The 71,920-nt window shown below is 42.7% G+C and overlaps 3 protein-coding genes and 1 long non-coding RNA gene across 6 annotated transcripts; 2 read left to right on the top strand and 2 right to left on the bottom strand.

Annotated features, from left to right (window-relative positions):
* The first annotated feature begins 28,319 nt into the window (after positions 1-28,319).
* LOC127775698 (protein CUP-SHAPED COTYLEDON 1-like) lies at positions 28,320-31,993 on the top strand. Of its 2 annotated transcripts, XM_052301985.1 has the most exons (3): positions 28,320-28,425; positions 28,604-29,102; positions 29,789-31,993. In XM_052301985.1, the coding sequence occupies exons 2-3, from the start codon at positions 28,611-28,613 to the stop codon at positions 30,416-30,418; spliced, it is 1,122 nt and encodes a 373-aa protein (XP_052157945.1). In that variant the 5' UTR covers positions 28,320-28,425; positions 28,604-28,610; the 3' UTR covers positions 30,419-31,993. The 2 variants fall into 2 exon arrangements, with proteins under 2 accessions (XP_052157945.1, XP_052157943.1); XM_052301983.1 differs by having other exon boundaries at positions 28,328-29,102.
* Positions 31,994-37,536: 5,543 nt separating this feature from the next.
* Positions 37,537-46,793, bottom strand: LOC127776945 (uncharacterized). Its single transcript, XM_052303497.1, has 5 exons — positions 46,649-46,793; positions 41,696-41,829; positions 38,868-38,984; positions 37,850-37,988; positions 37,537-37,776 (listed from the first exon to the last, which is right to left on the bottom strand). The coding sequence occupies exons 1-4, from the start codon at positions 46,791-46,793 to the stop codon at positions 37,974-37,976; spliced, it is 411 nt and encodes a 136-aa protein (XP_052159457.1). The 3' UTR covers positions 37,537-37,776; positions 37,850-37,973.
* An 11,625-nt stretch (positions 46,794-58,418) lies between these two features.
* Positions 58,419-59,845, bottom strand: LOC127777134 (uncharacterized). The gene is made up of 3 exons (XR_008018261.1): positions 59,229-59,845; positions 59,024-59,127; positions 58,419-58,905 (listed from the first exon to the last, which is right to left on the bottom strand). It is a non-coding gene; the product is annotated as an uncharacterized LOC127777134 (long non-coding RNA).
* A 294-nt stretch (positions 59,846-60,139) lies between these two features.
* Positions 60,140-68,583, top strand: LOC127777133 (nicotianamine aminotransferase 1-like). 2 transcript variants are annotated; one of them, XM_052303661.1, is made up of 7 exons: positions 60,142-60,519; positions 61,377-61,716; positions 61,810-62,028; positions 63,068-63,127; positions 65,898-66,053; positions 66,119-66,212; positions 68,155-68,583. In XM_052303661.1, the coding sequence occupies exons 1-7, from the start codon at positions 60,242-60,244 to the stop codon at positions 68,331-68,333; spliced, it is 1,326 nt and encodes a 441-aa protein (XP_052159621.1). In that variant the 5' UTR covers positions 60,142-60,241; the 3' UTR covers positions 68,334-68,583. The 2 variants fall into 2 exon arrangements, with proteins under 2 accessions (XP_052159622.1, XP_052159621.1); XM_052303662.1 differs by lacking the exon at positions 65,898-66,053 and having other exon boundaries at positions 60,140-60,519.
* The last annotated feature ends 3,337 nt before the right edge of the window (positions 68,584-71,920 follow it).

Below are 71,920 nucleotides of genomic sequence, written 5' to 3'. Positions count from 1 at the left end.
TAGCTCCAATATTTGCTCAACTCTACCATAGTATTGATCACGACGACCACCGTCACTAGAAGCCTCGATGCGTAATCCACTGTTTTGCACTGTGCATTTGCTGTCTTACTTTACCGTGTGAAAGGTATATCCATTTATGTCATATCCTTGCCAGGTGGTGGCACTCCATTTAGGACCCTGTGACAACCGCTGAAGTGTTTCACTAGACAAGTTCTGCAACCTGGCAATTCGGTTCTTCAGCCACTCGTTGAAAGAAGACATGTGCTTATTTCTGACCCAACTCTCTGATTGGCCTAGGTTCTCCTGTCGGAGAACTGTAAGGTGTTCGTCAACGTACAGCACGACCTCAGTCATATGCTGCAGCACCGTGAAATGAGCTTTATCATACACCTTCCGATCCAACCTAACAGTCTTTCTTCCAACAGTACCAACACCATCAAGCCTCCCTTCGTGATGAGATCGTGGTAATCCAATTGAAGATGTTTCTGACATGTAGTCCACACAAAAATCAATGACCTCTTCGGTGGTGTAACTCTCGATGATACTCCCCTCGGGGTGTGAACGGTTCCGTACATAACCCTTAAGGATCCCCAGGTACCTTTCATAAGGATACATCTGCGAGCCATGAATGCTAGACCACAACACTTTGTTTGCCTCACAAGGTGCACGGGAAGATGTTCCATTATGTCAAAGAAAGTTGGAGGAAAGTACATCTCAAGATGACATAGGGTTCTCACAAGTTCTGCCTGTAGTTCATCTAGTCCCTCGGGATCAATGATCTTCTAGCCGATTGCATGGAAGAAGGAACACAACCGCTAGATCGTATGTCGCACTTTAGGAGGCAAAATATTCCTTATTGCAACGGGCAACAGCTGTGTGATAAGAACGTGGCAATCATACAATTTCATTCCTACCAACTTAAGATCTTGCAGTGAAACAAGCCTACTGATTCTTGATGAGTAACCAGATGGAACCTTTATACCACTCAAACATGTTAGCAAATCAATCTTCTCTTCTTTCGAGAGAGTGTAGCAGGCTGGAGGAAGATAAACCTTGCCGGATTCCGTGGTTATGGGATGTAGTTCCGAGCGAACACCCATTTCTTCTAGATCTCGTCGGGCGTTGAGACCATCCTTTGTAGTACCTGGGTTAAGCAGTAATCCCATTAAACTCTCGCATACATTCTTCTCGACATGCATCAAATCTATGCAGTAGCGAACTTCAAGATCCTTCCAGTATGGTAGTCTCCAAAATATTGACTTCTTTTTCCACATACTCCTCTCTTTTGTCTTTTGTTTTTCCATATGCTCCTCTGTTTTTTCTTTCGACAAGCTCTTCTCTTTTGTCTTTCCAACTTTCCTCTTTTTTCCAAACTTGTTGGTTATTCCCATCACTAAGTTGTGCACCTCTGTCCCTGTTAGCTCTGCCGGGGATCCGGCTGTATCTCTGTGTCCATTGAAATTCTTTTTCATATTCCTATACGGGTGATACCTTGGGAGAAATCTCCTGTGACCCATGTAGACCGTCTTGTGTGAATGCTTCAACCATTTGCTTCTTGTTTCCTCCATACACTCCGAACACACCCATTTCCCTTTCACAGTTTGGCCAGAAAGGTTGCCAAGGGCCAGATAATCGTTGATGGTACAAAACAGCATCGCATGGAGGTTGAAATACTCTTGTGCATATGCGTCCCATGTTCGTGTGCCCTCATTCCATAGCCTTTCGAAATCATCGATTATCGGTTCAAGGAACACATCGATATCGTTGACAGGTTGTCTCGGTCCTTGAATGAGCATGGCAAGCATAATATACTTTCTTTTGAAGCACAACCAGGGATGAAGGTTATAGTTAACAAGTAGAACTGGCCATGTACTGTGACGAGCTCAAATCACCAAATGGATTAATGCCGTCCGTACACATTGCGAAACGCATGTTTCTTGGGTCATTTGAGAATTCCTGGTAAATCCTATCGATTGTCCTCCACTGTACTGAATCTGCTGGGTGCCTCAGTATACTATTGACTTTCCATTCTTTGGCATGCCAGCGCACTAAATTAGCTTGTTCCTTATTCGCAAACATTCTCTTCATGCGCTCCGCAATTGGGAGATACCATACCACCTTTGCTGGGCCTCCCCTCTTTGACTTACTTCCTTCACCTTCACTCTTTGCTCGTTTGTATCTTGATGCCCCACAGACAGGGCAGACATCCAAGTCAGCGTATTCCTTGTAATACAAAATGCAATCGTTCAGACATGCATGAATTCTTCTGACCTCCAGGCCCAACGGACATAATACTTGCTTCGCTTCATATGTCGTCTGCGGTAAATTGTTCCCCTCTGGCAACAGGTCCTTTAACAGCTCAAGAAGTTCTATAAAACTCTTGTCCGACCAGCCATTACTAGCCTTAAGCTTCATGAGTTCCAACACGCATGACAACTTGATGTGCTTCGACTTGCATCCATCATACAAGGGCATCTGACAATCATCCACCAACTTACTAAACTTCTCGAAATCTCTGTCGTTGTCCTCTGCGTCTTCAATGTCATGCAATATTGTAGATAGACATTGAGTGTCCAAATCTATGGTCTCTCCACCTTAAGGAGAAGGTACGAACATGCCTTCTCGAGCTGCGGCGCCGGCGGTGTTCTCTACATCCTGGTCCAACACTTCTTCAGCTGCGACATCGGGCGTCTCTTGCTCTCCATGCTTGGTCCAGCAGGTATATTTCTTCATGAATCCATTCATTATCAAATGAGCATGCACTTCATCGCTATCTTCGATCATCTGTTCATTCTTACAGTCCCTACATGGACACAACATGTGCATGCTCATCCTACTTTTTCTGTTATTATCCGCAAATGTGAGAAATTCAGTGACCCCTCTCTATACTCGGTAGACGAACGATGCGCATAGTACATCCATCTACGATCCATCTGAAATCAACAACATACGAAGAAAAATATATGATGATCGATATATTGAGAAGGAATGGAGAATAATGTGTTTTTTACCTTGAATTTTAGCAAAAAAATCGCCCCCCTTGCCCTCCCAACCGATTTGTGAACAGTGAACTGGTCGGGATGGAAAGCAGTTGGCGGTTTGGGGGGTATTTATAGACCCAATACACCTCAAACGGGTTAGATTAAAAAAGCCCGTCAAAGGTGTTGGTCATACCTTTGATGGGCTTCAATTGAGTTGCCCGTCAATGGTATTGACCTAACTATGACGGGCCGTAAAAAAAAATCCATCATAGGTGGCGGACCACCACCTGTGACGGCTCATAATGCCACGGCCCATCACAGGTGAGGGGATAACAGTAACGGGTTGGGAGGAAAACACGTCACTTCCTCACCTGTGACGGCTTTTCCTTCCGGCCTATCACAGGTGAGGGGATACCTGTGACGGGCCACGGCCAGATGCCCCACCGATGACGGCAAACATAGCGACCCGTCAAAGGTGACGGTCATCTGTGACCAATTCATAGGCCCGTCAATGGTATGCCGTCACAGATGTAGGGTTCTGGCGTAGTGATTTTTAGAGCTTGAACTTTTATCATCCCGTCCGAACACTTCAAAATGTATGAAAATGTATGAACGGTCATGTTCTTTTCAATCATTTCACTGGATTATTTGCTGCACCATTTTGCATCTCTAAAATTATGTTTTCTTAAAAATAGTTTTATTGCATTGTTTAGATCACTTATTGTAAAGTTGTTATGTTTATTTATCAAAACATTAATTTAACCGTGTAATCAAGTGGATAATCTGCGATAATAATTCGACGAATGATCTCACTACTACATAATAGATTTTCCTGGACGCCACACTATTTTATTTCCATGTGGTCCGTAAGTGGAACCACATGGCAAAATAGGGAACCGCCATCGCCCACACGGGAAAATACATTATCCTGTGCGGGCGGCTTAACTCACCTGCACGCGACCTGTCCCTCCCAAAATTTCAAAAAAATTTCATCCTCTCAACTCTCTCTCTCCTCCCCTACCACATCATCCTTATCCTCTTCTCACCACCTCTCATCCTTATCCTCTCAACTCTCTCTCTCCCCCCCCCCTCTTTACTCTCTTCTCACGAGCGCGCCGGCAGGCGCACGGGTGCGACTCGACGACCGGCGCGCGGGCTGCGTCGGGGAAGCCCCCGGCAGCAGCGGCGCCGTGCTGAGCGCGTTGGCAGCGGTGAGATGCGCTGTCGGCGTCGGGGTCCGGCGCGGGACGCGGTGGAGGCGGGTGCAGGGATCGTCGTGGGCGGCGGGGAGCGAGGTGGCCGGCGCCCGGATCCGCCCTCCGCCGCCCGGATCTGGCGGCGGCGTCCCTCTCTCGCCCTTCCCTGCTTGAGGGCGACGACGACGACGACGACGAGACGGGAGCGGCGGCGGCTCTCCTCTCCCTACTTTCGCGGGACGGCGGCGACCGGGCGAGGCGGCGAAGAGCGGGCGCAGCAGCGACCATGGCGGGCGCGGCGAGGCGACGACTGGGCGGGCGCGGTGAGGCGACGGCGGCGAGCGGGCATGGCGGCGAGGGTCGACGGCAACCGGCACCCACGCGCTCGGATCGGGCGGCGGTGGCCATCCACCGTGGCGGTGAGGGGCGGCGGCGGCGAGCGGGCATGTCAGCAAGGGTCGACGGCAACCGGCACCCACGCGCCCGGATCGGGCGGCGGTGGCCATCCACCGTGGCGGTGAGGGGCAGCGGCGGGCGGGCTCAACGGCGACGCGACTGGGTGTGTCCGTCCCCCGCGGCGGTGAGGGGCGGCGGTGGCTGGGCGGCAATTTTTCTTTTTTTACTTTATTTTTGGTTTTTTTATTCCTTGCGGGCGGTATAATATGACCGCACGGAATAATCGATTATCCCGTGCGGTCCTTCCGCCCGCACGCGAAAATACTGATTTTCACAGACAGCGGTGTGCAGGCGGGCCAAATGACCGCACGGAAAAATAGATATGCCCGTCCGGGAAAATGAGTTATGTAGTAGTGTCTATTTCCAACAGGTCAAAATTGAATCTGTATTGACGAAAGAAAATATCTGGAAATATCTGTCTTAGGAGGTTAGTTAGGAGCATGTTACCATCTTGGAGGGCCGGTTTCAAGATCCCCGCAAAAAAAAAAAAAAAAAAAAAAGCTGAAAAACGACGGTTCAGATCCATGACGGGATGACAACACCTACAACAAGAGCAGATGATTTGCATAGTATGGCTTTGGTTTTTGCTTGATTGACAGATAAACCTTGCATCAGTTACTCTTCAAATCAGTGGCAAAGCTAGAATTTAAGCATGAGGGAGGCAACTTACCAACGAGTAACAATAATATATGTTACGAAGAAATAGCTAAAAAAGAAAAAAAAATCATTGGTTTCAAAACATCATACTTGTAATAATGCATATTAATATAAACAAGTACATTCACTTTACCAACTTGGCAATCCAAGCTAATCATTTTTCACTGGTGGAGAAGTGGTTTTTACTCCCGGTTCGTAACCCCCTGTAGTCCCGGTTTTCCAACCGGGACTACGAATCCGGGAGGTGAAATAACACCAACCGGGACTAAAGATAGAGCAGGCTAGATCCCGGTTGCTCCTTTATTTATTTTTCTTTTCTTCATTGTTTTTAATATATTAATTTCACTCCATCCCCGTCCCCAAAATCCCAAATCAATCATCCCCGAATCGTAAAATCTCAAATCAATTATCACCTCCAAATCCTCAAATCGATCGTGTCCAAATACATCACAAAATCTTAAAAAAATTACATCACAACTTCTACAAAATTCATCATAAACATCACATATTCACATCACACACAAATCAAATACATCTCAGATCCGAATCACAAATTCTCAAAAATAAAAAAAAGAACCCAAATCCGGCGCCTACACGCTACCGCGCCGGCCGCCGGCGCGCCGCCCGCCGCCGTGCAGGCGCCGCCGCGCCGCCCACCGCCGCGCAGGATGCCACCTACCGCGCGGCCACCCGTCGAACAGGCCGCCGCCTTCCGCTGGTCACCCGGCCGCCACCTCACGCCGCCAGCCGCCCAGCCGACGCCACCGCGAGGCTGCCAGCTGCCACCACGCTGGCTGCCCGGGCCTCTGCCGCCTGGCCGGCACCGCCGCCTGCAGATCAGAAGTGGGGAGGAGGAGGGGAGGGGGTGGAGAAGGAGAGGAAGAGATAGGGTGTGAGGAGAGGATAGAACCGGGAGGGAGGAGGAGATATGTATCTCGATATGATCCGTGCGCATGCCAATCTTTTTTTCCCAGTTGGTAACACCAACCGGGATTTACCAACCGGGACTAAAGATAATAGAGGGGTCTGACACCACCTGCCATTTTTTGAACCGGGACTAAAAATGATACCAACCGGGACTAAAGATCAAAAAGTAGCTCTAACCTTTTGAACCGAGACTAAAGATAATCTTTAGTCCCAGTTTTTATTGCAATCGGGACTACTGTAGAATTTGGTCGACCGACCAAAGATGGTTTCTCCAGTAGTGTTTAGACGTATACGACATATAGAAAATCATTTATCTTAATTAAATTTAGCCTTATAGTTACAACTAGATCATACATATAGTTACATTAAGGAGTAGTGACTTGATACTAACAACTCTACATTAAGTTGCACGCACATCCAGGAATAAGTAGAAACTAGGTGAAACCCCGCGTATTGCTGCGGGAATTTAGTATGATAACAATAAAAAAATAACGTGTAAGATAGCTAGATAACATCATATTAAGTAAATTAATATGGTTTATGATAATTTAATTTAAATAGTATGTAGAATGGTGATTCAAACGTAAAAAGTAAGGTAGTATGACTTTATGGAAGAAGAAAAGTAGGGAGATAGTTTGGACCGTAGATTAATCATCTAAAGGCTAAATATAATTGATGTGATATGACTTAATTAGAGAAAAAAAGGAGAAAGATAATTTGGACCATAGATTAATCATTTAAGTACTAACTAAGTGAGATGGATCATATAAGTATATAGAATATCATAAAACATAATAAAGATATACATTCAAACATTATGTGAATTATGTTGGATGATAATTTAACATGTTTGTATTTGAAAAACTCTTAAATTATAAAAACTATAAAGATATAACATGTCTCTATGATGTTTAAATGTGATGATTGTTAGTGGATGATGATGTGGCATCTTGTTAATTAGTGGATTAGTGGATGATAATGTGGCATCTTGTTAGTGGATGATGATGTGGAACCTTTGCATGTTAAGCTTAAGGAGTTAGTGGGGGATAACTTTATAGTAAGATAGGATACCAAGGCCAATAACTCAAATTAACATGTTAATTAGCTGTACTTAGTTTGCTTGTTGATGGGGGCCTAATTAATCATGTGATTACACTGGTAGAGAAACAATCTTTGGTTGATCGACCCAAATCCACAATAGTCCCGGTTCTATTAAAAACCGGGACTAAAAATGATTTTTAGTCCCGGTTAATAAGAGGAAGATCTTTAGTCCCGGTTGTTGTTACCAACCGGGACTAAACATCATCTTTAGTCCTGGTTGGTAACTCCAACCGGGACTAAAGTTCATTTTTAGTCCCGGTTGATTCCACGTCAGGCCGTGTCAGGGCCCTAGGATCTTTAGTCCCGGTTAGTAACACCAACCGGGACTAAAAACCTATTTTTAGTCCCGGTTGGTGTTACTAACCGGGAATAAAAATCAAAACACACTATATAATCCCTAGTACCGATCCTCTTTTCCCGTCCACACAACAAACTCCTCCCTCTATCTCTTTTTTTTTTCCTCTCTAACTTCTTATCTCTTTCCTTATCTCTAACTCCCCTCCTCTCCTTCCTTTTTTCCTTCACCCCACAGTGAAGAAGCGTGCAGGCGGCCGGCGCGGTGGCGGCGGTGGGCGGCCGGCGCGGAGGCAGCGGCGCGGGGGGCCGCACGGAGGCGGCCTGCACGGCGACGCGGGGGGCCGCACAGCGGCTGCGGTGGGCGGCCAGCGCAGCGACACTAGGGGCCGTGCGGAGGCGGCCGGCGCGGCGGCGCGGGGGGCCGCGCGGCGTCACGGGGGGCCACACGGCGTCGCGGGGGACCGATCGGCGGCAGCGGCGGCAGGAGGCGGCGGCGCGGCGCCGGCCGGCCGGCGCGGAGGGGAGGAGGGGAGGCGGCAGTGGCCGCCGGCCGGATTTTTTTTCTTTTTTTCTTTTTTGGGATGTGAATCTGTGATGTATTTTTGTGTGAGATGTGAATTTGTGATAAATTTTTTAGAACCCTGTTATGTAATTTTTTTAAGAGTTTGTGATGTATTTGGAGATGATCTATTTTTTTAAGAGTTTGTGATGTATTTTGAGATGATTTATTTGAGGATTTGAGGATTTGGAGATGTTCTGTGATATGTGATAATTTGGATATGGGAGGGGATGGTGTGAAATCAATATTCAATATTAAAAACAGAAAAAAAAAAGAAAAAATATCTTTAGTCCCGGTTGGTGTTACTCCCACACCAACCGGGACTAAAGATCTATTTTTAGTCCCGGTTATTTGAACCGGGACTAAAGATAGCGATCTTTAGTCCCGGATTCGTAGTCCCGGTTGGAAAACCGGGACTAAGGGGGGTTACGAACCGGGACTAAAAAGCACTTTTCCACCGGTGTTAGCTGGTACTGAAAGAAATTAATCTCTTTGGGGGAGGCCAGGCCTCCCTTCGCCCCTCCGTGGCTCCGCCACTGCTTCAAATGATAGTTTCTTATGCCATCTTTACTAACATTACCTTTTCACATATCGACGTTTAGGATTACTAAGACAGATTGACGTTCATGGTTTACCAAATCATTTTAGGTGAGGTTATCATCGCCCCACGGTTTGACGATTATCGCGGTAACCGCGTGGTTACCGTGAAAACCGCGCGGTTATCGCATATACTGTGAAAACAAGGTAATTTGGGCTAAGCTAATATCTTATTTACCATGAGTTGACATGCTTCTCAAACTGCTAAACACGGTTTGTTTCGTGTTAAAAATTTACATGGAGAAGTTTCTCTAAAAAAAATCAGATATAATAGTTAATTAATAATAAGCTAATGACTTACGTTGTTTTATGTGCAGCTAACTAGCTAACCCTAACAGCCATATATTACAAAACGCACCGTAGACGGTAGACACGATTACGGGGACACCAGACGAACTGCATGCCACAGTACGTGCCCCTGCAATTTCATCGGTTCATCCGCTCCTTGCACGCATATGCGCGATACTGATACACACGCTGCGCTAGCGCCCGGTTGGTCTTACGTGCTCGCGCGCGCCTGCGCAGTGCCCTATCGTACCGCGCGCCCATGCCGTTTTATCTCGCCGGCCGCCTGCGTTCTGCCATGCCGTGCCGTGCCACCCGGCCCCTGCTCGTCTCAGGTGCCTCTAGAATCTCTAGATCTACCTGGCCCGTTCGTCAGGCCATGCATGCATGCACGGAGGGACGGCGACGGCGCTGCAGTGCGTGTGTGCCTGGCTGCGCGCCGGCCGGTGTGTCCAACGTAAGCGCGCGCGATTATTGCTTGCACGCTTGGTGTTTCGTTGCCGTGCGCGCGGCGTGCAAGGTCGCGGCCCGGGCCCCTGCGTCGTCGCGCCGTCCAAGCGCTGCATGCCGCGTCTCAACTTTGATGGTAAATCCACGGAAGCAAGGAGAGATTCATATATATGCACTGCACGCGCGCGAGTGTATATATACACTGGCTAGTATATGTATGAGGCCGGCGGCATCAACTTCCATCTTTTTCGTGGATGTGCACGATGGACGTCTTTTCCCACGTATCATTTAAATCGTGCATACCTGAAATCGAAACCGGGTTGTATTATAAGGCCATTCACAATGCACACATGTGGCATTTAGTCAACCCATGATAGCTAGGAGATTTCCCGCCAACTCAGCTTGCAGCGTGACCAAACCAAGTTCGTGTAGCCCACATTGGGCATGCGTTCTTCGTGAGAAAAGAAGCCGTGCGGAGCAGGGAGAATGGCGCAGCCGCACGGTGAGGTTGTGGCCTCGCGCGGCTTGCGACGCCTCCACCCACACCCCAGCATTGGAAATGGGTTGGCTGCGAGCTCGTCGTTCTCCTCCTCAACGCGCCACCGAACTCGTTGGCCCGCCTCCCCCTATCTATGCCAGAGAGGGACGCCGTGCCGGAGAGGAGAGGCCGCCGTGGGAGCCGGAAGGGAGAGGGGAGAGGCCACCGTGGGTGCCGGATGGGAGAGGGGAGTGACCGTCATGGGAGCCGGAGGGGAGAGAGGAGAGGCCGCCGAGCTGCTTCGATCTGGATCTGGACAACAGAGGAGAAAAGAAGGGGACGTCCAATGGAGGAGAAAAGAAAGGGACAGCGGCGTCAATGCCGAGGAAGCTCTCCGGGAGCGTGGCGTCGACGCGCTCCATGCTTGCCGTCATGGCATCCTTCCGGCCGAGGGGCACGCCGCGGATGCGGGGGCCGCCAGTGAGCGCCACGGCGAACGCCCGACGCCTCCCCGCCGCCCGGTGCCATCACCCCTTGGGACGCCCCACCGCCCGGCACTGTCGTTGCTCAGGCCGTCCCCCCGCCCGGCTCCGTTGGCGCTCGTGGCGCCCCACCGCCCAGCACCGTCCCGGCTTAGGACGCCTCGCCGCCTAGTGCCATCTCTGCGCGGGCCGCCCCTTCGCCCGCCGCCACCTGACGCCATCGCCGCTCAGGGATGCCCCCCCGCCTGGCGCCGTCTCCGCGCGGGCCGCCCCGCCACCTGTCATCTCGGTTCCTTCACCGTGAAAAGCAAGAGAGAGAAGAGGAGCAATGAGAAGTGGGGTGAAGGAGAGAGGAAGCAGATGAAAAGTGAGGAAGTCACCGGTGGGACCCATAATAAAGCAAGATGTATTGTGGAGCAAGTGGCTACTACATTTCTTAGGTGTTGGGTCTAGATGGCAGGTGACGCGCAGCAAATTTGCGTGCCGCATTGTGAATGGTCTAATATGCGCACTGCTTTTTGGTCATTTTTTATGATGCTATGAATTTGTGATTGTGACCAGTGAATTTGTTTTGGTTTATTTGGGGATTTTTGCAAATGGCTTTTTTTATTTCATTCCCCTCCCCCCTCCCCCTCCAAAAAAAAAAAAATCCTTATACCTAGCGGTCAGCTTAATATCGTCGCATGTGAAGGTCTTTTTCACTAACGGCCATCGTAAGCCTAGCTGCATGTGAAGAATGGATCTCGCATGCCGCCGACGGCGCCACCAGTGAAAACTTTTTTTCTCCGTGACTGGCTTTTTTTAAGTAGTGTTAAATAAGTGCACGTTGGATCTAGAGCAAAAAAAATCATATATGACCAGAATAATGAGTTATGAAGGTCAATTTGCTAACAGCAAACAGGAGCTCGGGAGAAAGGATTTGTGGAAGTGATACCAACCAGAAGCGACGTCTCTCACTCTCTTGGATGCTATGGTATCAGTCCCAACCTCCCAATCTGACATCGATTGCTCATCAAACAGTATGCTTTAAGGTGAGTGTAATCAAATATTCAATTCTTTAAACTCTAATACATATAAACAAATGTTAAGTTTTTATAGAAAAAATAAAAATTAAAAGTAGATTTGTCGTAGAAATGCTTCAATATAATTATATACTGTGGTCATTTAATTTAACGGTGGTCATTTAATTTAAAAGTGTCAAATGGTGTATAGCTCCTTAAACACTGAAAATATATATTTAGGCGCTCCCAAGAAAAACTTGTCAAATAGCATTCCATAATATCATAAAGTGTCACATATTGCCTCAGTTGACATGGTTGTCCATGTGGTTTGCCACCAAAATATGTCATCTCTCTCCTCTTTCTGGCAAGAAGGGCGACTTATCTCGATCTTCTGAAATGATTATTAGAAATTCAAAAATCTGTCCATCCCATCTTTCTCATAAAAACTAAAGCTAATTTTAGTTTGAGTAAATTTTATAAAACTTCACCTATTATTTTCCAAGTTGCACAGACCACCAGGATCTTGGCACGTGACACCTAACCCTACCATCCTATGTATTATGGTATTGAAGTTTTACAAACCACGTCATTAACCAAATTGACATGCCTACTCCTATAATAAAATTAATGAAGCTTTACTTACATAAATGTTCATTTATATGATGAATAAATAACTCATAAATTTGATATGTGATTGTAGAACTCAAAAGTATGGTAATCAAAATCAAAATGATTACTAGTTTAGTTTTGTGAAATTTTATAGCCATAATATCTAGGGTTATGTATTATGTATCAAAACTCCTGTGATTTTGTGTAATTTAGGCCATAATACTTGGAGTAGGTGAAATTTACTTTTTAATTAGTGTTAAATTTATTTTTCAAAAAGCCCTCAAAACAATTAATTTTTTGAGATTAATTTAGCCAATCATAAAAAAAGTTCAGTAACAAAGTGTAGAGGCCCCTACCATTGATACTTAATTAAACTTTTAAATCTAAAATCAGTAATTTGGCAATGGTGCACCAAACATCACCCCGGAGTACATACTCACTACTAGAAAAAAAATGTTTTTCCAGACGGTCAAAACACGTTTTCGTAGGCGGACAAACCTTCCGTCTGCATCTAAACTACAGTAAAAATCCCTAATTTTTACAAGCGGACAGTAGCCCCGCCTGCGAAAATACTCATAGCGCCAAAAAAATTCCCACTAGCCCCACCCCTCCCTAGGTTTCAAATCACAAATCATAAATTCTCATAAATCTCATCCAGAAAACAAAATCCAATCACAAACATCCATACATCAACACAAAGCATTGGATTCAAATTCACAGCTTCAACTTGCAAGTTAACATCAATGAACATGTTAACTTTTTTTAGAAAAAAAACAACGCCGTTGTCGCCGGCGAACTCCTTTGCATGCGGTGGCCACCGCCGCCCCCCTCCCACCTCGGGTCGGATCTGGGAGGGAGGGAGGTGTCTGCCACCGACACCGTCCTCCCCTCTCCTCGTAGGGGCCGGATCTGGGAGAGGGAGGGGAGGGGAGCCGCCTCCGCGCAGCCATCGCCCGCGTCGGCGCAGCCATCGCCCGCGTCGGTGCCGCCGTCGCCTCGTCCGCGGCACTGCCGTCGCTCCCCCCCCACCGGCCAGATCTAGGAACGGAGAGAGGGGGAGCCATCGCCGCCGCCGCCTCTCCTCGTAGGGGCTGGATCTGGGAGAGGGAAGGGATGAGTGCTGCCTCTTCGTAGCCGTCACCCGCGTCCATGCCTCCGTCGCTGTCCGCGCTGCCACTGTCGCTCTCCCTTCTCTGGCCAGATCTAGGAGCCGGGAGGGAGAGAGGGGGAGCCGCCGCTGCCGTCGCTCCTCCTCCGGCCATATCTTGGAGCGGGGAGGAAGAGGGGGGGGAGCCACCGCCGCCGTCGCTCCCCTCCTCTGGCCGGATTGGGAGGGAGGGAGGGAGGGGAGGAGAGTGACGGGCCAGTGAGAGAGAGAGAGAGTGTGTGTTGAGAGGGAAATGAGTGGTGGCTAGTGGGGAGGGGTGGAGGAGAAGATAAGGAAGACTTAAGATATATTTTTTTAGGGTAGGTATGATTTTTCCATGCGGACCTATTAAGTGGTCCGCTTTGAAAAATTGATTTTCGCAAGCGGATGATAAAAATTCATCCCGGTTTATATTTTTGTAGGCAGATATTTAGCTCTGAGGGTTATACTTGCCTGAAAAAATAAAAGATCAATGTCGCTAAAAATCATTTTTTAGTAGTGACCGTAAACCGCAGTATATATTTCACAGTATAGCTAGCATGGTAGGACACTGGCTTGCAGGAGGCTTGCAGGGACAGGGCATGAAACAACACACACAGGCCAGCTCACCAACTTCAGGTAGACAATGAATGCGGCACACGATCTGGGCACTGTAGCAACAAGATCCGCTCAGGCTCAGCCCATACCCCTCTGTCAAAAAAAAAAAAAAGGCAAACCCTGATTTTTGTGTCTAATATTTGACCGTCCGTCTTATTTAAAAAAATTATGAAAATAATTAAAAAGATAAGTCACGCATAAAGTATTAATCATATTTTATCATCTAACAACAATAAAATACTAATTATAAAAAAATTTTATATAAGATGGACAGTTAAACGTTGGCACGAAAACCCAGGGTTTACTTTTTTTTTTTTTTTGGACGGAGGGAGTATATCCCAAGGACCAACAGTGCACCCCAGTCTGCTGCTACTATGGGAGTGGAACGAGCGAGTAAAAAAGACCCATCCCCACGTACTCCTTCATACCAGTACGACGATAGGATCGAGAGAGAGAGAGGAGAAGCCTCAGGAAATGCGCCTCCGTGTTCTGGAAGCGCCTTTTTGCTGGAGCCTTGTGCCTCCCTCTGTTCTTCCTTCGTCTCCATTCAATGGTGCAATCAGGGCACTGAAAAATCCACCTTTACTGAGAGTATACTCGTAATTTACTACTAGTACTAGTACTAGTATCATGAGTAGTGGAGTAGTAGTATTATACTATCGCATATACTCTCGTATATTTGCAACGCTGCTGCAGGATGCGCATGCATGCAACGCAACGCAAGCGTGTCATATGCAATGATGCAGCGTGTGGCTAGAGTTCTGGGAAGAAGGCAACAAAACAATTCAACAAGCCTTTTCTTGTGGGCAGAGTTGCTACAGTGATCCACCCCATGGCATGCGCGCGCGCGCCTGCTGCTTCTCTCTCGATCTCCATTGCTACTCCTCAGAAGTACACTCTCCAGCTAGAGGCCAAAGGCAAAGGGCTAAATTAAACCACAGAAAAAGAGAGAGAGAACGTACTACAGACCAAGAGAGATGGACGTAAAGAAAAAAAAAGGAAGGATGTTAAGGGGCTGTTTGGATCACAGAGATGGAGAGAGAGAAGAAACACTTTGCATGAGTACCATCTCTGCGTATGATGTGATATTGTGATGGAATCTGGCGCATGATTAGATTAGTGGCTGGGATAGTACTAGTATCTGACTAGTGGAGATATGGGCAGGCCTTTTCAATTTTCATCCTGGGTAGGAGTAGCAGAAGATCGCCTCACAGTGATGATCGCTTCTTCCTCCAGAGCCCAGATCTCTCTCTTCTCCTTTCTTGCAAACCACTATCTGTTCCCTGTAGTTGAGAGGGGCAGAGAGGAAGACAGGAGTAATCTGCAGTGCACAACTTCTCACGCACGCTCTCGCGTTCTGAGCGACTGGCTGCCTCTCTGTCCTGCTCTGCTCTCCCATGTCACCACAAGCTTACGATAGGCCCCCAGCCCACCGCCATCATTAACTCTCAGTTCTTCCGTGCGGTAGTATCTGGTGGATTTTCTACAAGAACGAACATGTGTACTGTAGGGATACTCCTAGTAGTACAAGATACTCGTATACTCATATTGCATCGTATAACTTACTGGAATGAAGATTCAAGTTTCTTTAGGGGGAGATGATTAGGTACGAGTACCTAAAATGATAAAACCATCCACGTATAATTAATTAAGTTTTAATTATTTTAAACCTAACAATAAATTTATCTAATATTTTGAAACAACTTTTATATAGAGAGATTTCGTACAAAATGCACTATTTATCAGTATGAAAAATGTGATAACAGAAACCGACGTTAAACCCTCCATCCTAAAATATAAGGGCTTATTCGGTTTGTAGGATTTTCAAACCGTAGGAATAGGAAAAACATAAAAATAATATAGGAATACATGTGTAAACCTATGGATTGAAAAACATTGGAAATTTTCCTATGGTTAGGTTGCAAACAATCCAAAGGATTGAAAACATTGGGTTGGAGTGGATTGTTTTTTTTCCTTTGATTTCCCCCTAAGGGCTTATTCGGTTTGTAGAATTTTCAAACCGTAGGAACAGGGAAAACATAGGAACAATATAGGAATGCATGTGCAAACCTATGGATTGGAAAACATAGGAAATTTTCCTATGGTTGGGTTGCAAACAATCCAAATGATTGAAAACATTGGGTTGGAGTGGATTATTTTTTTCCATTGTTTTCCCCCTAAAAGTGGAGGGATATGAATTTTTCTTTTCATGCATTCCTTTGAAACGAATGATAGTATAGTGCTCATTCCAAAGGATTGGATATTCCTGTACTTTTCCTTTACAAATCCTTTGAAACGAATAAGCCTAAGGGCTTATTCATTTCAAAGGAATTGCAAAAGAAAAGCATAGGAATAGGAATGGGTTTTAAACTACCATTCGTTTCATAGGAATGCACCATAGGAAAACTATAGGAAAGTTTTCCATTCCTCCATTTTTGAAGGAAAAACATAGGAAAAAAAATAATCCACTCCAACCTAATGTCTACATTCCTTTGGTTGGCTTGCTAAACAACATAGGAAAAATTCCTGTATTTTTCAATTCATAGGTTTGCACATATATTCCTGTAGTATTCCTACGTTTTGAAAATCCTGTGAACCGAACGAGCCCTAAAAGTTGAGGAATAGGAATTTTTCCTTTGATGCATTCCTTTGAAACGAATTATAGTATGTTGCTCGTTCCAAAGGATTGGATATTCCTATACTTTTCCTTTACAAATCCTTTGAAACGAATAAGCCCTAAGAAGTTAGGATCAATTGGATATTTCATAGGACTATGAATCTAGACAGAATGTCTCTCCAAATAATTAGTGCTAGGAAATATCCATCCAATCCTAGTTTATTATATTTTGAGATGGATGGAGTATATCTTGAACAGAAATAGGGGTGGAAAAAAAGCTCGGCCTCGTGAGCTCAGCTCGGGCTTGGTTGGCTTGGCTTGGCTCGTAAGCCAAACGAGCCAAACCCAAGTCTCCTATTTAGCTCATTGTTGAAATGAGCCGAGCCCAAGCTAGCTCGTGAGCCGCTTGTTTTAGTTCACGAGCCTAGGCTATTATATATTTATATCGATTATTTTATTTTTCATGGAGTTATTATTTGTCAACTTGAAATTTATTATTAAGATTCTGAAGAATTGAATATATAAACTTATTTAAATTTTACATGTGTGATGATTTGTTCTTGGTTTTTTTTAATAATTACAGAATATATATGAAGAGGTGTTTCAATAGGAAGGCTTGCAAGCCAGCTCGAGCTGGCTCGAGCCAGGAAACGAGTCGAGCCGAGCTCAAGTTTTAGCTTGTTTCCCTAACTGAGCTAAACCAAGCCAAGCCTAGCTTGTTGTGAGCCACTGCAAGCCAAGCCGCTTTCGCTCGGCTCATTTCCACCCCTATGCGTGGACAATAAAGGAGAAGCTCACATAGAGCCCACATAGGATGGCTATAAAAGGAGAAGCTCTCACTCTCAACGCATAACAAAGTGTAGTACAAGTCACTTTCATACTTAGGCCCTGTTTCTTTCAGCTTGGGATTATTATAATCCAGATTATTAGGAGTAAGCTGAAAGAAACAGACAACTTATTGAAGTAGCTTATTATAATCTGGAGCCCAACTTATTATAATCTGATAAGCTCATTTAGGTGAGCTTTTTCTAGATTATTGGGTGAAAAATTACCCACCATGCCACCCCACTCCCTCTTTAGACTTGCAAACCCAATAATCCAGGCTCTAATAATCTGGAAAGAAACAACTAACTACTTATTCTACTACAGATTATAACAATCTAGCTTATAGTAATCTAACTCAATAATCTAGATTATAATAATCCCAAGCTGAAAGAAACAGGGCCTTAGGCATATTGGTCTAGTAGAGTAGGAAAAGACTGTGGGGAAGCTCCAAAAGGAGTGCCCCAAATGGTGGAGTTCTCTCCAGGGGAGTTCTGGAGATGTCGAAACTCTTTCGGATCTTGTACCTCAATGGATGCTTCTTTTATATAAGTAAGTATTCGTGATTTCCTTTGGTATTTATTTTTTTAAATAAGATATATTCTGCTCATTACGGGTTCATCGCTCTATCTAGGTAGAGTACTTTAATACTCTATAAGCGTGACGTCAAGATTAGGGTAGTAATTAGTAGCATAGATGTGGTATATATACTAGAGGTTACATTTGTTTGTTGTGTGCTCTACGGATTGTAGAGATAGGCGGCAAGTGGTGACAACCCTGTCCGTCCTTTGTAATCCTCCACGTTCAGATACATCATAGAGTGGGAGGCCGGAGTCTTTTAGCAGACCAAGGGTAAGTTGGTGCCCGAAACAAATTGATAGAGTTTTATCTTAAACTTAAATTAAGATAATTAACCCATAGGAGTCTTCTCTATCCCCTAATTTATCATTTGGTTGTTATCCTTCAGAATGTTGTTTTGAGATTATGTACACACGTTCCCTGTGGATATGATACCTCGAATATTCTTAGGTAAAAGTTACAATTGTATCTGTGTGCTTGCAAATCATTAATAAATACGAACACTTAGCATTAGATAAGCTTTTTAAGTACAGTAGAAAAAAAAGTGAGAAGGAAAGTTCAGATGCGTGTCCGTAGTAAGTGCGGGGGCCGTGCACTTGGTTTTGCCGATGGATGGGAAATAGGGATTTTGTTTTTATTTTTAATAGATTTGATAGTTAAAATATTGGGTAATTGATTTAGGTAAAAATTGAGGCATGGATGTTTTTCTCTTTTCTCAAAATTTTTAGGATATTTCACTACAAGAAAATAGATTTTTGCAGACGGACAAAATACATTTTTCTATGTGGCCATCGGCCCCACCTAAGAAAATCATATTCTCAGACGACTTCTCAATTTTCGCAGGCCCTACATCCACCCGCTTGCGAAAATATTCATCGGGAAAAAACAAATCCACCCCCGCTACTCCCACCAATCACCACCATCGCCCCTCCGCCAAGTCTGGGAGAGGAGGAGAGCCGCACCGCACACTGCTACCTGAGTGGAAGGCCGCGCCGCCGCCGTCCTCCGGTCGGATCTGGAAGGGAGGGAGGGAAGGGAGAGGCCGCGCCGCCTCGGCCACTGCCGACGCCCTTCCCCCTCCGCCAGCTGAGGCTGCTACCGCTGCCCTCCTCTCCCCTCCGGTAGGATCTAGGAGGAGGGAGGGGAGGGGTCGCGCTGCCTCCACTGCTACCAGCCTCCCCTCTTCGCCGGATCTGGGAGGGAGGGAGGGAGGGGATGGGTCGCGCCGCCTCCACCGCTACTGGCCTCCCCTCTTCACTAGATCTGGGAGGGAGGGAGGGAGGCCTTTGCCGTTGCCAGTGCCCTCCCTCCGCTGAATCTGGGAGGGAGGCCGTGCCGCCTCTACCGCTGCCAGCGCCCTTCCCCCTCCGTCGGATTTGGGAGGGAGGGATGGAGGGGAGCAGTCACGCTGCCGCTGCCCTCCCCTGTGGTTAGGAGTGAAAACGAGCCGAGCCAAGCCTGGCTCAACTTAGCTTGCAATGGCTCGCAAGAAGCTAGGCTTGGCTTGGCTTGGCTCGGCTCGGTTAGGGAAACGAGCTAAAACATGAGCTCAGCTCATCTCATTTCTTGGCTCGAGCCAGATCGAGCTGGCTTGCGAGCCTTCCGTTGGAGCACCTCTTTGTATATAATTTGTAATCATTAAGAAAAGTAAGAACAAATCTTCGACATGCAAAATTAAATTAACTTTATATGTCCAATTCATCAAAATCTAGATGATAAATTGCATATTGACAAACAATAACTCCACTAGAAAATAAAATCATCCATATAAGTGCATGATGGCCTAGGCTCACAAGCCAAACAAGCGGCTCGCAAGCCAGCTTGGGCTCCGCTTATTTCTGGAACGAGCTGAAAATGAGGCTTGGGCTTTGCTCGTTTGGCATTCGAGCCGAGCCGAGCTAAGCGAGCTCGAGCCAAGCACAAGCTGAGCTCATGAGCCCAAGCTTTTTTTCCACCCCTACCTGCGGTCGGATCTGGGAGGGAGGGGAGGGGAGGGGAGGGCCACGCGGACCAACTACTGTGGCTGCCGCTGACCTTCCCCGTCCGGCTTTGAATATTCAACGGTATCATATCCGTAGGAGAGGGAGGGAGAGGAGGAGGGAAGGAGGAGAAGAAATTTGAGTAGAGGAGGAGGAGAGGGAGGCCGGATCTGAGGGTGTTGATCAATTGTTAGTACTGTGAACCGATTTTCATAGGTAGACCCTTATGAGATTTGCCTGTCAAATTAATAAAGGTATTTTCACGAGATCCGCTTGTAAAAATTGATTTTTGTAAGCGGAGCTAAATCTCATGATAGGATGGGTGGGAATTGTAATTTTTTTACTGATTACTTTAGTCGGTAACTTTTTTACTCCCGATAGGATGGGTGGGAAACACGGAGCAGGATGATGGATGACGGGAGAAAAACGGAAAACTCGGTGGTGGTTAAGAAAATCGGAAAAACCGGGATAGGAAGCGCTGTGAGTCGCGCCACGGTTTAACTGGCGCGCACCGCTTGTGTGTGGCGTCACGCAGCGTGACCCCGTGTGTGTGTCTATATATGTATAGGTATATATATATATATGGGGAGCGTATCCTATGCACACAGGCCCTCGCATGTACACACCATGTACACCAACTAAAAATTATCACAAAAAATTCTAGGAAAATTCATACATGTACTTTCAATAGTATTACATCTACGTGCAAAGTCGCATCTTCAAATTCATTCTACATAGAGAATAACAAAAAAGATAAAATTCTGACAAAATTGCAACCTTAAAACTGTCAGATTTTTTGTTTTTTTTGTTACGGCTAAAATATAATGAATTTGACGTTAAGATTTTAACCCTAGGTGTAATACAATTGAAAGTATGTGTATGATTTTTTCTAGATTTTTTGGTGACATTTTTTAGTTGGTGTGCACATGTGTACACGTGAGGGCATGTGTGCTTAGGATATGTTGCCTTTTCGTAAATGGTTATAAGAGGGTATCCTTTTGGTTCGCCTAGGAAAACGAAAGCCAATGTTGGTAAAAAATAGTTTTTCTAGTAGTGTTTTTAAATTTATTAGAGTGCTCTTATCTGGTTAGAAGTGTTTGTAGAACTTCCATGTAACAGCTTAGGAGTCTTTATGTAATGTTTCATTTTTAGTATATAAAATATATAATAGATATGTAGGAACGTGTGAAAAATTCAGAACAAATGATACTAAGAAATTTTGAAAATGGAGGAAAAATTATAGGAATATGAAGTAAAGTGTGGAAGATATGGTCAATATGAACGGTTTTTGAAAATTTCTTATGCTACTTCGTACTACAGATGTCATAGCATCTATATAATTTTTTTTCAGTACCTTTTAAGTCAAATTTGATTTCTATTTTTGAAAATTCATTAAAATCTATCTTTGAGATCCCGTTTCGTGTCAGCTTGAAATGTCAGGATCTCAAGACTTTGGGAGTTTGGGTCAAAATGTATCGAGAATGTAAACCTGGACATAACCAATTTTTGGGACCCACACATAGTATCAAGAAATCTTCATCAGTTCAACAATACGGTGTCCCAAATAGAATGGAATTCTTTCAAATTTAATCATATAGATAGAAGCTTCCTCTGTTTATGCGAAGATATATACTTAATGGATATGTGCGGTGAACTCGATCGCTTTCCAAGCTAGCTACTACTAGTAGAAACAAAACAGAAGTTTTTTGCATTTCATTATTAGCCGGAACATAGCAATTGAAGTCATCTCGAACGAGGAGTGTTACTAAGTGTTAAACTAAACTAGTCGTCAACCCGTGGGTTGCACGGGTTATTATTATTTGTATTACATAAAGAAGTGCATGTCAAATATGTTGGTAGTTTATAGCGGCATGGAATAAATATAAGAATTAAATTGAATTGATGGAGAGATAAATTGAGAGTCCAAGCTAGATTTGTATGACTCCATATTTATGAATTCCAATTTTATTTGGGAAGGTAAATAGTTCATGTTAGTTACAATTTGCCATCATCATTTCAATATTTAATTAATAAACTTCTAAGTAAGTCCAAATATATACAACTTTACACTAATTAATTGTGAATTTTATAAAATCTAATTCTAAGGAGTCAATGGTGTCTCATATCAGATGTTTTATTTAAAATGAATTCTCAATATAACATGAATTTTATGAAAATGATTCTAATCGGTGGCCCATTCTTTTTTAAATGTAGGGGCTCACTCATAGTGCTAGTCAGTACGGAGATATAGCTTATAAATATCAAATTTTAACAATACGTTGGCTATAAAATTTCAAAATATTGAAACCATTATTATAACACTAATTTTAAAATTCATAGTTCCAAAAATAAAAATTAGCTTTTACAACATTATATAGTATACATCCTAGGTAATATTTCTTGTGCTGCTATCTGTTTTCTTAGTGTAATAATTTGCAAATTTTGGAACAAATATAAGTATATAGTTGTACTTGTTAATATTTATGGTGGAGTATTACTGTAATATTTTTAAAATTGATAATTAGTTAGTTTTTTTAAATAGAACAATCAATAAGTATTGAGTTGTAATCGGTTTGATTTTGAGTGTCAATTTTAACATTTACATTAGTTAATTAATAATTTAAAATTAGAAGTTAGTCAGTACTCATGTTTGTTCTCCTGTTGGAGTTTCAATTTATTCTTTTGATCCTATGATATTAATGGTCTGAACTTGAAAATTTTTAAAGCACCATGCATCATTGTGCCCAACAGTAAATAATATAAGTGATAAATCTTATATAAATAGGACATCAGCACAGTTTTTGGAAAAAAAATATTATGTGACCTCTTCATCCATAAGTATCGTGTCAAGGCTAATAAGTTCATTACTGTTGGGATCCATGGTATCGCAAATTCTAGTTACTCTGACCTTGACATATCATTTCTCCCTGTAAATAACTTGAAATATATCACATTGACATATACCATTATTGATAAAAATAAAAAGGTAATATCCGAATTGTGATGCGTTTGTTTTATTTTCGACCTAGTTAATGTTTATGTGAAAAAAATGGCATGACGATGAAAATCACAACAAAATTAGCTTTGGCCTGCAGACAGTATATGTTTTTGACGTGAACCTACATACAGTATATGGATATATACAGGCAAGACATATGGAAAGTATAATAACTTGTTAGTTTCTAATTTGTATTCATGAAAATATAGATCAATATATGCTCTTTGATTTTGAAAACTAATATTAAATAATTAAACTCAATTTTTAAGTGAGCATTGAATTTTTGATAAAACAGAGATCTTTCAGTCGGAAAAAGATCTGCAACACAACTTATCAGTAAAAAAAATTAAAGATGTCTTGAATAGGTCACATAGAACATGCAAGTTTGACAGAAAATGCATCAACATAAGAATTGAGGATTTCTCGAATAAATCATATAAATTATACAGATTTCCTTTGTAATAAATTGCAGATTTAGATATATATGGCAACCACAGATGAATCTTCTTAGCAAGTTTGATCCTGAAGAAAGCCATAGAAGTTGTCATGCAGACGCTGCGGTTCACATGGTTCTACTGCTTAATAAATCCTTCAATGATTAAGACGATCCAACATCAGTTGTCGCTAAGTACATGCTCCCTCCGTCAAAAAAAAAAAAAAAAAAAAAAAAAAAAGGCAAACCTGAGTTTCCGTGTCTAACTTTGACTATCCGTCTTATATGAAATTTTTTTATAATTCGTATTTTCATTGTTGTTACTTAGATGATAAAACATGATTAATATTTTATGTATAATTGTCTTTTTAGTTTTTTTCATACTTTTTTTAAATAAGACGAACGGTCAAACGTTGGACACGGAAACCAGGGTTTGTCTTTTTTCTTTTTTTTTGACGGAGGGAGTATCTCCTTGCCTTCTTCGTAACATGTACCTGGACTCGTGGAAACATTAGATGATGGCGTCAGGAATCAAGATTGATTGATATTTTTTTCCTTTTTCAAATGTGCACTTTGTCGACGGTACCATAGATCGGATAAATATGATATTAAGGTAAGGCTGTGTTTAGTCTACATCAAAATTAAAAATTAAAAGTTTGGTTAAAATTGGAATGATGTGATGGAAAAGTTAAAAGTTTGTGTGCGTAGGAAAGTTTTGATGTGATGGAAAAGTTGGAAGTTTGAAAAATTATTTTGGAACTAAACACAACGTAAGTTGGTATAAGAATCTACACGATATGACATCAAAACATATTGGAGAGACTAGTGTAGCTATTATTCGAAAGCTTATTAATTTCTTTACTGTGTTCAAGGCATGACCACGTGATAGGAGTACTTAAGAAGAGTTACATCTAAGTTCCGATCATGATATGATAAACAAATCTTACTTTTTCTTTCCCAAGCTGACGCATAACCTCTGAACCGATAGGAAGATTGATGACCCGCATCCTACAACTTCAAGAAGTATTTGTAGCATACCCGAGCAATGGACCGGGGAAGGAGACAAAGATTATACTGGTTCAGGTCCCTCGTAAGGTAATGGCCCTAATCCAGTTTATATGAGATTGATATGTAGAAACCACATAATACACAGAGAATAGATGAATTCGGCGTTACCGGCGAGATCCTTGTCGAGATGGTTCGACGAGTTCTCCCGGCGAGTGGGCTTCGTGTCCTCTGGCTTCGTAAACTATGGTGGGTATGTTGGCGCTATGATTCAATCCTTTGAACCCCTATGGGGTATGCCTTTTATACCGTGGATTGCCTTAGTCTCCAAATAAAACTCGGAGACAACGAACCTTGCACTATATAGAATAAACTCAATCCTCTCCAAGTAAGACTCTATTAATCACCAGCCTAGAAGGATATTTTCTATAATATCTTGTAGATTCCCTTATCACATACGGGAACATACCGTATACACGAAGGTACAGCGTATTCGTATTTTCTATAAGGCGTAGGATAGAAGATATGTCTTATTCATAACCATGACAGCACTGAAAGACCAAATATATAGTTACCGAACAGGATGAAAGACAACTTGGAGTTCAGAGAGAAAAAGGGCAACCTGGAGCATTTCCATAACGTAGCTTTCTCGAGCTCGATACTATCACTATCTCGTTTTGCAGATAGAATTTGAGATCCTCATATTTTTAGATGCATCTGTTCTATCGTGTGGCCTTTAATCGGGCCCACGGAGTCACAAACCGTAGGTTATGTTTTATGATCTACGGTAGTTATAGCACAATCTATTTAATTAACGGTCGGATATTTCTGGTTAACATGAGAGCCTAAAAAAAAGCCCAATTAACATAGGTATAGATAGATAGATATAGAATTGAACTAGCAAAAATGTCCGTGCGTTGCAATGGGTAAAAAAATTCTAATAATAATATACGTTTTTCATGCATAATCATGTCAATGACAATGTTTCTATTTTAATGAGCGGCTTGTTTTTTTATAAACAGTGTTTTGTTTTCTTGCGTGATTTTCTCAAACCATTTTTCAGAAATAGCGCGTTTCGTTTTTTCCAACCATGTTTTTTTTGTTTTTTTTACTGGCGAAGAAAACCATATTTTTCTCCTTTTTTGTTTTTCTTTTCTCGTGTGTTTTTTTTCTTGTTTTCTCGCACGTTTTTTTGCTTGTTTTTTTCGAAGGTTCTTTTTTGTTTTTTTCTAATACAGGAGAATATATGACGAAATAAAGCCATGTAGTAGATGGCAAAAAAATCGATGGATCCTATCTGACTCAAGCGTCCATCAATTTAGCTTTTTTTGACACTTTTTCAGAGCGATTTGTTTTTTAATAGACGGTGTTTTTTTCTTTCACGGTTTTTTAAAACCATTTTTTTAGAAATGGCACGTTTTGTCGATAGTTTTTTCCTCGCATGTTTTTTATAATATTTTACCGACGATGGAAATAATTTTTCTCACGCGTATTTTTATTTTTTTTATTAACGATGGAAAACCTTTTTAGCGTGTTTTTTTTGCGCTTTTTTTTCTGACTTTTGCCTCACGTGTTATTTTTAACCGTTTTTATTTTCTCACGCATTTTCTCTTTTTAAATAGTTAGATTAGAGATAGAGAAGAGATATATACCGGTTAGAAATCAGATTTTGTTTCGCCCTTTCCAAATTTTTCTCTCTTGCATTTTTTATTTTATACGAACCAGCTTTTTATTTTTTACGAACAATTTTTTTTGCCACTTTCTAAGGGTATCGGACAAACTTTTTTAAATGTTTTTTCAGATTTTTTTTTCACTTTTATAGGAATTATACTTTTTTTCCGTTTTTAAAGAAATCGGATCTAGCGTTTTTTTTTTCACCACTTTTTTTTTTTGCCTTTTATATGAATCAGATTTTTTTTCCATTCGGATCTACAGTTTTTTTCGCCACTCGAGGAGAAAACTTTTGTTGTTATTGTTTTTCTTTATTTTCTTTTTTGTGCGGCTTTTATTTTTCTTTTTATGCACCTTTTTGCCTTCGTTCTCTTTCTCTTTTATTATTTTATTAACAAAAACGACCTCAAGTTCCTTATTGCAAGATTATAGGGACTTAAATGTAAATATAAAAATTACAGGGACTCAAATATAAAAGTACAAACCCAAAAATTAAAATCATATAAAAATGAGATGCTCTCGACCTGTAGATTCCGTTTTTACAAATAGATCTTCAATCCGGCACATCAATTTTTTTCACCAATCTAGAGTCGGACTTTTTTTTTTCGTTTCTAAGAGGGAATCGGATATAGGAGTCGGACTTTTTTTTGAATTGCATAAAACAGTATGCGTTTCGCTAGTATATCCATCACCTTTTTCAGCTATTTAGATTAACATTGAACATGTTTCAGATTTTTCTCTTAGAGTGAAAAAAAAGTTGTAACCTAAAAATAAATATATTTTCGCATGGGTGCTACTCCATAAAAAGAACATACCATTTTTTTATTGTGCCAGGGTGGTGGTTGTCTGGAGGTTTGGTTTGATTATGGCATTTTTTTTAACTAGTGCTTAAGTTTTGCTTGTTTTTCTTGGTAAAATTTGGCCACGTACGTGAATATTTTGGGTTGCAGCAATGCAGCAGATCTGCTTTGAAGTTGCACCTTTTACTGAGTACGGAGTAGACCTTGTTTAGGCCTGTTTAGTTCACATCAAACTTTCCTTCAACTCTCAACTTTCCATCACATCACATCACATGTAAAACTTTCCTACACACATAAACTCTCAACTTTTTTTTCAAACTACCAACTTTTTCCAAACTTCTTCCCAATTTCAGAAACTAAACACAGCCTTAGATGGAACTAAAACTTTTAAGTCCCTATCACATCGGATACTTGGACACTAATTATAAATATTAAATGTAGACTATTAATAAAACCCATCTATAATCTTGGACTAATTCGCGAGACGAATCTATTGAGCCTAATTAATTCATGATTAGCCTATATGATGCTACAGTAAATATTCTCTAATTATAGATTAATTTGCCTTAAAAAATTTGTCTTATGAATTAGCTTTCATTTATGTAATTAGTTTTGTAAGTAGTTTATATTTAATACTCTAAATTAGTATTTAAATACAGAGAATAAAGTTAAGTCTCTGGATTCAAACACCACCTAAGCCTTTTGCTTTACATTATACACACGTTTATAAGTCGGGTAGACTGAAAGATGATGATGGAGTTAAAACTACACGGATGAAATTTGTTAGATTGAAAAGCTCAATCACAGCCATAAAATTGTGAGTTATATTACTATAGGCCCTGTGTAGGGGTGTTTAGGAGAGAGGAACTTTAGCCCCTCTCTCCAAAAAATAAGTCCCTACAGAGGGACTATAAGTTTAGTTCCTAAAAACTTTTCGTAAAATCATCACATCGAATCTTTGCACACACGTATGGAACATTAAATATAGATAAAAAGAAAAACTAATTGCACAGTTTGCATGTAAATAGCGAGATGAATCTTTTGAGCCTAATTAGTCTATGATTAGCCATAAGTGTTACAGTAACCCACATGTACTAATGACGGCTTAATTAGGCTCAAAAAATTCGTCTCGCGGTTTCCAGGCGAGTTATGAAATTAGTTTTTCATTCATGTCAAAAACCCTTTCTGACATCCGATCAAACGTACAATGTAACACCTAAAAATTTTTATTTCACCGAGTGAACAGGCCCATAGTACCATTACCATCCATGCATGCGCAGAGGATCCCGTGGCCCACAGCCACGTCGTGCCAAGTGCGGCGGCCTGCGAGGGAGACGCATGAGAAGGGGGGGGGGCATGATGGATTGCAGGAAGCAATCGATCGATCAGCGATCAGCTCTGCACTGCCTGATCATCTCCACTCGTCTCATCTGAGTTCCCCCACGTCCACACTCCACTCTTCCTTTTCTTTTCTCTTCTCGCCACCCACCGAGCCGGGCCCCAGTCCCCACTGTCGCTGACAGACAGACACCCCCCCCCCCCCTCCCCCCCGATTCGTCGAATCCCACACATTTACTCCTCGTCACCCACCTCCCTCCTCCTCCTCCAGCACCACCGCCGCTACTAGTATAAAACACGGACCGATCCTCTGATCCCCTCAAGAAGAGCGAGGCAGCCATCGATCGTCGCCTCTCTCGACAGGTGGGGGAATTTAGTCGAGCGTTCGTACCGCTGCTCCTTCCATTCCATTCCTTTGGCTCTTGTGCAGCTCGATCCATCGCTGCTGCTCATTAATGGCGTTTGTTTGATTATGGAGTAGTAGTACTTTGTTTGTTTGTTTCTTCTCCTGTGTGCTTGACTGGTAGTATACTTGTTGCAGCAGCTGGATGGAGCGGTGCAGCGTGCTGGGGCTGGGCGGCGGCGGGGGCGGGGGCGGGCGGCTGGACGGCGAGCTGCCGCCGGGGTTCCGGTTCCACCCGACGGACGAGGAGCTGATCACCTACTACCTGCTGCGGAAGGTGGTGGACGGGAGCTTCAACGGGCGCGCCATCGCGGAGATCGACCTGAACAAGTGCGAGCCGTGGGAGCTGCCGGAGAAGGCCAAGATGGGGGAGAAGGAGTGGTACTTCTACAGCCTCCGCGACCGCAAGTACCCCACGGGACTCCGCACCAACCGCGCCACGGGCGCCGGCTACTGGAAGGCCACCGGTAAGGACCGCGAGATCCGCAGCGCCCGCACCGGCGCCCTTGTCGGCATGAAGAAGACCCTCGTCTTCTACCGCGGCCGCGCCCCCAAGGGCCAGAAGACCCAGTGGGTCATGCACGAGTACCGCCTCGACGGCACCTACGCCTACCACTTCCTCTCCTCCTCCACCCGGGTCAGCACTTTCCCCATTTATTTTCTTCACCTTTTGCCCATTGTGTTGTTCACTTCATCCTTTGGAAACTTTCTGTTGTTGTTCTTGCTGCGGATGATGTGTGCAACATATGGTAGGAGTAAGTCACGAGGGGTCTAGGGCACAATCGCTAGCTCTGTGCTTGCTTTTCTGGTGTGAAGTCATCAGCAGCGAGCTCCCTCCCTGCGCTGCTACAGGCTACAGGAAGTAGCATAGCAGCGCAGGGGTGCTGCGACGCAGATTGCTGCATACTGTACGTAGATATGGTAATCGGTCAGCTTAGCGCAGTGAAAGATCAGAGGCTGCAGCTTAGCAGGATACGAATCTTTTTTTGGCCTCAGGGAAGCTTATATGCAATCCAACGCATGAATGCGTGGATACATGAGAGCACAAGGTGTAAATGCATACTGTACTCCTTACGTATTTGCAATTTGCATTTAGCAAAAATAGATGCCTTGGGCATACATCTGCGTTTGTCATTTGAGCGAGTAAACCAAAGAGGAACAAAGTTCGCCTTGTGTGCAACGTGCACGCGAAATCGTAGTACTGTACTGCTGCTACACAACCTTGTACTACCCTTTTTTTAGTTCATGATATATATACACAGTTAAATTCGTGTTGCTACACAACCTTGATTCTTAATTTCTCTGTGTTGATGTGTCGTGCAGGACGAGTGGGTGATAGCCAGGATCTTCACCAAGCCCGGCGTGTTCCCCGTCGTCCGCAAGGGCCGCCTCGGCATAAGTGGCGGCGGCGGCGACACCTCGTGCTTCTCGGACTCCACCTCCGCCTCCGTCGGCGGCGGGGGCGGCACCTCCGCCTCGTCGGCGCTGCGCGCGCCGCTGGCCGAGGCCTCGCTGTTCGCCGCCGCCGCGGCGCCAGCCGTTGACGGCGCCGACAGCAGCAACTACGGCGGGGGCGGCGGCGGCGGCAGCGCCACCGCCACCGCCAACTTGGTCACCGGCCTTGAGCTCGTGCCCTGCTTCTCCACCACAGCCCACATGGATGCCTCGTTCGGCACCGGGCAGTACAACCCGGCCCCGCTGGCCGTCGAGCCGCCGCCGCCGCCGCCGGCCTTCTTCCCGAGCCTCCGCTCGCTGCAGGAGAACCTGCAGCTGCCGCTGTTCCTCTCCGGCGGCATGCAGGCGGGCGTGTCGTTGCAGCCGCTCAGCGGCGGCGGGGCCTTCCACTGGCAGTCCGGCATGGACGTCAAGGTCGAGGGCGCCGTCGGCCGCGCGCCGCCGCAGATGGCCGTTGGCCCCGGCCAGCTCGACGGCGCCTTTGCATGGGGCTTCTAGGCGCAGATCGACGTCATGACGCGCATGGGGCCGGCAAGTATGCCCTTCAAAGTGTGTGCTAATTACTACTTACTAGCTCATTAATTACTACTAGTAGTACTGTATTAATTAGCCTCTGATCTGTTCTTAGCTCAGGTTTTAAGTTCCTAGTAGGTGTATGGTTAAAGTAGAGTGAACTCTGGACTATGGCTAGCATGTTGTGATCGTTGTGTCATCTCACTGCAGTAGCAGGATTTCCCCGAAGGTGACTGATCAGTGATTACACAATTTTTATAGATTTAGTAATGTACGAACCAATATAACCGGTCTAATTAATGTATGTGTATCGGAGCGTATCTGTTCACAATCTATGAGACAGATGCATGGTTGTTTCAGCTCCAAACCACCATCTTTAGGTATATTTTCGTGCTGCATTTCTTTTTATACCAGTTTGTTAATAATGTGAAGATTCATTATTGCAACTGTAGGGAGTTGCAACTGTAAGATAGATTTCATCGCAGAAGATCTAGGGATATTCATGACAGCACGCTAGCTATTCAGGATCCAAATCCAATTTGTTCATCCTACTAACTGAACACTGGCATACATTGGCGGTGTTTAGTTCAGCGTAAAGTTTGGATTTTGATTGAAATTAAAGTTTGGATCTAAACTTTAAATCTAAACACAGCCATTGTCATTCATTTGGCTTGAATAACAAAAGTGACGTTGTCAAATTATTCGATCGGCATCTCTTTGGAAGTATTAATAGTTCTCTACAATACAAATCAAAGAATAGATAATCTTGCCAGAAAATGTAGCAACGTTCGAAACAACAATCTTGTGCAAAATAAAATAAAAAAAATCTTGCTATTGCCAAAGTGCACGGCTAAGATTAATTGGCATAGAATGAACATATACGATCCACCACCTGGTTACCGATGGTGTTAAAGCGTTGATAGTTCGTAGGTCATTCAGTTGGCCTTTGGCTGAGCTCGAAACCAGTTGCCTGGCTGGGACTCGTTGTGCACTTGTGCCATATGTCCATTAGCACATAATTAATCGAGTATTAATTATTATAAAATTAAAAAATAAATTAATATGCTTTTCTAAAGAAACTTTGGTTTAAAACACTTTTGCATTGAACATACCGCTTAATATTTAGAGAAATGTATCAATTCTTGTCTTGGGAGCCCCTACGGGGACACATGTGGACGGGAAATACAATATACTAGTAGGTACTTATAGTACTTACACCTTTGTGCATTTCTGTGCAAGAAAATAGCTGTTTCAAAACTTGGTCCAGGCCGAGCACCTGTTCAGTTATGGCCTAGCTAACGTTTTATAATTTCAGGAGTACTTTCTATAAAAATTGTCTTTTTCTTAAAAAGAAATCAATACTTTCCCTGACGATATATTTATGGTTCAACTCAACTATGCAAATTAATAATGCGAAAAAGCTATCAGTTAGGAGTACATATTGTTCGGAAAAAAATGACTACCAATTAGTATTTGGTGTCGCTATACTGGCTCTATGAATTTAAGCCTAGCCAATCTCACAAACAAAATTTGGCTAACAACAAAATATCAAGCGTATGTTCTTACCGTCACTTTTAACCATACCAAAATTTGGTATACTAAGACCCTATTTAGATTTCAACTTTTTCTTTAAATTTTTAACTTTTTTGTCATATCGAATTTTACTATACACACAAATTTTCAACTTTTCCGTCACATCGTTTCAATTTCTTCAAACTTTCAATTTTGATGTGGAACTAAACACAGCCTAACACCATCCTACCAAATTTGGTATAGCTCCAAAACTTTCCATGTACTTATAAAAACGGTACCAAAATGTTGAGATTGGCAACAAAGCGAACAAGCTCCAACGTCACCCCCAAAGTTTTACAAATGGCCAGATCTTACCATTGCCAACAATATTTGCGTAGATCATTAAAAAAATAAAAATTTGTTAATGCTATAATGGCATATACAACCAAATAAGCCCTTAATATGTAGACCGGTCCAGATCAACATAATTCTTGTCATTTTTCGCCGCCATGAAATGACGATAAACCAACGTCCAATATAGTCACCACATATAAACGCCAATGCTCCTCAAGTTAGGAAAAAAAATGCGATCAAATGGAATAAGCAATGCGTATTCCTGTTTTTTTTTAAAAAAAGTTTAGAACAAATATGGTTGTGTTTAGTTCAGCGCAAAGTTTAGATTTTGGTTAAAATTGGAGATGATGTGACTGAAAAGTTATGTGTGTATGATAGGTTGATGTGATAGAAAAGGACTGAAGTTTGGATCCAAACTTTGGATCTAAACACAACCTATGCATGATATTCATCTACTTGTGGCCACAATTTGGCTTTGTTTGTTGCTCCCTGGTTCCCAACTCCTTCATTCCGTTTCCCGCGCACGCGTTTTTTAAATTGCTAAACGGTGTGTTTTTTTTAAAAAAATTCTATACGAAAGTTGCTTAAAAAATCATATTGAACCATTTTTGGAAACAAATAGTTAATACTTAATTAATTACGTGCTAATGAACCGTGTTCCATTTTCTGTGCAGGGGACATGGGTTTCCAACCCAGGCTAGAGTGGCGTTAACTTGTCATAACACCCAAGTCCTACCTTAGCAAGAGTTTCTATCTCTTGAAATTTTTTTTAATTCTCTCTCATTTGATCCTGCGTTTTTCATGCGGACCATATAAACAATTATTTTATGTGTTTTTATGTATTTTGCAACCATCTACATTATATTTACACCTGTATTACTGTCAGAATCGTGTTTTTTTTTCAGTTCCCTGTTTTTTCAATCCTGCTGTTCGAATTGGGCCCTAAACCAAGGCCGCGGCGCATGTGTTAATGATTGAATCGGCGAAGATCGACGAATTGACAAGAGAGATCCTTGGAAACAAAAGAGAGGGCACGTTTATCCGGTGGATGGGTTTTGTATGGTCTATGGATGTATCATGGATGACATGAACCTGCCGGCTGTTGAGGGTAGTACTACTCCCATAGGAGAATGGAGTTGTAGCATTTGGTAGGCGGAGGAGTTAAAAAAGTCTACCGGGGAGGGGGCCTCTCCCCCTGCGGCAGCTCGGCTGGCACGGCATGATTCCCTTGCCCGGCTTTTGCATGCATGCGTCCATCCGCCCGTCGATTCCAACCGTCACTTCTCCATGCTACTGCCCATGGCCCCATGCCCTCCCTGTCACCATATGCCCTCTCCTCCTCCTCCTCTCTATACACCGTACGTGCGCTGAGTAGGAGTACTAGTAGGAGGAGTATTTTATGTGACGGAGAGGATGGCGATGGTGACGGGATGTGTAGACGTCTCCTGCTGGATCCCTGGGAAGCTACGTGACGAGGGATACTACACAGGGTTAATACAGGGTCCATCAGTTTCACCCGTCCGTCCGTCCGTCCGTTCGTCCATCTTACATCATGTCCCCTGCTAGCTGTCAGGTGCAGCGATCGGCTAAAAAGAAATGGAGAAATGGAGCGCGTTGTTTGGGCATTATAATTCCACCATAAGCCGAAATTACACAAAATACCATCCTATCGTATATCAACGAGTGGAGTGGTGTTCTTCGTTTCTCTACGAAGATGAAGATGTAGCCAGAAAACGGAAAATGAAAAATCAATTAGCACATGATCAATTGAGTTTTAACAATTATAAATCTAAATAATAGATTTATTTGATATTTTAAAGGAATTTATATAAAAAAATTTTTCACATCGAATACATCATTTAGTAACGTGTTAACAGAAAATAGAATCGTTCGAACACATCGAACGAGGCCTCCTAGGCTCCTACTCCTACAATATTCAGGAATCAGTACGTACCGTACGTTCAGTTGCATCGCATGGGCTGAGCCCTGTTAGGTGAATGTAGGTAGACCCACGGGCTACGGTGCCAACGACAAAGCTGCGCTGGGTAGCAAGCCCACTTCTCTTTTAATCACATGGAGCAGGCGGGCACTAAAACACGTTCATCCCCATCATTTTCGGTTAGAGTTTTGCTTATAAGTTAAATTTTAAATTTTAGTGCTTAATTTTGAAGTTAATTACGTGGTTTTTATCATATTTTATTCTACGGTAAATAAGAACCCGATCTAAGAGAGAACATGCTCTGATCGGGTCTTATCTCCGATAACCAAAGTCGTCGAAGTATCAATTATTACAACTAAAAATAATTCATTGTAAGATATTGTACTATTCCAATGATAACTTTTCTGCGGCAAATAACTGTATATTCTTGCAATGATTTATAATTGTTGTTTTATTTGATATTTTAGTTGCAATAGGAAATAAACTATCACAAAGAAACATTATTGTTGCAAAAAATACATGTTCTATCGTCATAGTTTTAATTTTTGTGGAAATTTGTTAAGTACATGGTTGTCGTAAGTTATTTTTCACTATTTTCTGTTGCCACGATCAATAAATTCGTCACAATAAAAAATTGCCATCTTATAATTTAACTTAGTTTTTTCATATGGACACTGTTCGGGGAAAAAATATATTAAAACTATAACTCTCAATGAGATCTACAATTTTATAGGTTATAGCTTTTTCATTTGAAATCTTTTGGATACTCAAATCCATGATTCAAATCTCAATTCGGTAGGCGCAAATCGCTACTACAACATACCTAATAGGGAACGGCCTATGGGCCTTTTCCCACCTTCCTGTCATGGCAAAATATAGAACCGGCACCTTCGAACACTATAGGTGCCGGTTATAGAGGAAAAACCGACACTTATACTAATAGGTGCCGGTTTTTTAAAATAACCGGTACCTATAGTATATTATAGGTACTGTTTTTTTTTTAAAAAAAAGTGGCGCCTATACTAAACCAAGCTGAGCCGGTGAGCTGATCAACTGTGTCCATATCTCTACTCTGCCCAATGCCCCACCCATCCATCTAACGCCGTCCTTATCTCTACTCCGCTCAGCGTCCCACCCACCCATCCAACGCTCTCTCTTCTCTCGTCTCTCTGCCTCCCCTCTCTCGCGTCTCTCCCCCTCCCCTTACTCTTGCGGTGATTGCCTAGCGGAGGCGGCACTGGCGGCGGCGGTGGCCATGCCCTCCTCTCCGCCAGATCCGGCAGGAGGGGAGGCGGCAGGCTCCTGCGGCCGGTGGCGGGCTCCTGTGGGCGGCGATAGGCTCTCCTCCGCCAGATTTGGCGGGAGGGGACGCGGCGGGTTCCTGTAGCCGGCGGCGAGCTCCTCACGGGTGGTGGCACCCTCCCCTCTGCTGATGTGAACCCGCTAGGGTTTGTGCCCGATCTTGCAATGAGAGGTGGGGGATAACTCGATTGGATGAAGATGACGTTCATGGCACGACTACAACCGTCCAAAGACGCTGCGCCTTAGCAACCGATACACCATCTCCAATGGTTGCCGCAAATTTGTGATGTGTGTCAACCCAGCCACCAGGGCACTCGTCCTGCAAGCAATCGAAGAACAAGCAAGAACAAGTAGAACAAGCACTGAATTGCTAGATGAAGATCAAAGCTTCACTATGAAAAACACAATATGGCGGGGTTCTGATTACAGGCAGACGGGCGGTTTAGCCAACACGCGCGCTGCGAGCAGGTAGCAAGTAGCTAACTCTATCATCAAAAACCGAGCGTTCTTGGCGGTGATTAGAGGTATAAGAAGAGGGGAAGAATGACTACAGGGTCGTGCTCCAACCCTAGGATGCGCCCCTAATGGGCCCAACCTGATACACAGCCCATTGGGCCAAAAGAGGTGACGCAACACCATGGACAAAAAACAGTCAGGAGTAAAACGATAATTGTGGCCGCTCCAGAACAGATATGGACATATGGCTAGATCCATTTGAAAGTAGACTTGATAAGCTTTCCATGAAGTACTTGCACGCTCAAATCGGAGTTCGCATGAAGTCGTGGCGGCCGTCAGAAGTTGGCGTTGTCCTGTAGTCCGAATCCACCCCGCGCGAATCCTCTCCCCTTTGGATCCTCTCCATCGTTACTGAGTAAAAGAAGAGTGCACGCGTCTCCGGGGTATAAAGAAGAGGAACATAAACTCAAGAAAGAACTCACATGATAGTTGAGTTGACGTGCACGAGCGCGGGTAATAGGACCATCAAGTCGTACTTGCAGAGACGTGGATGTATCGATGGTGTTGATGTCCTCATCATCTGCCAGATCCGGCTGGAGGGGAGACGGAGGGCTTCCGTGGCTGGCGGCAGGCTCCCGATGGGAGGTGGCGGCGGGCGCCGATATGCTTTAACTCAACCTGCTCTATGTTCATTATGCTATTGAGGTTGCTCAGCACAAATCCTATTGGTCCTTCTTATAAGAGGTGTTGGCCTGTTCATTTTATTATTGGTTGGATGGGAGTTTATTTGAAAAGTATCTTTGGTGATAAAGTGAATAAGCCACATGCCCCTTCTTTTATTCATGGTTCTCGGAAATCCATGATGGTGAACACAATGTTTAGAACCCCCAAGCGTTTCAGTCCTGACGAAGCCTTCAAATTTTTATGCAAAGATGCCAACATCCATTGGTATCCCTACAAACCAACCTTTAAATAAGCATGTTTTGCTTATCTGTTCAGTGTGGTTTGCTTCCTATTAAGCATGTTGACCTATGCCTCGCTGAACCCTATCACCCAGATCGGGTGGCTTAGCAGTTCAGACTTGATCAAGTCACTCCATATCCACCAGTAGCGAGTTTGTACAATGGAGAGAGATTTGGGGTTCCTTGCACCTATTGGATGCATCCTTTTATGCTCGGCAGAATTGGTTCTACCTCTCATTCCTAACAAGACCCATGTCGAGAGTTGTATGGTGCATTGGCTCTGGTTGTATAAGAAATTTATTGAGCCATTCACTTGAGTTTTTAATCAACTCATTCATGGTAATGTATGTGGTGGAGTGCCTCTTGAGCATAGAAAAAATCTGGCGGTGGATAGAGTCATTATTGCCCATGGGCTTTCCCGTCAAGATTTTTGTATCATACAAGTACTCCCTCCGTCCCAGAAAGAAGGGATTCCTAGAAGCCCAAGGTAGTTTTAGGACAAAGAGCAAAAGGCTAAACTACCCTCAGTACTAGTACACCCAATCATTAGGTACAAATAAAGTATTACTACTGCCACACATTAATAAAACAGGAGTAGTACTCCATACTCAAACACACAGGCAGACATAGGGCGCCAAGGTGCCAAATAATTTGAATGAAGAGTTAAGTGCCACTTCATTGGCGGGATGTAATACAAATTTAGCACACCCCACCACAACAAACCCTACAAGTTTCAAATCAGAAGTTTCCCTCCCACTTTATCACTTCATAACTCTGCAAAAACACAAGTTTCCTTCCCACTTTATCCCTTCATATCTCTGCAAAAACACATCCATGGCTTTAGATCTAAATATAGCATTAGATGATGGAGATGAACATGCTGTACCTAACCTCAATGAAGCAGTGGCTGATCAGGAGGATGACCAGGTTGGAGGTGATCTCCAGGGAGGTGCCAACCATGAGCTTCCTGGAGGTGATTTCCAGGGAGGTGCCAACCATGTGCTTCCTTTTGGTCTCAACTTGTATGCATCTGACCACCAAGGAGAAATACATCTAGGTAACCTTGTAAACATGAATAGAAAACAATTGATCTTTGTAGATATGGCTTGCATAAATCACTCTAAAATCTTTGCCATTTCTCTGTAAAAATGATCTATAACATGTGCATTGATGCAATTGCTATCTTCTTGGAACAAAATTGGTCTTTGATAAGTTTGAGAAAACAATTAGGACTTGATTTTTTTTCTTTGATATTTACCAACTCAATTCTGTCAAGAGTTGAGCATAATGAAATTCATTCCCTTCCATAATATCAGAGGTTATACTAGATTCTAGATATGCTAGATTCTGCATGGATAGTTTCCTTTATAGTACTGGTATTGACCTAAATTGTCTGTAGCTCAAGCAACATCATCTTAATATAAAGTAGGAATAAACATGAGAATTCAGAAAGCATGAGCACTGTTTTCATCTATGTGTAAAATCATGAACTGGAATAATAAGCAAACAATTTATATATATTCCTTTGTAATGTCATAATTTCAGCTAGTACTATAAAAGAAAGTTAGTTTGTACCTCCAATGTTGTACACAGAGCTCTAAACTTCAGCACGAAAGTTTGTACAGAAACAAACAACTCATTCATGTATGACCCAAATATCAGTATACCAGCAAAATAAGATAAAATCACAATCGGAAGATTTGATAAGAAATGTGTAACACATTTGGGGAAAAATAATCATGAGCACTTCCATCAGTATAACTACTACTGAGATGGATATGTCTTTGACCAATTAAACCTTTTTCATATAAAAGGACACATAATTCAACAGGACATCAAATATGGAACCATGGATCAATATAGAATAATCTGCATGGCAAAAAGTATTGTTTTTGTACATGGTACTCACATGGTATTTGTTATTGTAGACGATGCTGATGCCATGGATCAAGTTCTGCAAGTAAATGGAGGTCACAACCATAATGCCTTTCCTTTTGATCTCAACTTTGATGCCAATGAGGAAGACCTACAATACCATCCAGGTAAGCCCTTTAACCGACATGACTATCAGATTTACAAAAAGAAAGATAAAATGTGGTTTTACCCAAAGGATCATTGTAGAATAATATTATTTATCTGAAACCATGTTTTTAATTAGAAGTTAGTAATATTATATCATGCCAACTACCTACAATGGTCCAACCGTGTCATTTGGTTGTATTAGTTGCAATAACAATTCAGGATTGTAAATTAGACATTTCAGCACATAGTAAATCACAAAGAATAATGAGATTTACCAATAAATGCATTGATATCTTGTATTTACATACAATTGTCATGTCAATCGGTACACTACCACAGCAATCTGAAAGAAAGCACATAAACTAAATTGTGTCAATGTCTCTGTCCCTCTTAGATGTGATATGTATGGTTAAATCATATTACAAATAAAACCATGTGGTGAACCTAAAAAGTTATGCCATAATTTTGCAAGCATGTTGATCAATGACAATAAAATATTACAATTCTGAATTGGTACATATGACTAACCTTATAATTGCTGTTGTAGACATGCAATAGTACGGCGTGTATGCAGGTGATGTGGATGTTGTTTTCGAACAAGAGGAGTTGGTTGATTCAGATGAGGAAGATGAACATCAAAACAAAAATCTGACCAAAATGCAAAGGCAACAGATATATGCAGCATTGACTGGAAAAACTAACAATGGAATCCTGAGAAAAATGAGAAAAAATGCTACAACTAAAGTTGCAGCAATGTTTAATGTGAAAAGGGCTAGAGTGCAAGCTATTTGGCGAAGAGTGAAGCAATGCCGTGCCCAGGGAATACCAATTGATGTAATTTCTAGGAAAAAAAAGAATTGTGGTCGCAAAAAGAAAGAAATCAACCTAATAGATGTTGCTAATGTTCCCTTGCAACAAAGAGGCACTTTACGGTCATTTGCATCAGCCTCAGGTATACCAAAGAGCACACTGCATAGGATGTTGAAAGAAGGGCTGCTAAGACGTCACTCAAATACACTAAAGCCATTGTTGAAGGAAGAGAATAAACAATCAAGGCTGCGGTGGTGTCTTTCCATGTTAGATTGGCATACTTTGCCAAATCAACCCAAGTTCATTGATATGCGAAACATTGTGCACATAGATGAAAAATGGTTCAATACAACTAAAAGGACAAGAACCATTTACATGGTCCATTGGGAGGATGATCCATACAGACCTGTCCAAAACAAAAATTCTATCGATAAAGTGATGTTCTTGGCAGCAGTTGCTAGGCCCAGATACAATGAAGAAGGTATCTGCACTTTTGACGGCAAGATAGGCTTGTGGCCTTTCACCAGAAAAGTACCATAACCTCTTCATATATGCATTTTTACTTAGTGATTTGATCTGAAAATTAATTGTTAATCTAACTTCATTATTGTGCTACTTAGGAACCAGCGCAAAGGACAAGTCATAATAGACCAAGGGGGACTCTAGTCAACAAGACAATCAAGGTTGATCGAGATACCGTAAGGTCATTTCTGATTGCTAAAGTCCTACCAGCTATTATAGCAAGTTGGTCTCCAGAAGAAGCACACAACACTATATGGATTCAGCAGGATAATGCTCCCTCTCATGTCCCAGTGGATGATCCTCAATTTGCCTATGCAGTTTCCCAAACAGGGTTTGACATCCGACTCATGCATCAGCCTCCTAATTCCCCAGATATGAATGCACTAGATCTTGGGTTTTTTGCGTCTCTACAATCATTAACATATAGAAGGATATCCAAGAATATGGATGACCTAATAGATAATGTTGAGCAGGAATTTCAGGCCTATGATGACAACAAGCTAAATAGGGTGTTCCTAACATTGCAATCTTGCTTGTTAGAGGTTATGAAAGCTGATGGAGGAAATGGATACAAGATCCCTCATATGGGTAAAGAGAGTCTAGAGCGTCTAGACATTCTCCCCAATACCCTTAGTTGTGATTTTGAGCTATATGATAAGGTAACAACAGCATTAGCCAACCAAGTGCAGTAAATCATGCAATATGGGAAAGCAATATCATGGTTTCAGCTTTTGGTTAAATGTCAGGATGTATATGTGATAAGTTAAGATCAGTGTTGCGCAAGTAAATGCAACAAACCATGTAATGTGGGAAGTTTTATGATGGTTTCAGCTTTTGAAATATGTAATGTGGGAAATTTATCATGGTTTCATATTTTGGCCAGATTTCAGGTTGTATATATGACGATGTAATATCAGTATTAGGAGTAAATCATGTCATGTGGAAAGTTTATCATGCTTGAGTTTCTAGCTAAACTTCAGATTATATATATATGGCAATGTAAGATAAGCATTGCATCCATCATCGTCATATTGTTCGTAATGTTAGGAACAATATTAATTTCATTGAGCACAATAAACCATCATATTTTACAATAATTCTGCAGGATACCATTCATAAGCACTCATGTAATACCATAATTACACATGCTTCCATATACAATACCAAAAGTTTACCTACTTTCACATACTTGGTCAGGCTACTAATTATAACCACATGATCTCATGTACTACCATAATTACACATGCGTCCATATACAATACCAAAAGTCTAAGTGCTATGTTAGGCCATCATTCATAACCACCAATCCGGCACAAAAGCAACACATAATTTAAGCATTCATCTAAACTTTTTACTCTTAAAACATTCCAGAAAATTCTTTACCGATTTTTCCAAGGCATCTTCGTCTTGCATGAGTTCTTCTAGGCCACTATCATCGTATGGATCTTGCGCATATCCCCCAATGACCATGCCAACATCACATTTGGTAGGGTTGCAGCAGAGGAAGCTGGTGGCCCCTGGAGGAAAATATTATATGACTTCTTGAACATGGAGACTAGCTATACGGAGTACAGCTCAACCACACCGGGTATAATTTTTTTTTTACCCTTAGTGACTTAGTCCATCCGTCTTATGTATTTTTTTTGGTTCCAGCAGGAGAACATTTTTTCTGTAGATCCTACTCTAGGCTCTTCATCACAACCTATTTTGGTTAACAACACACCAGCATGTGAAAATTTGGTAGATAACCATGCCCTCACGCAACCTAAGAGCAGTAGGAAGCGGAAGTCTTCCAAAGGCATTTCTTCAAGTGACAAGGGAGATCCGTCAGCCAAGAGAAAGCTTCAGTTTACCAGATGCATCTAAGGGTTATGATTCCATGATTACACATATCCCTCCCACCACAATTAGCGGCCAATATCTAGCCTAGGCGTTTACTGAATGTACACATCCTGAGGACGACGATCATGAAGCCTCCACAGAATTTGGTGTAATAGGGGTGGGAAGGATGTTGTAATCTGTGCCTTTTGTCGATCATTATGTTGGTACATCAGAATTGGGTGGGGATTTTTCAAAATCTCCATATAATTTGACTCGAATATTCTCTCCGACTGTCTAGTCGAGTGATACTGCTTCCTGTAATTACCATGTCCATCCAACCATGGCTCCTTCTAACACTGTATCATCTATCACTCTTGTTCAACGTCCTTCTATGCAAGGATCATTTTCGTCATCAAAGAACTGACGTCAGCGACATAATGCTCGTCACACATGGGTTTACTTCCTGGTTGCAATTGAGGCTAGGGAGGCAAGCCGTCAACGTGAGAAAGTATACGATGATATGATGGACAAAAGGATAAGAGATAGCCGAAGAGGCCAAGATAAAAGATTTGAAGATTGGGCTACATTCATCGAAGCAACCATTTGCCGTACTATAAAGGAAATGTTCTATGTCCGACAATGACATGGGTGGCAAGCATGCTAAGCTCGTGGTGTGCTAAGCAAGAAGAACACAAGGGAGGAGAATTGACTGCATGAGCAAACTCCGCATGCAGCCGAATTCAAGGGGCATCTATGTCCTCATCAAGTAATAGTCAGCGGGTGGACAAGGAGAGGTCAATGTCATGCACACCGATGAAAATAACAGCAACAACAACATTGTCTCGTTGGCCGGTCTGGAAGAGAGCGTCAAGTGGTGCATTTGAGGTTCTTTCTTCAATGCTAGTGGGGATCACGAAAACTGTGGATAGCACCAGCGATGCATCATCTACTTCTGTACACTTAGAAAGAAAGAAAAGCCGAGAAAATTGTTGTACTGGGTCACCATCTTGTAACTCGTAGTATTTCTAGTTCTGATAATGAAGAGCATGTTAATTTGAGATATTCATCATCAGAACTTGAATAACTCAAATTAACACGCTCTTCATTATCAGAACTTGAAATACTACAAGTTACATGATGGTGACCCGGCACAACAATTTTTCGGGCATTCTTTCTTTCGAAGTGTACAAAAGAAGATGATGCATCACTGGTGCTATCGTCCGCTTTCGTGATCCCCACCAGCAATTAAGAAAGAACCTCAAATGCACCACTTTACGCTATCTTCCGGACTAGCCAACAAGACAATGTTGTTGTTGCTGCTGTTGTTTTCCTCGGTTTAGGTGACGTTAACACCTCCTCGTACACCCTGTAACCATTGCTTGATAAGGACATAGATGCCACTTGAATTCTATTGCACATGGAGTTTGCTCGTGCAACGAATTCTCCTCGCTTGTGTTCTGCTCGCTTAGCACGCACGCGCTTAGCGTGCCTGCCACAGTTCTTGCTCAACAAGCTCTTGATACTCTGGCCAGCTGGCTAGTGCCTCGGCACGCCTCATAACGATGCCAACCATGTCATTGTCGGAGGTAGAAACGCCTGACAACATTTCTTTCATATAACGATAGATGGTTGCTTCAATGAATCTAGCTCAATCTTCAAATCTTTCAACTTGGCCTCTACGGCTATCTCTAATCCTTTTGTCCATCATATAATCATACACTTTCTCACATTGACGGCTCACCTCCCTAGCCTCAATTGCAACCGGGAAGTCAACCCTAGTGTGACGAGCATTGTGTTGAAAATATTATAATAAATTTAAATATTAGCGTGCTTGCCATCCATGTCATTGTCAGACGTAGAAATGTCCGACAACATTTCTTTCATAATACGATAGATGGTTGCTTCGATGAATGTAGCCCAATCTTCAAATCTTTTAGCTTGGCCTCTTCAGCTATCTCTAATCCTTTTGTCCATCATATCATCGTATACTTTCTCAGTTGACGGCTTTCCTCCCTAGCATCAATTGCAACTGGAAAGTCAACCCTAGTGTGACGAGCATTGTGTTGAAAATATTATAATAATTTTAAATATTATATCAAATATATTTTCATTATAAATTTATCTTGAATAAAAAATATTACTATTTTTTTCTATAAACTTGGTGAAACTTGAAGCAGTTTGACTTTGACCAGTCAAAACATCTTATAACCTGAAACGGGAGAATACATGATTTTTCCTTACCTACTTAAAAAATAAAATTTGTTTAAGTTTTTTTCTTCATCTATCGTTCCCTATCTATCTCGGTTCCGATCGGCGATCAAGTGCTTCCAATTTTCATCTGCAACATCCTCCTCGCTCTGATTTCGTACGTCGCTTGCGTGCGTCCATGTCATCCCACGTTTTGCTTTTGCATGCAGTTCCTGCGGCATGCGTACAACATGCAAACAAAGGCCCAAAGACAATCATGGATTCGACAGTGCGCTCCGCTCGGCTCCAGGCTGACCCCGAGCGCGTCATGCAAGGCCTTTAGGGCCATAGGCGAACTCTGTAATATAGGCCCTTAATACTATTTTTTATTTATACTATATAATTTACAAAGCACATATGGTCTGAAGAAACACAAATAAACATTTCTAACATGGTAAATAATAAATAAAACGGTTGTAAATAACTATATATATATATATAATACTGATAGTATAATTAAATAAAATATTATAAATACCTTATTAGCAGAACATAAATATGATCAGATTGATCTTCATTAACTTTAACCTCTGCATTTACATTATGATCAAATCCTTGTTCTTGATCTTGGGTATTATTTTGTTGCACCGCAACATCCACATTGACATGTGTGAGGATCATTACCGGTAACAAAACTATTTGATTTTGAAGCTATAAAAAATTTATATATAGCACCTTTTTGCGAATCGATAAATTATTCTTCCCATTTTCTTCTGTTTCTTTTCTGAGAACCGACAAATAGGTAATACGTTCTGTATCACTTCAAAAAGTAAACTTGCAAAGTAAATTAAATTTTTAAGTAAAATTGCAAAGTAAATTAAATAGCAAGAAGGAAGAAAATTAAGCATGCAAACAAGAGAGGTCCGAAGTACATAACCTAATTTTCCTAGAAGGAATCAAGGAAGAAGTTTAGAAGGCAAACCTGCTGTACCGCTGGCTGTGCGTGCGCTGCTTGCCTGGTTGGCTTCCTACGACCCAGCCACTGCTAGAAGGGATCACCAATCACGGGAGAGGGCATCGACGCGTCGTTCGTTGATAGCTGCTGTGTCGTGGTCAAGGAGCGTCGGAGAGAAAGCGCTAGCCGCGCGGGGCCGCCGGCCGCACCGCCGCAGATCGAAGACGAACTGGCGCGGCGTGCCCTAGAGACTGGATCGCCGCATCGCTCTCCAAGGCCGCCCGCGCGCAGTTCCGCCTCTACTGAGGCTATGGGCTGAGGCCTGTAGGTGGGGGTGGGGGTGGTGATAATGATCGCACAACCGGCCTAGCTAGGCCCAGAGCTGGCCTTGGCGACATGTATATGTACAACTAGGTGATACCCCGCGCGTTGCGGCGGAGATTCTGAGTGATGAACTGAAAATTGCTTATTACGATGGTTTGTACGAATGAAAAGTGACCAATTCTTATAAAATGGGGTCACTAGAAGGTTGACGTTTCAAGTTTAATGATGATACAAAGGTGTCATAATACAATTATAAGAAAAATCAACTATCAGTATGTTAGGCCAGATGGGTTAGTGATAAAACAGTTAATATAGACAGTAGTAATTTAATGGCCAAAAAGACACAGGAATAATTGCAAACCTTGTCATTGGCATGTATTTTTCTCCAGCTCAAGTTGCTGTTTTCCATATGCTATATACATCATATCGACCTGTAAAAGTTGCGTTGTAAAATGTTATGTTCAACAAAACAAAATATGTTTAACTCTTGTAACAAATTATAAGTGATATGAAGATAGAAGGTCAACTTTGAGACATATGAATGGACTGGTGAGGTCAATTTTGTCAGGCCAATTTTGAGAACATTCGGACGACAAAAGTTTCTTCAACAAAAGTTATAAAGAAGCTAATAATCAAATAAGATGCGTTTCAGTGTTTGCATCATTGGAATGAAAAGAAATGTATTGCGGTGAAAAGGGGGGAAAATGGAGTGCATCAGTTTTCAGATGATCTCAAATCACCATTTTATCAGGGACAGGACAAATGAACTCATAATTGCTAAAAGTGGTCGAAATTTTAAAGGTAGAAAAAAATCCACTGGCATTAGGGTGAAGAGATAGTTCCTTGCAAATCCACTGGCAGTTAGAAGGTTGCTTCGAGTAGTTCTGTGTATGTATAGACACGTACTATAGTAAATTGCTGAATATTTGTGATGGCATGTTGTATTGCTATGTTGAAAAAATAAAGAAGCTTAATCTGAGCCAGCTACGAAATAAAAATTAAAGGATGAAATTATCCCAAAAAGAACTGAAGGATGACAAATTGGTTACCTATGCCGAGAGTCTGAGATATGACAGTGACTATGTTTCTGCCATCGAGCGACGACGCCGATTCACTGGAACGATTGTCCCAATTATCGATGATGAGTTGATATGAGGCAAAGTAATTCCAGCTATTGAACAGAGTTGAATCCATCCGAGTGAGAGAGCATGTGATTGATTTCAACCAATGGCAAACCAAAAGGATGATCTTGATTCCTGAACTCCAGGGACTGTGAGCGACGCTGAGTTGCTGAACCTCTGAACGGGCGTCGATTAAAGCATGATGACGGTCATTAAGATGGGCTCCTCAGTCACCTTAATCAGTTCCCTAAATTTGACGCACAGAAAACGCTCCATTTTTCTAACTCACTGCATGCTCCAACGCTAGCAATTCCTCATCGTGTCTGGGTGGACTTTGGACTGGTTGAGTTTCTATCAGGTCTATGAATCGAACAAAGATGGCACTTGATCCAACGGCTGTAAGGTGATGATAACGTGGCTTAACCTGGAGACAGCTTTATAGGAGTTATTCTTGTAGTGGGTACCAACTATATAGGAAAAATAGATTGCAGAGCTCGAACTTGCTGGCTCAACCCAATTTAACCTCTTTGTTGCCCTCGTCATGTAGAAAGTACGTAGTAACGTGACGGTCAGTATGTAGTAACACATGTGCTTTTCGTAGTAACGACGTCAAAATATAGTCACGATGGATCTAGTTTCATTAAGTATTTTTTTATGAACATTATGGTGCAAACGGATTAAAAAAATAAGATATTATGTCAGAGATATTGCTCTTTGAAGATTGGGACTTTAAAGTTTCTATATCTGCACAAGCATTACTATTATAGCATCACTGGTATTATTACATTTTATCTGTTATTGCAATTTTCATCATGTGCTATTACCAAAAGTGCAGTAACGACCTATAAATTTTAAAAGTAACATAGCATATTACTACCCATCTATGATAATATTACTACTGAATCATAGTAACAAAGGTTAGATTCCTACGGTAACATAACTGATTTGTTTCATAAAATTTGAACAATCATACGTAGCAAGCAAACAATAATCGCCAATCACATAGCGTCACAGGGTGAATTGATTAGGAGAACTATGAGATCATAGGTTCAAGTCATAAATTCATCACTTTATTTTTAGAGAAGAGAAAAAAAGAGAAGGTTTTTGTCACACCCTGAAGTTCTTCTCCCAAGCCTAAATTAAATTAATAAGTGGTCTTAAGAAATTTCATGTGTTAAAGTAAGAGAGAAACCCTAATGGAATTAAATGCAAATAATAATCGGAAATGGCATGTGGGATTTTTCTTGAGTTCTACATGTCAAAATATGCTAACAGGATTTTTAGTGGAATTTTCAGAGCCCTAAAAATAATTTTAACCAATTAAAATCGAGCACAAGCATTATTTAAATCCCTGGAAAAATCCTTTTTCCTTTTTTCTTTTCTTTTTCCTCCTTATTTCCTTTTGGGCCGCCGGCCCACTCCCCCTCCTTCTCCCGCGCGCCAGCTGGGCCGGCCTGAGGCCGAGGCCCAGCCACCCACCTCGCCCGCGCCCCTACCTCCTCTCCAGGTCACCGACAGGTGGCGCCCACCTATCGGGCCCGTCTCCCACGTCCGGCGGCGCCGCCGCACCCGCAACCGCCGCTCCCGCCCTCTCCGAGCGTGCCCACGCCCACGTCGCCCTCCCCGCGCGCGCCCCACACATCCTGCAACCGCCGCCCCACTCTCCCGCCCGCGCCCGCGCTCGAGACGACTGGGATTCGATTTTCTAATCCCGTCTCTCTCTCCTCTCCACCTTCCCCACGTCGCCGGCCGATTCCCGCACCTCCCGGCCACGATCGATCCCCTCGAGCCTATATAAAGCACCCTCGGCCCCTCCTCTCTCTTTTCCGCTTTGCAACCACTTGCTCCCGAGCTCTCCGTCCTAGCGCCGCGCACCACCCACCGCCGCCGCTCTAAGCGCCTCCGGCCACCGCTCGCCGCCGTTAGAGCCGTCGCCGAGCCTCGTCGTCGCCTCCGTCGGGTTTGCGAGCCCGAGGGCCACGCCGTCGACCCCTCCGCTGTCCGATCCCGCCGCCGGAATCCGCCTTTCACCGCACGCCGGTGAGCTCGCCATAGCCGCCGCCTTCGGCCGACGTCTCCATCCGCTGCTCTCTCTCTCCCTAATCGCTCCCATTTCGTTCCCCAGGTCGCTCCGGAGCCCGTCCCGCCATCACCCGCCGTTTTCCGCCGCTCGCCGTCGCTCGTCGTCTTCGGTGAGTCCCTCTTTTCCCCCTCTCTCTCTCCCTAGCCGCTGCCTAGCCGCTAGCGCCGCGCCGCTGTCGCTCGCCGCCGTCGGCCGTTTGCTGTCGTCGGGCCGGCTTGCGCCGCCGCCGCTTGCGCCGCGCCACCGCATGCCGTGCCGCCGCGCGCTAGGCCGCCGGGCCGGCTTAAGCCGCCCACGCGTGCGCCGCCTCCGCCGTCCGATCTACCCCCTTGTAGATCGGGGCCATCCATTCTGGCGCCCGCGTGGTGGAGTCGGTGCCACATCGGCGCCACGTGGTTGTCCTTTTCCCCGATCCCGTGGACTCGGTCCACCGTGGACCGGCGTCTTGTGCCGTTGACATGTGGGGCCCGCATGTCGGCGCCCCCCCTTTCGTTGATGTCATCCGGGGTTATTTAATACGCAATAATCCAATTAAGGTTTTTTCTTTTATAGTAAAAACACAGTGAATCTTCTAAAATTCATAGAAAATTCATCCGTGCTCCGTTTAAGCCCATTCAAGTCTCAGTAAATCAAGAAAAATGCAAAGAATCCATTAAAAATGTTTGTTCTCTGTTTCACTAGTCTTATAGCCTGTTTGTATTGTTTTCCTTGTATGTCGCATAGATTCTGGCTCTCCCGACGCTCCGATGTACTTAGAGATAGTTGTCGAGGTTCCTCCAGCCGCAGAGCAAGGCAAGTCATGCTTGTCACTTGAACATGTTGATCCCACATTGCAAATGCCTTATTGTTCTCCTTTAAATATTGCATTGTTTTATAATGATACCATGGGATGATTACCTACTGTCTCAGCCATACTATTTGTTACCTTGTTCCTTTGTTAGCTTGGGGTTATAACATGAGTAGCTGTTGGACTAGGGATTGCTTAGCCATGCTTAGCTCAACTAGCACACAATGGGGGATTTACATTAACACTTAGACTTCAGATTCTAGTATTGATGTTGGTTTAGTGCCACCGCTCCGGTGTTGGTTAACTAAAATATGCTAAATGGTTGGCTGTGGGTGCATGGTTTTGATGGTCGCGCCCATGGCAGTTAAGTACCGGTTCACGGGATGCCCTAGAAGAACTTATCGTACTTACCACAAGCTAGCGTGGGCAACGGCTGGGCTTGTAGTGTAACTTTCCTCTAGCTGACGCATCCAGGCAAGGGTGGGCGTGATGGAGCGGGATGGGCCCTGCGACGGCCTTTGTCGCTTCCGGATTCACCTAGGCACGAGAGGGGACTGCCCGCTGCCTTGCAAGGAGTGGGGTGAAACCTAAGGTGTGGTGTGTTTGGGTAGAGGAGGTTATGCGAAGGGTCCTGTCACGGTCTCTTTCCGGTATGTTGTGGTGGCATGCCGGCGGATGGAAACTTGTTGTGGGGCTGTGTCTTGTGGGTACAGTTGTACACCTCTGATCAGAGTAAAACTATTCAAATAGTCGTGCCCGCGGTTATGGGCGGTCAACCAGATTCACTGTGATTAGTCTCACCCTAGTTTAGTCTAATGGAATTGATTAGTTCAGGTGGATGGTTGGGCCTGTTGCAACATGGTGTAGCATTGGATAGTGGATGGTTAATATTGATTAATTATTACAACTGTTTTACTGCTTTCAACTACTGTTTATAAATGCTAGCTTTGTGCAAATGATCCCCTTTTAGCCTTCCTTTGGTTATATATTGCATCATACCCTCCGTTCCGGTATGACTTGCTGAGTACAGTGGGTAGTACTCAGTCTTGCTCTATCTCCCAACCCTTAGAGTTCGAGTATGCGTCCGATGGTGGTTTCTCCGAGGAGTAGGCTTCGTCCGTGCAGTCGAGGATGCCTGTGGAGTGGTGTTCCCGCTGCTATCCAAGTCCAGACTTAGCTCTAGTTATCTTTTATATTTCCGCTGCATTTATGTAAGACTTTTATAATGTTTGTAAGACGTGGATCTGTATGTCAACTTTGTCGTTTGTGTACCCTGGCCGGTCTTGGACAGGGGTTTTAATGCACATTCTGCTTGGAATTCTATTCGGGAATTTCTGGGCGTGACAGTTTTCTATCGGGAGAAAAAATGAGAGAAGGGAGAGAGAGAAAGAAAAGCGAAGATAGAGGAGGAGGGGTGCCGGGATCGCTGGAGAGGGGAGAGGAGGCGCGAGGGCGGGAAAAAAATAAGAGAAGGGAGGGAGAGAAAAAAGCGAAGAAAGGGAGGACGGGTGCCGAGATCACAAGAGAGGGGAGAGGAGGCACGAGGGTGGGAGAAAAAAATGAGAGAAGGGAGGGAGAGAAAAAAGTGAAGAAAGAGAAGGGTTCCGGGATCGCGGGAGAGGGGAGAGGAGGGCACCGGGAGGGGAGGCAGGCGCGAGTGGTGGGGCTGCGCACGTGTGGAGGTCGGGAGGGAAGTTGGGTTGGTTTGTAAGGAGGTGTGTGTGTCCATACCTCACGCATTGCAGCGAGGAAAATTTAAAACACTATAAATATTGGATGATTATATGTATTTCTATTTTATCTGTTGTTATAATAGATGATTATATGCAAAAGGATAGAGAAAAAGTTGACTAGAAATCTTGGTGAGAAAAAAAGCAAGCGTTTCTAAAAAACAAGTTGATGCTCAATTAGAAAATAGCAATGCATGGAACTATATCAGCCAAAAAGAGAGGAAAAAGATTGTCAAGAAAACTTGGTGAGATAAAAGCAAGCACACCTGGTAAACAACAACAGGTCCGCAACTGGAAGATTGTACTGACGAAACTATACTAAAAAAAAGGAAGCAAGCTGAGTATAACAATGATAGAAGACGGAGATATTTTGTGATACACGGTGAATCAAAGGACGAGTGAACTACAAATTTACATCAAAAGGATAGAGCACAATAAAAGTATACAGCTTCAAGTTGAAAAATCAGACCTTGACAATAAGTACATCGAGCGAAGATCTGTTTCCACTACAGCCAGAAGAGGCTGAAAAAGATTGGCAAAAGAAGTTGATGATATTAAGAAAGATTTTTTTTTGAACGAATCATCGAGGCCGCCAATTTCATTGAAAAGAGAAGAAGTAAACTGTACAAAAGGAAACTTTACAAAAGCAAAAACAGGGCTGCAACCCTGCCGAAAAGGCTAATTACAGTGCCAGCCAGGCAACGAGGCTTCTCGCACCCGCAAGGCTCCACGTTTTTGCTTCCTCTTTTATCTTGGATAATAGATTTGATGCCGGCAACTCCTTGTGTTGGAAAGTCCTTCGGTTTCTTTTGTTCTAGATACCCCAGGCCATTAGCAAAGTTAACGTGCGTAGTGCCTTCTTTGGTACTTCTCTTGTACTCACGATGGCCTCCCACCACTCATGTACCGTAGACGTTGCTCACCAGAGTTGAGGACTTAGGTGTCCATTGACAGTCCAATGTGCTATTTCATTCCAAATTCTCCGAGTGTATCTGCAATCCACTAGCAGGTGATGAGCCGTCTCTTGGGTCTGACGACATAGCGGGCACGTGGATCCGTTTGGCCAGCCTCTGGTTGCTAATCTATCCGAAGTCCACACTATGTTTTGGGGAATCAACCAGGCAAAGGTTTTGCACTTGTGCGGCGCCCAAGGTCTCCAAATCAGGTTGTCAAAATTTGACGATGTTGTACCAAGGATTTGTGCCTTATAGGCTGAGGAGGCTGTGTATTCGCCGTGATTGTTTAGCTTCCAAGTGATCTGGTCTTCTTGATCCATAAATTGCACACTTCGAATGGCGCTCCAAACGGCAATGACTTGGTCGATTAGCTCCGTTGTCCACCCTTCGGTTGTTGGTAGAGCAAGGTCAAGCAGCCATTGGTCCGTCTGAGCGGCCTGTTGGAGAGTCCTGCTCTTTTTTCTGGAGGCTGAGTAGACTAGTGGTGCGACATCCTTTAGTCTTCTCCCCTATAGCCAAGCCAAGTCCCAGAAACTTGTTTTCGCTCCGTCGCCAACTTGTATTGTTGTTGCAGCAGCAAACAACAGCATGTCTGTTTTATCGCAAGGCGTTTCTAACCCCACCAAAACCTTTTCCGGTGACTTCCATTCGTGGTAGAGCCATTTCAGACGAAGGGCCCTTGCAAATTTCTTGAGATTTAGGATGCCAAGCCCTCTCGAGGCAGTAGGTAGGCAGGTACGCGTCCAATTTACCTTGCACTTCCCCCAGTGACGGTTTCATTCCCAACCCACAGAAATTGCCTTCGTTGTTTGTCCAGAATTTCAAGGGATTCCTTAGATGCTTTCAAGCCCATCAGCAGGAAGATTGGTTGGGACGTAAGGACGACTTTTACCAAGGTTGATCGACCTGCGAGACCAACATGCCTCCCTCGCCATCCTTCTATATAGCTCATAGATTTGTTGAAGAGCGGCTGGAAGTCACATTTATGCAGCCTTCTGGTGGAAAGAGGGAGTCCTAGGTACTTTACTGGAAAGGAGGCTCTAGTAGCTGGTATTCCGTCCAAGATGTCATCAAGGTCCAGGCCATCACACCTGATTGGTGCTACCTGTGATTTTTGCAGATTTGTGCAAAGACCCGATACCTTGCCGAAGCGAGTCTGAAGGTCAATGAAAGCCCTTACATCGCTCTTGGTCGGGTTCATGAAGACCGCTGCATCGTCTGCGTACAAATTCCAACAATTCCAAATGGTCAATGAGAAGATGAGACTTATAAGACCAGGCCCACAAGAATAAGAAAAATGAATCCAAAATATAACTAGGTTTACTATCATGTATTCATGAGTTCTTCCTATGTGTGAGAATAAGTTTGTTTTTCCTCTCCTATTTATCCCAAAATAAATTCATTTTTTAAACTCACTACTTCAATATCAAATGGATATCCATCTTTGTTGGGGAGATTGGTTTTATACTATCAAATGCCTTTCTGTGATCGACAAATATATGTCAGACTGAGAAGAGCACAAAGTAAAAGTATAATACAAAGCACTAGTGGTGTTCATGCTCACGCAAGCGAATACTGAACACACCCATACATCCAACACCACCCAATGGCATGCATAACTGGAGCAGTACACACAATCAAACACACAAACATGGCAATCCAAGTCCAGACAGTGGAAACCATAGAGGATTAAACCAAGTACCCACAGACAGCACATGCACACAGTCACACAGAGAGGACGAGATCAAATACAGCAATGCATGAGGCTGAAAAAGCTGGACGACCAGGGATCTTCTTCAGCTGCATATTTATTCTATGATAAGTGACTCCATAGGTACCGAAATAAGCTCCGGGTTGATGGGAATAGAAGCTGCATGATTTTCGCAGACGGGGCTAAATCTAGAGGCTCTTTAGCTATTTTTGCAAACGGTTATAAGAGGATTTTTTTTCCATCCGGAAAAGTAAAAAACCAACGTCGGTAAAAAATATTTTTCTAGTAGTTATTTCTATAGAATTTTCTTGCCGAGTTTCTCTAGTTTTTATTTTAAGTGACTCAGCTGGTTACCATTTGGTGGGAGATGGGGCCAGGTGTTTGATGATTTTTTGTGCTAAAAATTCATAGAAGAAATAATAAATTATTGGGCATTAATTTTATATGAGAATATTATTCGCAGCCCAATTTTACTGAATACATGTGAGGCGTGTCTCTATAATGTATGGGTCCAGAAAAATTCAAATATCACGCGACATCCAAATATAATCAATATTAGACTCGTTTTGTTCTATATTTTGAGTAGAGACCATAAGTACAAACGGATTTTGAATAGGATATATCATATGAAAAGTATGAGCTATGAAAGATTATATGGGGGAGAAAATTGACTAGTGCTAGCCATATGGTTGGTTGGTTGCTTTTGATAATCATGTCAGATTAATGATGATTATATTTAGATTATCGGCAAGCACAGCCATGGCGTGCAAATGATGTCGAGGGCCACTGTCATCAGCGCATTATTTGCTTGCTAATTAAGTACCATGTTTGTTAAACATGTCCATTATCTGGAGGAGATCAAATATTTAAGCGTGATTAGCCCAAGATTTGCGGACGCGGTTGAGAGTCTCAGCCTAATCCATCCATCGTTAGCTCTGCCTATAAAAGGCACCGACTCTGTCCCTCGTGAAGGAGAAGGAGAGGAACACAGGGCGCAAGCGCTACGCCATTAAGCAGCAATATGCCCTAGAGGTACACACCCGCACCCACATATATTCACAGAGAGATCAGAAAGAAGATGCATGCGCATGACACAGGGTGCGTGATCACGGATCAGCAACCTGTAATCGCTGGCGCTGATGGCATCTCTATCGGCGAGTCTTCAGCGACAAGCTGATCTCGTTCTCCGTCAAGCTACTTATCCAAGATAACACAACAACGCCGTAGTGCTGTGCAGATATTATGCATAGCCCGGCATCATCTCTTAGAGAGAGCAAATATACACCGTAGCGTTGTGCAGTTGCACAGTCGAGACGGTAAAAAAGTAAAGTGGAGTACTGATGAATATGTCGTGGATGCGTTGTGAACTTGTAGTCATGGATATAAGTATCCCCAGCGGCGCATGCACACGCACACGTCATCTTTGTCAAGCAATTAACATGAGCTGCAAATAAATACAAGGCAAGCCTGACCCTTGTGAGGGTTGGACCATCTAAATTATCAATATCAAATATTGGATGTGGATATTTATTTATATAAACTTGGGATGAGTTTGAGCCTTAATTATTGGCATCGGACCAACCATGATTTATACATATTTATGTTCATGCCGAAAGAGTTATAGATTTGCCTCGTGCATGTCATGTACGAGAGCAATTTCTTCTCTCTCTAAATTCTATCAGATGGATGGGGGTGACTCTCAAAATTCTTGAAGACAACAAAAACAATTCTAGCCAGGAGGGCGGGGCATGCAGATTTAAAATACACGTCGACATCATGGCCGAATGTTGACGAGATGAAATGGCCGATTTATCATTATTTATGCTATGTCCGAGACCGATGACGCCGGACGACATATTGGCCAAAGCTAACAAAGCTATAGCCATTCACTCATTTCATTTGTCTTTAACCGATGAGGCTAGACGAAACCATGGCTGAGTGCCGACAAGGCCAGGTCACTACATTATTAACACGTCTAAAATGGACGGGAATCGGATACACCGTTGCTGGGCACCGACGAGGCAAAGCAACCACAAAATCCATGTTTGATGAAGACCGGGGTACATGACTGGGCACCGACGAGGCAAAGGTCACCCCTTCACCAAATTCCCTCCGCACACCGACGTGATGGTAGTGTACTATGACCGGGTTTTGGTAAAACAAAGCCACCCGTTCCACATTCACTATATTCAACATTAAGTCTGCACTAACCTCAACCTTCGGCGAGCAAACAACTTTGAAGACGACGATCATAAAGCGCAGCTTAATCAGAGGTATTCCATAGGCTCACTCCTGTGGATATAATTAACCGGTAGTCTCATTGCTAGGCGCCGGGAATCAGCGGACTACACGCAATCTCCAGTCAGCATACCTTTCCATTAAGCATTCCTCACGAAGGCAAGAGGCGAACTCCTGCGGGAGCCCTCATGTATTTGTAAACATTCATGTTAATGAATCATGATTAATAAAATACAGGGTTTCCCTATTTTCTATGTGTTCGTTGTTTTGTTTTCATCAAACACCAGGTTTGCCAGATAACCTCACATATTTCATTTCAGTTTCAGAATTCATTGTACTCCTTTTCAACTATTGTATACGAACTATAAAAGTTGATTTATTTTTAGATGAAGGCAGTAGGTTTGTAAATCATTCTATTATCAAGAAAAAAAAATACTAGGACCGATTATTCACTTGGTCCTGTCATATTAGAGCTGTACTAGCTCGGATATTCCACCAGAGCAGTGGATGACAACTAATTAATCTGCTGTGCTTTGTCTCGTACTCTCGTTCGGTTCAACGTCGTCCGTGACCCGCATTGGCACGCCATTTTTGCAAGTCAGTCTTTTCATATGTTTATGGTCGTTATCCAATAATATGTTGAACCTGTAGTGTCAAACATGCAAATAATACCGTTTGGTATATCACTCCTGCGTATATTATTTATTGACCTCTTGATCAGCTTCTTCTAGCTAGTCTGCTTGCGAAGAAGACAGACTACAATATTGTGGCAGACTGTTAATGAAATCATCATTTCCTAATTGTAATTATGGTGGAGGATTGACCAAGAGGAGTCGAAGAGGCTGGCTAGTCAGCATTGACGAAGTCAGCGTGCCAATTTTTGAGGTCCTCGTCCTACAGGCGGAACAGTAGCACGGACCCAGCGGCAGTCTTAGAGGCCACGGCCATACGGTTGAGCGGAAGATGGCGAAGGCCTAGAGGAGATGGACGTTAGCACCGTGGAGGTGGGGGTAGACGATTGGGACGACATGGAGGCAGCAATAATGGCTGCTGCAATTTCTGCAAGGGGAGGGGATCGCCCGGGCCGATGCCCCCTCGGCCATGGACACTGCTTCGACGGAGAAGATGAATAGGAGCAACCAAGGACCACGCTGGCAAAGAGTGGCAGTGGCGGAGGTGGCCATAGCAGTGGCAATTTCTGCGACGGGAGGAGGGGATCGACACGAAAGAGGTAGGCTCTCATAACGGATGGCTAGATCGCTCCTTCGCTCTTTGTGCGGTGGATCATACGGACGATAGTGATGTGCTTTAGGTAGGAATAGGGGTGAAAACAGTACGGAAATTTCCGAGATTTCAGCTATCGTTTCTAGTTTACACCGATCGTTTCAGTCAGTATTGATAACTATTGGTATTGGAAATGTTGGAAATGGAAACTTAATATTATTCGAAAATGGTAGCGGAAATGGATGGAGGTTTTTCTCACTGTTTTGTCGGTAACCATATTTGTCTGGTAATTTTCATCAAAATGCCGAAAGTTCCCGAATGGCTCAGCCATCCCAACCTATTGGAAACCTATGAATGATGAAAACCTGGCAAGCTTTTAGCCCATTAGAAAGCAGAAGTGACCACGGGAAAATGTTGTTAAACCTAGGACGTGGTACGTGGATTTTGCTGAACTTTGGTCTCCTCAACTTATCAATGTTGATGTATCGTTGAATTTTGTTTATATTGTTCATCGAACTTATCATCAATATCATTAATCATCATATAACGGTGTCACGTGTAGTGTGATGATGCAAGAATGAAATTATAAAGTCATATTCATGCATAGTTAAATGTGTGCTATGCCATACTCCGCTTATTTCGACATGAATTTTCGACTTCCGAAGATTCTGTTCCGACAGTCCCGTTTCTGATATACCGATATGACTATTATTAGTATTTATATGACTATTATTAGTATTTTTGTGTCTACCATTTTGATACCGGTTTCGAGAAAACAGTATGAAAATAAAAATGGTATATGGTCTGACCGTTTTTAGCCCTAGCTAGGAACAATACTACCTCCATCCTATATTACTTGTCGTTTTGACTTTTTACTTATAATGATTGACCATTCGTTTTATTTGAAAAATTAGTGCAAATATAAAAAATGATAAGTAAACTACATTTAATAATAAAATAAGTCACAAATAAAATAAATAATAATTCTAAGTTTATTTTGAATAAGACGAATAATCAAATATTAAAAAAAACTCAAGGCAACAAGTAATATGGGACGAAGGTAGTACATTAACATGGGCAAATTGTACGTAGGATTATTATCTTCTATATAGATATATGATACTATGGCACAGGACCTGAACTGGCATTTATGAATCTAAAATGGTACAATGGTAGTATAGCAAGTTTGAGCACAATCAAATAGAGAGTAATTCTTAATAGAGGGGCTTACCTTTACCGCGCACTGCAGGAAGGGACTGAACACCTGGCACTGTTGGGCCATCTAACGAGGAGACAAAGTGTTGATCTATTGGAGTAGCAGGATTGACAGGGTTAAATGCAAGCCTCCTGTTAACAGGTCATCGAAATGGATGACGAAACACTGACATGGAGATTCCTATTTCAGGAGTTGAGATAAAAGATATGGTATGATTAGAGCTTTCACTGTTAGGAGCACCTAGAAGACAAAGAAATAAATCATCAATAAGTTTTCCGCTCAACGTAAGAAAACTGTAGTTGAGAATTGAGAAAATGCAAAGAAAGTTGAATATGCGAATAATGCGTAGGAGTAGCACCTAGCCTGTTTTCTGTCTCATTTGTCCCTAAGTTAGTTAGCTGAGAAAATGGTGTTGGTGTTAGAGTGTCAGGCACCACATCCATCCCAATCACCAAACCACTCCTAGATATTTATACAAAATGGCAAAACACAATCATAAAGCCAGCAGATGAGTACACAATGGAGTATTATGGAAAGCTAAGCATGAATCTAAATATGGACACCTTTAATATGTGTATGTTGTGGACTTGGGGCAGCAGGCAACTATCCCATAACCACTGTAGCAGGTCAAATTCAATTAGAAAATGCTTAATTAGTAGGGATTATTGAATCACATGCTTGACAATAAGTAACTTGCACCATTAAAAATACAGGTCAAGGGAATCTGTCACGGTGGTACATAATAAATCAAAGAACGACATTTCCAAGGGCCTAAGGGTTTCTTCTGTACAACAATGGGATAGAAGGATTTTCTTGCCAGGACTGCCGTGGGAAAAAGAGGGTATTGCTCCCTCATGTGATGGCGATGGCCACCGGAGAACCAACCGGTCAAGCAAAAGGTCGTCGGTGGTGGCGCAATTGAGTGGACTGTCACTGGGAGAGGAGAGGCTGCTGCAGCTCGTGGATGGCGACGGCCGTGGACGGATGGAATGGAGATGGTGGAGACGAAATCACCGAGCAAAAGACCGCGGCCGTCCACAGCTAAGCCAAAGAAGGCGCAAAAACACACTGGGCAAGGGAGACGGCGATGCCGCCGGCGGCGCTGGATGGATCGACGGAGGAAGCGTGTGGACTGCATGCAGAAAGAGAAGCTGGGGGATGAATCATCCGGGGGGGAAAAAAATAGGCCCCCCTGGAGAGCAGCCGAGGCTTCCTGGGAAGACACGCTTAAGGGCAGAGATGCTTGCAGCCACAATCGAAAGGTGTGGACAGCATACAATGATTGTAGTTTCTACAGTAGCAAGGCAGCACGTGGCAGTTCATCTGAAATGGTATTAAAAAAACCTTAAGTTTTATTGATGATACAACCAGGACTAGACGAACAATTAAATTCAAAACAACAAAACTAGCCGAACAATGACACGTCGCTTTCGTTTAGTAATACGGGACCTTTTCATTTTTCCTTTTCCGGCGAGACAAATAAAAGTCGCTTTCGTAAGCCAAAGGCCCAAAACCAGCCTCCGTCTCCGTGTCACCCCTGGCTGGCCACATCCCCCAAACTCCGGTGACTCCGGCGATGGAGGGCGGCCGCGGGGGGAAGCGATGGCGCTTCGCGACCCCGAATCTGGCCGTGGCCGCGGCCGGGGAACGCAGCATCCAGCGGTACCTCCTTCAGCTGCACGCGTGCCTGGACGAGCACGGGCCACGGCCCGTCATCCCGCTCAGCCACGGCGACCCTTCCTCCTCCGCCTGCTTCCGCACCGCGCCCGAGGCGGAGGAAGCCGTCGCCGCCGCCGTCCGCTCCGGCGACTACAACGGCTACTCCTCCCCCGCCACCAGCCTCCCTGCTCGCCGGTCGGTGCCCACTGTCCACTCATGATTGGATTTGCCTTAACTGAATCCCCTATAGGTGGTTCTGTACTTGGGTCGTCCTTGATTTATCTGTGCGCTCAGAGTAGAACTAATCTGCCCTATCTTTTCAGTTATCGTAGGGCTTGTTTAGTTGGCAAAAATTTTTGCCCCTGTATGTCACATCGACACACATTTGAGAGGTATTAAAAGTAGTCTAATAACAAAACAAATTACAAAGTCTGCCAGGAAATTGTGAGACGAATTTATTAAGACCAATTAATCTGTCGTTAGCAAATGTTTACCGTAGCACCACCTTGTCAAATCATGGCGCAATTAGGTTTAAAAGATTCGTCTCGCAATTTCCTAGCGAACCGTGTAATTGGTTTTATTTTTTTTTGTCTACATTTAATACTTCATGCATGTGTCCAAACATTCGATGTGACAGCGTGAAAAATTTTGTTTGGGAACTAAACAGGCCCGTAATCTGTCGTCAATTCTGAAACAGTATAATTTATCTATTCAAATATCAACAACTTCTTATAGCTTATTAAATTCTTTTTGATCAAATCCTTCACTGCCGTTAACAGTTAAATTGGCATATTAATCAGTCTATATGGCTTCGATTCAAACATAATAATCACACATACTTAAATTAATCAAACATATTTAAAGAACGGGGATGAATACTGTATGTGAAATCATGTAAAGAATGCGGGAACATATTTAAATTAATCACGCATGTCTCATGATTAAGCAATTGCTGATAGTCTTTCACCAGTATATGGAAAAGTGAAAATCCTTGTTTGTACTAATAAACATTCTCTGTGTTGCTTTTGTTGCCATTTTCTGTTGAAATCCAGAGCTGTTGCAGAGTACCTATCCTGTGATCTTCCTTACAAGCTTTGCACAGATGATATTTTCCTCACATCTGGAGGTACCCAAGCAATTGAGATTGTTATGTCTGTTTTTGGCCAACCAGGTGCCAATATATTGCTTCCAAAGCCCGGGTACCCAAAACATGAAGCACATGCGGTGTTCCACAGGATGGAAGTGCGGCTCTATGATCTTGTTCCAGAGAGAGGATGGGAGATTAATGTTGAAGCTGTTGAAGCTTTAGCAGATGAGAATACTGTTGCAATAGTGATTACTAACCCCAATAACCCTTGTGGTAATGTGTACACTTATGAGCATCTGTCCAAGGTTGGTATGATGGCTGTACAATGCTGGGTAACACCTTACTTCATTTTATTTGTTCCAATTTCAATGGAGCTTATGTGCCGTATCTTAACTTAGATTGCAGATACAGCAAGCAAGCTCGGTCTGTTAGTCATTGCTGATGAAGTATATGGTCACCTTGTTTATGGAAGCACTCCTTTTGTGCCAATGGGTGTGTTTGGAGAGACTGTTCCAGTACTCACATTGGGAGCTATATCAAAGAGATGGGTTGTCCCTGGCTGGAGATTTGGATGGATAGCAATTTGTGATCCTAAAGGCATTCTGAAAGAAACAAAGGTGATTTGTACATTTTTTTAAGCACACTGTTTACTTTTTGTGATGCGTAGTACTCCCTCCGTCCCAAAATATAACAATTTTTAGCTCTCAGGATTTGTCTCAAAATATAACGACTTCTCCACCAATATTCTCTTCCCAACCAATCACAACCCTCCACAATTCACTTTTCCCACCTACCTCCACTACTCATCCAATCACAACCCTTCACCACCCACTTCTACCTACTTTGTTAATAACCGTGTCCAACTCTAAATCTTGTTATATTCTAGGACGGAGGGAGTAGTATTTTATACTTTAAATGAATTCACATTTCCTTTGTGAGACGTAACTTAAACCTTGTCAATCTTCTTTCACATTAGTAGAACCAGGGAGCTGCCCTATGTCTTTCATAATTTCATATTGTCTAGTCGGCTGTGTGTAGAGGCTGGAGGTGTAAAACACATTTCCATTATTTGTTAAACAAAAAGGGGTGAAAGATGTAGCATATGAAGTATCATTTTACTCATTATTCATGTTCTTTTAGTCCACAATTCTCTATTAGAACCTGTTTCATCCGGCAATTGGAACTTTAGTTATTGATATATAACCAATGCTTCAGATCTGGTAGGGAAATAAAATATTTATCACTAAATTCTTATAATTCATCCAATCATGTTGAGGTAATTTCAGAAGGGTTGAAAGAGAATTTTGAATACTGAGAGTAAAGGCATAAAGATGCTTTGAGTTAGCAACTTAGAGTTGGAAGAGGCTATATTCAACATGCTAGTGATTATGTGTCCTGTTAATTAATTTTTTTACCGTGTGTCTTTTTTAATGGACTTTTTACTGTATCATTTATACCGTTTTTGTATTTGCTCTGGTGGAGATGGAATCAACACAAATAATCTGTGAGGAATCATCCTATTTAGTATCATGGAAATACTTTAAAGGAGGCTTTTTGTGTTGTTTCCTTGAATTAGTTTTCTATGTGATTGCTTAGCTAATACCTTTGCTGAATGTTTGATACATAACTGAAGGCACCATTCCTTTTCAATTTTAGGTCGTCGATTCACTCAGAAGCTTTCGAAACCTAACAACAGGTCCTGCAACATTTATTCAGGTTATTTTATGGACTCATAAGTCTCATATCAAATTATCAGTACCTTGGTAGCTAGCTTGCTTACTTTTGGCAGATTAGCAAAATGCCCTTATGCTTTGATAGGGGTAAAAGAAAATATATAACAATATGTCATGGATAAAATATATTTTTCTGTATTACCTTAAAGGTGGAGTCGTTCTCCTCCCACCGCGTACACCGTGCTCACATGCGTAGGGTGCGTAGGTAACCACTGGATCCAATGTCTTATATAGCACATCCCTACTTATATGGGGGCCGCTGATCTGCGCCTGATCGCCCAGCCCACCCCATCTAGATTCTATACGTATACGTATATATACATATGTATATAAAGTGTATATATATATGTGTATATACGATAAAATATGTGTAAACTTTGTATATATATCTATAGCAATTTTTTGTATGTATACACATACATTTTTGACGTATAAAAATATATATACACATATACAAAAGTAGAAACTTTGTATACGTACGTAGAAGAAGAACGAAAAGAAACAAAAAAAAAGGTCATGTATACAAAGTTTGTATATGTATGTATAAAAACCCAAAAAAGGGGAAAAAAGCACCCCCTCCCTCTCCGCGCACACCACGTGGCTTCGTTGCGTGTCGGGAGAGGGGGGGGGGGGGGGGGACGCGCGCGACTAGGCATGCATTAGCAAATCCGTACTTATATGGGCCTGGCCCGTTACAACTTAGGTTTTATCAAATATGATACTACTTTCCCCGTAAAATGCCAAATGCTAGTATTACTTGTTTTCTTATTTTATATGGTATTCACTTGAGTCAAACAAATATTAGACTATTGTATACTATCAGAATATATTAGGGACTAATGTGTAAAAGCACAAAAGTAGTGGTGGTGGCAGAACTACCACCACTACTAGTGTCTTTTATAGTAGTGTACATATTTCCTACTTCTGTAAGCTAGCATAGTTACTTGATATGATTGACAGGTGCTCTCTTAGTTGTTGTACTATTGTCTCTTATATTGAAAAATTGGGTTTATAACTGATATATGAGAACTTTGTTATTTACCACTAAAATCTTGTGGTGAACTTTAATACCACCAAAATTGTCCACCATTTCCTGTTTTACAACTACCGTTATGTTTGCCTTTTTGTTCTGTGAACTCAAACTCCTCACTCTTAGAGGCTAAAAATCATCTGCATCACTGTTCTCCCGCATCAAATTTTCTGGATTCCTCGACCGAGGATTTAACTGGTGAATCCAGTCTTGTGCAAGGTGATATTTATATGTCGTTGTTACAGTGCCTTTGCCATGGATGCTGCCTAGCATCCTCCTGCATCTTCATTTTCACTGTCATCGCCAGATCGCTGTTATCTGCAACTCCGCATCACTCGGTTTTCTTGGCAGCTGGCTGCTGCATGCAGCAATGGCGCCGTGTCCATCTTCTTTGGCCCCAACATCCATGTTCATTATTCTGTTGGTCTTATTAGCTAGCAAGAGTGGTAACTGTTAGTAATATTCGTTTTAAGCAGCAGCAAGTTGGATTTAGCTCAGAGTGATCAAAATTTTGAAATCTAATCCAAGTGATCACAATGTTTTGGAAATAGCATTAGTACATACTGTTGGAGCATCTTGACTATTCTCCAGACCAAGCAAATTGGAGTCAGAACTAACTAAAGCAAGGTTGAGATCCATCTCTCCATATTTCACTAGCACATCATTCCTGCGTGGGTGGGGAATAGGGGCAGCTTCAGGTTTCATGTGCCCACAGGTTCCGAATCAGATCGCATGAACCGACCAATAAGCACACGACAGGGTAGGGCAGTGTGGTGTGCCGGGAAATGAGGGTGCCAGTGTGCCGCACCATGCAATGAGAAGTGTGGCAAGCGCGTTGGCCTGCTGGGGTATAAAGACATTTGTCATGTATCTCTGGTGAAATAAAAGAGAGAATATGTAAAAAAGTCAACGATACTAGATGGTATTGCTAAAAGAGGGAACATCAGACAATTTTGGTGGTGTGTGCACTAGAAAATCAGCAGCATATATGAAAAAAGTGATATTTCAGTGGTATGGAAACAAAAATTCCTTATCACATAAGTATGCTGCAAGCTTGATTTGCGTCATGGGCTCATGGCAAATCTTCTGATTCAATTTTCCTTATATTCTTTCTTTTATCTTTGCACCTGTTCTGTATTCTGTTATTTGGAGGTCTCAGGTTCATATTAAAGACCTCTTAACTACAAAGAAATTTTAGTCCTTATCCTATAAAAGTGTTATATTATATGTGTTTTGGCTATTTTATTGACCCAAATTCATTAATAATGTAAAACGTGAATACCTGAGCACTTGACACTTAATATGATTACAACAAACACACAACTATGAATATAGTGATATGGACTAGTCTAGAGGTGATGACATTGTTCGAGAAATAAAAGGTCTGATGACATTCTGTCAATGAGTTACTTAATCTTCCTTTTTACATCAATTAGTAGGGAATCTCTTCAGCACATCATGTTTCATATTTATAATTGATGAGGTAGAACTCCCTCTCTATTCTCCTTTCTTGTTCTAAGACAACTACATTTTTGGTGCAAATTGCTAGCTTAATGATGTATTCTTCCACAGATTGCTGTTCTGAGCATTATTTTGTTATGATCAATGGATGAACCCTCCTGTTTTATTTTCAGTTGTAACTGTAGTGCGGATCATGTCTCTTTTTTTTTTCTGAATGATTGAAAATAGCCCAACATTGATGTTATATAATTATCGTCACCAGGGAGCTATTCCTCATATTATGAAGAACACAAATGATGAATTCTTCAGAAAGACTCTCGAGTTGTTAAAGGAAACTGCTGAGATATGTTTTGGTGAAATAAAAGAAATAAAGTGTATCACCTGTCCTCACAAACCTGAGGGGTCGTTTTTTATGATGGTGAGGCAATCACAAAAAATAATTAATATTTCTTATAGCATTAGTGCTGACCATATGTTCTTCAGGTAAAACTTGATATATCACAATTATCGGACATTTGTGACGACATCGATTTCTGCAGCAAGTTGGTAAAGGAGGAGTCTGTCGTACTTTTGCCTGGTATGTGGTAACACAATAAAGTAGTGAAACATGTTCTTTTAATGCATATTTTTCAGCATTTGGTGTGTAGAGATGTCTTTTAGTGCCAAAATGGCAGACAGTGCCACTGAAAACCATATATAGTGCTAGATTGCTCAGCCAACCCTTTAACTGATTGTAAGGCCTAACTGACATGTGACCGCCCTAACTCACATATCCTAATTTCTATAATACCAAGTGTATAAGTGTTCTTTACGTTAATACCATCATGTTTGACATCCTTAGATAAATAGAATAAAAGACCAACGTTGACAATGTTTCATCTGTTCAAAACTAACATCGAGAATAGTGCATGACAGGTGAATAGACACAGGCACTAGAAAGGTTTGAACATTTTACATTATGTGATACTAAAATCAATATAGATACAGTGGTAGTACAACATTAGAAAACACTGTGCAATTCAATTTAAGGGTGTATAAAATGCCCTTCGATAAGACTTGTAAACATTTCCAGTTAGGTACAATTTAACCATAGTGTTATGCACATTCCTTGTTCGTTAAGGATGGCCACAAAAAAGGAAGAGGATAGTTGAAAACACTAGAGCCTACCTGATCAGTGTGCTCTTATTAACATCAGGACAGACATTTTTTTTTATAGCAGGAACAAATAGTATAACAATATAAATTGTTTTGTTCTCTATGGTTCTCTACTTCTATGTGTCACACTGTTACAGTACACACGAACTCTGATAAGCGATATATCACAAATATACACGTGCCTTGCTGCCTACCCCATTGGCCAAGCACCTTCCTAGTCTTATCAACTAGCACGTTTTTGTTTCAGATATTTCTTCACATTGACATATTCTCCACCTTTCTTGTCCTATTCTTGGTGAACAATCGTTCCTGCTCTTATTGGGCAAGCATCAGTTGTCTTTGCCATCGAGGGCTGAGGTCTTGCCCATTCCCGTGTCCTAGTCACTATTAATTGAAGCATCAAACGGTGCTCCTCCTAGTATTGTTATGGAAAATAATAGCATAAGATCCTTTGTATCATATCCTTCTCATGTGATCCATTCTGTCCAAGTCCCTATTGGCGATCTTCCCAAAGAGCCAAGAATCAAAATTCAAACAAAGGGCCAGATTTGTGAAGTAAAAATTATAACTGTGTCAGAAGTGGATTTTTTGAAAGATAGAGGAAGGAAGACAAAAGCCTCAATGCTTGAATGGTTGAATGTCTAGACTCCGACAAGTGCTCTAGTTCATGTTATCACTAAATTTCATATACCTGTTAATGCTGAAGTTTTGCTGATATTTTAAACAACATTCGTTCAACATTGTGGGAATTAGGTAGCACTTCTTGTTGTATCAAGCAAGTTATATTTTTTTATTTAAAAATGTTCCAATACAATCATCATTTTCTCTCTTTCGTCTAATCCCCTCTCTCTTGGACTCTCTTTTGACTCTTCCACTACTAAGAAAAGGAGTTGTCAGTGTGAGGGTTTGATGACTTATGCGAGTGTTAACAAAGTGCTATTCATCGTTCTCATGTGATCCTTTTCTGCACGCATGTATGGCAAAATTTCAGCAATTGAATTCAGCCTGTTCATACGCGGGTTGGGCTGGTTTAGCTGGTTCCCCAGCCGAACCAACTGATGCATACTCATACTGATGCATGAGAGCAGTGTGAATTGGGTGGGTACATGCACTTGTATGGTGTATCGTTCTGGTACAGTGATGCTGGATGCGATCCAGCAGTATTTGCCACTTGCCAACTGCCCAATACACGTATATCATGTCAAGATGTTTCTCTAATGAACGAGAGAATTTCCTCCTTTTTATTAAAAGAAATTCTGATAGATGAGTGGATAGCATTATAATTGCCTGATTAATGTGACTCTAAATTAGGCAAAGATTTTTGTCATTGGTGGGAGTAAATATCTGAAAAAATTTCTCTGCAGGGAGAGCCTTAGGCATGGAAAACTGGTTGCGCATCACCTTTGCATTGGATCCCCCAAGGCTAAAGCAAGGATTAGAAAGGGTCAAGTCCTTTTGCCGGAGGCATCAGTCACGTGCTAATATGCTCAATATAAGTGCGTCGGCGAAAGTGGAGCCCCATTTCGGAATGTCAAAGAGTTAGAGCAAATACAATAACAAACTACAAACGAGTTATCAATACATATAAAGAAGATAAGAGAGGAGAGAAGAAAAGTGAGCTACAAATTTCAAATTTATAGCCAGCTATGTGTGTATAAGAGGTGGGATAAGATAATTTAGTTCCAGTAGTTGGCTATAGTATTAAAGTTTCTCTTGTGTAAAGTAGTTGTACAAATTCTACTTGTACTCCATTAATAAATATAAAAAAAATAAAGAGAGGTTTTTCTATTTAACTTATTGGCTTTGTATCTGTTAGAGGCTAGAGATGTAAATTATTTTCATTATCCAAAAACCATATTATATACATAGTGTTTTTCCACTTTCTGCTCCTCACTCTCACACATGCCGTTGATGCTTTCCCTCGAACCCTAAGCTAGATTCTTTGAGTTTGTTTCTTTTATCACATTCTAGAATTCTTCGTGCTGGTACTGTTCGTAGAGGCCTATACAGTTTACCTAACCGGAGCCAACGGGATCAAAGATGATACCAGAATATTTTACTCCCATATTGCCCAGACTTTTATCGATAGTACTTTATTAGTTTTTCTTACGATTTTTGGGTGCGAGTTTTACCACGATATTGCCCAACAAGGTCAAGTCAGAGTTGGCCTAGCGCTCCGTCGGCCTATTGCTCCATCAGTAGATCTAGAAGATACAAATATGAGAATCTGAGATAGCCAAGATCGTTCGAGCAGGCTTCCCTTAAACCTATCCTAATTCTTAGATGGGAGCAGCACTGCTAAAACCTAAAAAGAGTTTCAGTTCTATACTTTTTGTAATTGTAGAGTTATACAGTAAGGAAGAATCCGATGCTTTGAGCTATATATGTTGGAATTAATAGATGGGCTAAGGCCCATTCGAAAATTAATTCTTTGGAAAATCACAAAAGCCCACCTCATGGGATGGCATGCATGTGGAGTTTAGTATCACCTTGCTTATTCTAGGAGAGGGGGACCTCCTTAAAAGGGAGGATGCCCTCCTAGCCACTTGAAGCATGTGTGGTGGAGAGAAGAGGGGGAACACACGAGCTTGGCTTGGCCTAGCAGGGCAGGCGGAGCTATATATGTTGGAATTAATAGATGGGCTAAGGCCCATTCGAAAATTAATTCTTTGGAAAATCACAAAAGCCCACCTCATGGGATGGCATGCATGTGGAGTTTAGTATCACCTTGCTTATTCTAGGAGAGGGGGACCTCCTTAAAAGGGAGGATGCCCTCCTAGTCACTTGAAGCATGTGTGGTGGAGAGAAGAGGGGGAACACACGAGCTTGGCCTGGCTGGCCTAGCAAGGCAGGCGGCGCGCGTGCACGACGTACGGCGTCGAATGGTCCGCAAAATTGGCTCCTCACCCTTGCGCAGATGCAGCATTCGGAGCGTGAAAACACTGCGTCGTCGCTCGTAGACTACTCCATCCCGCTCGCCGGCGTGCACCTGCGATCGGGAGAGCGACTTATCCGGTTCGGTTACGCGGAGTGGAGATCGTGCGGGCACCCTGATCAAGCGACCTATCTCTATATAAACCGAGCCGCCGCCTTCACGCAACACACACAAAATCAATCTAGGTTTGCCTCCTCCTCTGTGCTGCGCCGTCACTTGTAGACTACTCCATCCCGCTCGCCGGCATGCACCTGCGATCGGGAGAGCAGGTCTTCGGAACCTCTGCAGATCAGGGTCACTCTGTGGCTGACAGCTATGAAATGCTTCTGGGTGAGTACTGGCAAGCCTATGGGCGTTCTTAATGCTGATCAGCAGAAAGAATTTGATGAGGCCACTACTCTCTTTGTGGGATGCATTCTTAGCGTGCTTGGCGATTGTCTGGTCGAGGTGTATATGCATATGACCGACGCTAAGGAGTTGTGGGATGCACTGAATACTAAATTCGGTGCTACTGATGCTAGCAATGATTTGTATATCATGGAGCAGTTTCATGACTACAAGATGGCTGACAATCGTTCTGTAGTCGAACAGACTCATGAGATACAAACCATGACTAAGGAACTCGAACTCCTTAAGTGTGTCTTACCCGACAAATTTGTGGCTGGGTGCATTATTGAGAAACTACCTCCATCTTGGAGAGGTTTCGGTACTGCACTCAAACACAAGAGACAGGAATACTCCGTTGAGGGGTTGATAGCGTCTCTTGATGTTGAGGAGAAAGCTCGGGGAAAAGATGCCGCGTCTAAGGGCGATGGTGGCCAGTCCACTACCAATGTTGTGCACAAGGCCCAGAACAAGAGCAAGGGGAAATACAAAGCTCAGCAGACCACCAACTTCAAGAAGAAGAAGAATAACAACAATCCTAATCAGGATGAGAGGTCTTGCTTTGTGTGTGTCAACCTGGCCATCTGGCCAAGAAGTGTCCACAACGCAAGGGGATGAAGGCACCTGCAGGGCAGACCTCTAAGTCTACTAATGTGACTATTGGCAACACTGGAGATGAAAGCGGGTATGGTAATTTACCTACTGTTTTTTCAGTTAATCAGTCTACTAATTGGTGGGTTGATACTGGGGCCAATGTACATGTTTGTGCTGACATCTCATTGTTTTCTTTTTATCAGGTCGCACGGGGTTCCACCGTCCTAATGGGGAATGGGTCACATGCTTCTCTTCATGGTGTTGGCACGGTAGATCTGAAGTTTACTTGGGAAAGATCGTGCAGCTGAAGAACGTGCAGCATGTCCCTTCTATCGACAGGAATCAGCTTGTTAGTGGCTCCCGTCTGACTAGAGATGGATTTAAGTTGGTTTTTGAGTCTAATAAAGTAGTCGTGTCTAAACATGGATATTTTATTGGTAAAGGTTATGAGTGCGGAGGCCTGTTTCGCTTTTCCCTTTTTGATTTCTGCAATAAGTCTATGAACCATATTTGTGGCAGTGTGGATAATGAGGCTAATGTTTGGCACTCACGTCTATGTCATATTAATTTTGGCTTGATGTCTCAGCTTTCCAGCATGTGTTTAATTCCTAAGTTTTCCATTGTCAAAGGTTCTAAGTGCCATAGTTGTGTGCAATCGAAGCAACTTCGCAAGTCTCACAAGGCTGCTGAGGAGAGAAACTTGGCACCACTAGAACTCCTATATTCAGATTTTTGTGAAATGAATGCGGTGTTGACGAAGGGTGGAAAACGATATTTCATGACGTTGATTGATGATGCTACTAGATTTTGCTATGTGTACTTGTTGAAAACGAAAGACGAGGTTCTAGACTATTTTAAAATTTATAAGGCAGAAGTTGAAAATCAACTTGACAGAAAGATAAAAAGGCTTAGGTCTGATCGTGGTGGAGAGTTTTTCTCGAACGAGTTTGACTTATTCTGTGAGGAACATGGCATCATACATGAGAGGACACCTCCCTATTCTCCCGAGTCTAATGGGATTGCTGAAAGGAAGAACCGCACACTGACTGACTTGGTGAATGCCATGTTAGACACCGCGGGACTACCTAAGGCATGGTGGGGGGAGGCATTGTTGACCTCGAATCATGTGTTAAATAGAGTTCCTAACAGAAATAAGGACAAAACACCATATGAGATATGGATTGGGAGAAAACCATCACTTTCTTATTTGCGCACAT

Source organism: Oryza glaberrima, chromosome 6 (genome assembly GCF_000147395.1).
Source record: "Oryza glaberrima chromosome 6, OglaRS2, whole genome shotgun sequence".
NCBI classification, from domain to species: domain Eukaryota; kingdom Viridiplantae; phylum Streptophyta; class Magnoliopsida; order Poales; family Poaceae; genus Oryza; species Oryza glaberrima.
The sequence above is the reverse complement of the archived record's forward strand: the minus strand, read 5'-3'. Positions and strand labels throughout refer to the sequence as shown.

Excerpts from the sequence above, each read along its gene's own strand:
- LOC127775698 (XM_052301985.1), top strand. The coding sequence starts at position 28,611 with ATGGAGCGGTGCAGCGTGCTGGGGCTGGGCGGCGGCGGGGGCGGGGGC. Across the intron at positions 29,103-29,788 it reads TCCTCTCCTCCTCCACCCGG|GACGAGTGGGTGATAGCCAG; the intron begins GTCAGCACTTTC and ends TGTGTCGTGCAG.
- LOC127777133 (XM_052303661.1), top strand. The coding sequence starts at position 60,242 with ATGGAGGGCGGCCGCGGGGGGAAGCGATGGCGCTTCGCGACCCCGAAT. Across the intron at positions 60,520-61,376 it reads ACCAGCCTCCCTGCTCGCCG|AGCTGTTGCAGAGTACCTAT; the intron begins GTCGGTGCCCAC and ends GTTGAAATCCAG. Across the intron at positions 66,054-66,118 it reads AGGGGTCGTTTTTTATGATG|GTAAAACTTGATATATCACA; the intron begins GTGAGGCAATCA and ends TATGTTCTTCAG.
- LOC127776945 (XM_052303497.1), bottom strand. The coding sequence starts at position 46,793 with ATGGATTCAACTCTGTTCAATAGCTGGAATTACTTTGCCTCATATCAA. Across the intron at positions 41,830-46,648 it reads ATCTCAGACTCTCGGCATAG|GGGCCACCAGCTTCCTCTGC; the intron begins GTAACCAATTTG and ends ATTTTCCTCCAG. Across the intron at positions 38,985-41,695 it reads AAGATGCCTTGGAAAAATCG|GTCTTCCTCATTGGCATCAA; the intron begins GTAAAGAATTTT and ends ATGGTATTGTAG.